Source organism: Nothoprocta perdicaria, unplaced genomic scaffold, assembly GCF_003342845.1.
Source record: "Nothoprocta perdicaria isolate Ctin4 unplaced genomic scaffold, notPer1 scaffold_17, whole genome shotgun sequence".
Classification (NCBI taxonomy): Eukaryota; Metazoa; Chordata; class Aves; order Tinamiformes; family Tinamidae; genus Nothoprocta; species Nothoprocta perdicaria.
Window position 1 is genome coordinate 814064 of NW_020454871.1, and position 72089 is coordinate 886152.

General features: G+C 36.9%; 1 protein-coding gene across 2 annotated transcripts; it reads right to left on the minus strand.

The window, feature by feature from the left end:
* Positions 1-1217: 1217 nt before the first annotated feature.
* On the minus strand, positions 1218-56554 carry CHM (CHM, Rab escort protein 1). Of its 2 annotated transcripts, none has more exons than XM_026035969.1 (15): positions 56506-56554; positions 47078-47144; positions 38958-39030; positions 38240-38361; positions 33556-33907; positions 32496-32612; positions 31823-31943; positions 29004-29229; positions 19240-19317; positions 14877-14981; positions 13905-13968; positions 12312-12408; positions 9606-9704; positions 6790-6956; positions 1218-3197 (listed from the first exon to the last, which is right to left on the minus strand). In XM_026035969.1, exons 1-15 carry the CDS (start codon positions 56552-56554, stop codon positions 2994-2996), a joined length of 1941 nt encoding a protein of 646 aa, XP_025891754.1. In that variant the 3' UTR covers positions 1218-2993. The 2 variants fall into 2 exon arrangements, with proteins under 2 accessions (XP_025891754.1, XP_025891752.1); XM_026035967.1 differs by having other exon boundaries at positions 38240-38364.
* Between the last annotated feature and the right edge of the window lie 15535 nt (positions 56555-72089).

Genomic DNA, 72089 nt, shown 5'->3' on the forward strand with positions numbered 1-72089 from the left:
CTCCACCGCTCACAGTGACACACGCAGCGCCTGACACTGCTTGGACACTTCTGAATCAGCAAGTTTTACAACAGAGTATTATTATTTTTTTTTCCCGGGGTCAATTTTCCCATTGATGCAAGGAGGATTTACACATGCAAGTCCCATTATCATTAACAGGAGTTACCCATATAAATCCCCCTGCTATGATAGGAGAAAAGACCCCATAGTCTGCAGGCATCTCAGTTCTAATGATTACCTGTCAAATGGCCCTCGGCATCATCACCACGAGAAAAAGCAGACGTAGCAGCTTCAGGGCTGAAAATACCTTCCAAAGGAAGGGTAACTAATTGCAGTCATTCAGATAAGGTAATGCAACACCAGAAGAGAAAATGGCATAAAATAGACTGTGAATATTAAGGGTTAATCCAATTAACTACAGTTAAAACGAAAGTACTCATTAAAAAGGAATTCAAACATATCAAAGCACTCCTTAGGAAGAAAAAAAAAGGTGTGAATATTGTATGAACTCCAAGGTGCTTGAAGGATAATACAGCTACTTGTTTAAAAATTCAATTAACCTTATCTTTCTTTAACTTGATTTATTAATAATGCTACAGATAAATTGCCGCTTTTTAAAAAGTCATGTTATCTTTGGAATACATCCTGTGTGACAAGCCTTAAAAATACTTCAAATAAGCCTAACTCTTATTTTGTACRCTTAAATCATTTAATTCAAGAACAAAATGCAGTTCAATGCACGATTTCTATAAAATAAAAAGCCCAACAGTCTGATCTGTTGCGACTGCTAGTGAGCAATTGGGTACTCAAGTATCACAGGAAAAACATTTTAGATTTCCATTCTCCATGTGAACGAGGCATGAAAACAATTTTTAAGCAGCCAACTTAGTGTAAAGCCATAATGAGTAACTTTGAAATTATTCTGTTTTATCTAAAAATCGAACCTGCGAAATTACTAACTTTTTGCCTCACATTCACACAAAGCACTAGGAGCTACCTTGTATGAATTACTGAAATACATAAACAGCCTGGCACGCAAGTAAACTTCAATCTTATTACACAAGTCAATCCTAGGAAGGGAGGCAACAGATAACACMAGGAAAGCTCAGCTAACAAATGATCTGCTTTGCCTGCATAATTGAAAGAAAACACAGAAAGAAACGCACTTTGCAAGCAAACCTTTAATTTTCAAACCATTTTTTTTGTAAACACTGAAGATGAAAAGTTCAACTATGATCCCTGTTGCTGAAAGACAAACATGAACCAGGTCCTCTACTTAGTTCTTTCACAGATTTGTAGATGTTACATACAATTACCATATACTCATGCTTTCCAGTACACATAAAAATTACAGCTAAACAAAGCAGCAGCCCATTTATTACTATATATAAATAACTGCTTAATCACAAGCATCCAAAGATAAAGTTCAACTTGGGAAACATTTCAGCCACGTATTTTTCTGAGGACTTGAATTACATACAGTGATGCCTACCTGCTAAACACACAATGTAAACACAAACATACTGATTTCTGAAATGCAGGCTGGACATTGTGTCATGATGCAAGACAAAAAGCGAAGTTAACGGTGTCAGTTATGCCGTAAAAAAATAAATAACTTGACCTTTATGGCATGAAGCCATTTTAAAGGCAGGCACGTGCACTGGAAAACTGTACAAACACTCAGTTCTATCCCTTTCAGACAGTGCTGAATATTCATTATTTGATGGCCTTTTCATTCACRTATGTTGCTTAAATACTACTCTGGAATTCACTGAAATAGGTAGATACACAGCTGATCTAGGGCATATATGTTTAAAGATAAATCTTACAGTAAAAGCTAAATATTTTTCATTATTGGAATATGCAATTTCAGGCATTGCTCAGAGGAGACCCAAGTCTATCACAGTCATTTACAACAACTTGCTCGTTTTGTAATTCTTCATATAAACTAGGTTTATAAATACTTTAATAAATTTTATTGTATAAATATGCTTTATGATTTACCATTACAAAATGCAAAATTTACAACTATCACACTAATTTTAATCCTATTACCTGGGATCAGTACAAACCTTTGGAGTAATAATCAGCTGAACGACCTCCTTCTTCCTCTCCCCCAGCAATTAATCATCATCTCTATTTCTCAGACACAAAACTTGCAAAAATTAATTACTAGTAGGGGCCCAAATGAATACATGAGGAAAAAAGAAAGAATAAACAGCAGGTATGCTCCACTTATAAACCTTAATTTTGTGGTGAGGACTAACATTAAGTTTAAATAGCGCTGTTTTCCTGACTATGTAAGTCATTAATAAATTAAGTATGATGATGCAATAGTTGGATCTTACTAAGTCACATTTTACATGTAAAATAGTCATGTGAGGAATATCTGTTRGATTCATTGTACTTGCTTCTAAAGYGTAATATCAGGCATTAGTTTCAAAACTGTACAGGGATTTTTTCATGATACAAATCAAACGTGATATCAAGTTTTTTAACTTGAACTGTCCCTGCAGCCTTTACCGTCCATTCCCCAGAATGTGACGCTCTGTGCAGGGCAACTCATGAAGCTCTCATTTAGCTGCTGCATTGGGACAGACCCAAACATGGTTTTGGAAGAACTGGGATAACTTACACTAGAGCACATGCTCACAATTGTGAGTACACTTGTAAAGCAAGTACACATACACTTCCAAACCATAAAACAAACCCAAATTCTTTTGAAAAAAATATTTTACTATTTTCAATAGAAACAATTTTATGAAATTTATCTACTAGCATCCTTGATCTGCTTGATTATGCCTTTATTTAGAATCCAGTGAAACTACCTGAAGAAAGAGTATGTTCAAACTATGAACAATAAGGCTATCACAAATAATACAGCTTTTTTCTCTTTTAAAAAACGTTTTTTTCTCCCTCTCTTTCTCTTACCCTTCCTCTCCTGTTCTTTAGTCTGGGTCAACCTCTTCTTCTACCAAGGAAACTGAGCTACTTCATCCCTCACTTTCTGGCTCACCAGTAGCACCTTCCTCACTGCCTCCTTCCTCAGGTGAAGGTTCAGGTTTCATCTCTGGTGCATTATTTAATCCTGAATCCTCTGATGCAGGCTCCTCTTCATCATACACAGTATCTTCTGGATTTGGTGGTGGTGGGCAGAATTCCTCTGTAGGAAACATTTCCTGGAAAATTGTCTCAGCCTATTCAGGAAAAAAAAAAAACATTTATATATAAACTTTACCTTCAAATGTAATACCTTTGCACTGTTTTATTGATATTTAAGATTAAACTCTGTTCTTTCAAATCAACATTTTAATAGTTTGACAATAGTATTAACATGATATTCATTCCTCACTGTAGTCCTCAGAAAGGCAATCTATTTTTTTAAGTTGCACTACTATGAAAGTCAATATATATTTTTTCAAATGGCCATTCTAAGTTGAAAATGAAGCGGCAATTTTTTGCAAGCTCTTTTAACTAGTTCAAYTACTTAATAGGTTATTTGCACAAGAACACATAGTTTCTATGGCAAACAGAGGCAAAAGTTAAGAGATTCTAGCCCCGCTTTGGGTTTCTACAAAGGCAAAAGCAACTGCCTCTTGATTTTGTCCTTTTAGCAAATCATGCCCTAACGAGGGCCTCTGATGAGAGCTCCCACCTAGGCCAAAATACATTTAATTTGTGTCCACACTATTGCCAGACACTGCACTGAAAGGGGTGGCAGCAGTGTCAGGTAATGACAACTGCAAAGCTTGAGGACGTGATGTGAAATTCCGGACAAGAGGGAATTGTTTTCAGAGTAATACATCATTGAGCAGGTACCCAACAGCTTTCTGMGATGAACTTCACTGCCACCAGCCCTGCATTTGTGTCACCAGCACACAGACGTAGGACTCCATCTTTAACTGCTTAAATGACCCTGTCAAGCTTCAGCTCTACTTTATTTTTCATTCTACTTCCTAAAATTCACTCATTTAAAAAAAACYTAAAATCAGCTGTGCATTAGGATATGCAGAAACAAGTCCAAAATGTTATGTTCTACTTCAAAAGCCTGGTTTTGGAACCATAATMCTGGCAGATAGATTTGGGAAAGGACGTTGTTTATGTGCAAAAATGATGTTTTCTACATAAAGTTAAGCTTCCAATAGTAAGAATGCACTTTTTAGTTAATGTTAATGTCTGCATTTGCCCTTGCAACTCCAAAAATATACATTTAAACAAATATATTTACTAGAGTATTAGTGAAGTACCCTATTTTGCATTAAACAAACGCAGAGCAGACAAACATTTAAAACATTGTTCCGGACAAATGATTCTGCCTCCAATTAGYCAATGAATATCCAGTCCAAAAACGGTCAAGAATTACGAGGCTGAATATGGATAGAATTTCTCAGTATACGATGTAGGACATCCTGACATTGATTATAATTGAACAATTTAATGGTATATAGTGCTTTCAGGTCTACCAATTTTTTAAGTTAACCTTATCCAATTGAAGTCATGCAGAATAACCAATAATAATTTAACAGCTCCTTCACTATAACTCTGATCTTACTGTAAGTAATTAATTTAGTAAATAGTTTCTTCAATATTTTATTTTTAAGGGTACCAGGCATGCAGAATACCTACACAAATATTCCTGTTTAATAACTGTTGAAGTACTCAAATAAAGCTACCATGTCTTCTATAATGTTTTACCCTACCATGAGTATCTTGATGGCACATATAGGAGCTGAATGGGTTTTCACAGTAACTTTGTTTATAGAGAATAYAATCAAACCAACAGTATCACGAGATACAATTCTGTAAAGGTGAAACCTTTACAGATTACAAATATGAGAAGGGACAAATACTGACACAGCATTTTAGTACTTCATTTTGTGCCCTCGAAATTTCAAATATTTCAGGTAACATTCCATATTATTTTAGTGCAAGATAAATCATGTCGTGTTGCATCAGTGGAAAAATGAAGACACTAGGAGCAAGATTTTTACTTGATCCATATCTAGAGGATTTCAGGAAATCGTAACTAGCACTTTGCACTTCATTTAGACTGTCTTCAGGGCAAGTAAATAGAGATGTCAAAAATAAAATCAGTATTATACTAGAAATTTAACACTAAATTGAAGAAGTCACTTGTACATTGAGTTTTAGATGAATAAACATCTGTAAAAAATGTGGTATTGTCACTTCTTGATTATAATGATTGATAATAATTTATCAATATAGTCAGAGATCATGACATACAGAAATTAGCAAAACTAATGGTCATGTATATTTAAATCATGAAAGCATCTCTTAACACAATAAACCACTTGGAGAACAGAGAATAATTGATTCCATTTCTGACATTAGAATAACGCACATTCACTGCAATTCTTAACATGTTCTGATCTGTAGCTCTGCAAGAATCTGGTGTGGAGATGTTGATCTCCTGGCTTGGATGATGAGGGTGCTTTGCAGAGGTGCACGGGGGTGCCTCCCTCCTCCAGTCGTCTGGAAGGACACGCTTTGCACTACAATATTTTTCACCCTAATTAGTATTTGTTTCAAAGTTTAAAACAGATTCAAAAAATGCAACTTTTACTCTTTCTGAAAGCCAGTCTGCCAGGCTCTTGATCCTTTTTTCTGAGATCTGTTCAATTCACATCTACCTCGCTGACAGGTACAGTGTCCAACACAGCTTGGAACCATTACTTGTATTGATAAGAGGAGGGCTGTTAGGTGAAAATAAAGCTGAATGCTAGAAGAGATGGCTGATTATAGGATTAGAAAGAGGATGATTTAAATAAGATATACTATGACTATTTACTGCACAAACTATATTTGATCTCTAAATCTGCTTTTACATGCACTGAAATAGTTATTAATTTGCAGTTTAAATGGTAACAGTTAAAGAAAAAAGAAAAAAATAATAATATTAAAAAATCATCTACAAGTTTAAACTGCTAACCACAGTAATTGTCCAGCATTATTTTTATCTTTATAATCCTTTATCCTCCTGGGAGGGAAGTTATTGCCTTGTAAAGCAAAAGGAAGGATACTATTAGCCCTTAATTATACTGGTCTGACCCTATAGTTCAGGCTGTATCAGCCTTTTCACTTTAAAATCTTATGTTAAGAAGTTTATGATATAGCCATAAAACCCTCTCCACCCCACACCTAGTTATAAGTCAGTGAGCACCTTTTCTGAAGAGTGTAGTTAAAAATAATAATAAAAAAAGCTTTAAAAATTACCAGAGCCAGTGAATCCTATGAAGCAGTAGAAGTGTTGTCACGTGTCAGCTCTAGAAGCACCCGGACACGAGTGCCAGGCACTCATGAGAAGCTCGTGGGAAGCTGTGAATTTCTGTGCACCTACCCTGRCCAACCTGGGCTTCCTCAACATCTCCCTCTGGACAACAGAGCAGAAGGTTCTTTCACCCTCTAGTTTTGCCTAGGAAGGTTTTCACTYTTCACTTCTGATTTCAAAGCACTTGCTGCTGGTTTTAAATGCGCACTGGCAGGTGTTTTCTCCATGCTAATTGTCCTTTTCTAAAGTTTATTCCATTCTCAGTCCCACTGTCATGGGCCTTCCTTGCTATGTAACGATTCTGTACGTCCAGCCACAAAGTAGCAATTAAAAAAAAATTAAATTAAAATTTTAATATTAAGTTAAAATATTACTTTGGAATATTAGAAGTTTGCATAAAACAGGATTATGCAAAGCAAAAGAAAGACTACAATGGACCTCCCTAGGCCTCTGAAATGAAACCTCTACCAGTTAACCAGCAAGCCAGTTAAGCTGCCAACCTGTCTGACGGCGCAGTCGTTTCCTAAGGCAGAGTCAGGTCCCGAGCAGACATACACATTGGAAGGCAACCTGTCGTACGAGCTTCTGTCGATGCCCGAGGAATCTCTCATGTTGAAGTACACAGCCCAGAGCACTCTGGGTTTTTCCACTTCTTCATTTTCAGTCTCTARAAAGGAAAAAAATATTTCCAATAATCCATGTTCATGTATAATAAAAATATAAAGAATTTTGTACATTAAAAGTCAATTTGTTGGCATGAAACTACTGTAATAAGAGAATAAATACGTATTTTCAAAAGGCCTACTATGGTATACTAATAGCACTTTTAATACAATTATTTTTATAAGGTTTCCAGAAAGGAATTTTGTAATTAACCACTTGACAATGTAATGTCTTGTTTGCTTATTACAAATTTTGACTTACTTATTTTGGCCAAAAAAAGTCCTTGAATGCATGCTTCTCTATTTTTTTCCACTTAAAAGGTAGAATTGGTAAATTAATGAAATTATCCATATCAATATATACCTTATCCTTTTTTTTTGAGGGGCTTTCAATCATGTTTGCTTTCCATTGTTTTCCATTCCAACGGCCAGTACGTAAATTCTATTTGTTCTGTACACAAGATGCTAAGAAAGAATCAGTTCCACCACAACAAGCACTAAGAAGCTGGTGTAAACAAAACACACAGTACTCGCTATGTGTAGGAAGTGACCATACACTAAGCCTGCTTCTCCCTCAGCTCTACCTTCTCGGAGTTACTTGGTGCTTTACATGTAATTCCTCTGCACGCAGTCAGGAAAACCCCCGAGAAGATGAAGGTCACATCTGAGTGGTGCAGAACGCACCACAGGAACGCCCCACATTCATCCCGAGCTTAATACATACTATTTGTTTGGCAAACTGCTGTCCCCTTTCTGGTATTTCAGTTTCCCTAAATTAAGTGATGCTTGTAATAGCCCTTGCAAGGTTTACTTCTGTCCAAGGAAGAACCTTCTAGATAACAATGACATTCAGAGTAGTATTTTAAAATACATGAATTAGAGGAAAAAAAAAGATAAATCTACACTACTCTTTCAATATCTTCTTGTAACTGTCAAATACTTTAAAAAAAATAGGTGCTAACCATACTGAACAATTTGAAATATAAATTAAATTCATCGGCCTGTGAAAGCCTGAGCCTTACTACAGGGCAAGATGCTCTTTAATATATTTAAAAGTTCACATTGCTCATAAAAGTTACTTCTCCCTCATTTAGGCAGGAAAATGAATGGAGTCCTCTTCTCCAGGTGACTTTGCCTCTTTGACCTGCCATGGCCCAGTGCTCACTTTATCTGGTGATTCATTTTCAATAACTCCAACAGTATTTGTTCTGACATTTTAATTAAAATACGACCACTACCTCATCCTGATGATAAAAAGGCCTATGTGTCAGTGAAAACTAGCTTTTCAGTGCCTCAGTGCACCTGAGGACCCCTCTGATCACAGAGTTTCTACAGAAGAATTTCAGTCAGGTTCTAAACAATACATCATTTCAAACCTGGATCACTTTAAACATTAAGATTAATGCTACCCTCCCCCCCATGACTAGAAGACACTAAACCACAGGCTAACCTTTTCTTCACCATTTGTACAAACACATAGTAGTATCATCAAAACGTGAGCTATATATTAAATATTAAAAATTGGAAATTTGTCGACTTTAACAAATATTAAAATCAGAAATGACTGCAGGTTTTCAACCTGATGATTTTTTCTTATATTTACAAGTCCTTCTTATGCCTAAGTATTTGTTTTGTATGAGCATTCTATATTCAAAAAGGCTTCATCAGAGTGAGAATGCAGCAACAGCTTCTAGGGTCACATTACCTTACATGGGTTTCTTCTAAAAATATGATTGAATTCAATCCAATTTGATTGAATCAAATTTCAAACATTCCTGTTAAATTAACTGGAATTATCTCAGGGTGAATTTTTTTCTTAATAAAAATTATTTTGTCAATAGTTGCTTTTCCCTCAGACTATGGAATCGTTCATCTTGAGGCCAAATCTCATGAAAGCAGGTGGCAAAGTTTCCTTGAAAATAGGGCCAAAACCTCATTTCTGGAGAAAAGACTGACTAGAAATCTCTCTGCCTTTCCAGAAACACCCTAGCATGCAATTCCTTCACACTTCAAGTTCTTTAAGCAAAATCCACATAACTTCAAGTAAAAATAGTAAACAAAAAAGCATGTGAAGAGAAAGACTAAAAGAATGAGTAAAAGAATCAGAACAGAAAAAGGCAAAAGAAAACTAAGCTTGCAGCCTTGAGCACATTTGGCAGCTGGGGAAAAGCATTTCATGAGCTTTGGGGATTTTAAGATCTGCATACAAGTGACAGACACCACGAAAAACAGGACAGGGCAAGAAGTAACAGGTGCACAGATTTTTGGTTTTACKGCATCTTTCAAAGACACAGGTACCAAGAAGCATATACAGAATCACAGAATCCTTAGGGTTGGAAAGGACCTTTAGAGATCATCTAGTCCAACCCCCCCGCACACCCCCAAGTCCTAGACACTTATTCCCATGGTGCYGGCATGCTGAAGTTAAACCAGAGCTGAAGAAGACCAGGTCATGAAACAGAGAATATTGACACCATCTACGCACTGTCCCCCTCTCAACCCAATTCCTGTGAAACACTGAGCTCTAAATAGCAGCTCACAACCTGTGTTGATTCTGATGACAGATTCATATGTTCAGCAGCAGCTACTTTAGTTAAAAGGCTAAATTATTTTACACAAGATAACCTCTTAATATTTAACTTTTTTATTTTTACCTTCTTCTGATTCAGTGTTTAGACTGAATAACTTCTGCACGACAGGCTCTAAATCTTCTCTAGCAGTTTTACTTGATGGACAGGTTAAATGAACTAAATCTGTTAAAAGTGAACAGAAATTAATTACAATCACCACTACAGAGATATATAAATATCATTTACATTTTTTGAAAGACACAGCAGGTTTTTAGAAATCACTGTTCTTCATATAAAATACTTCCTTTATGCCAGAGAAGTAAGGTTATTAGGAAAATCCTGTGTGTGTGTGCGTGTGTGCACGCGTGCAAGCATATTTAGGTCTTAATATATACATAGCATATATATAGCATATATATATACCCGATTTTAATGCATATGTACATTTTTAGTTATGAAAATTTTCTTGATATCATTACGAGTCTGCACTGACCTCAGRAGCTGCAGGCTGAAGTGCTTTAAAGCAGGTAGTAGCTATTAGCTCGTTTGTGCACTTAACATGTTAAGTGCAACTGCGAAATAATAACTTAATATAAAATTACTTTTAAAAACATGAACCCCTATGCAAGAAGGACAATCATTCTAAGAGAAGCCATTCATTCCTTTTCAGAGAAGTTCTGTGGTCAACACATGAACTGAACAACTATCCTCCATATAAATCGGTAAAAATGGAACTAAAATTTAACATCAGTAGTGCAGACAGAGTATTATTCTCAGAATAGGTGTCTCCAGATGACAGGACCACATTGAAAAAAGCAGCAGCAGAAAATCAGTTGAACATCTCCCACCAAGAACCTTCTTCATCACTGCCTTGGTAGCCGAATAGAGCACTAATGTCCTAAACTCAAAGATATCCTCACTTCATCACCTGGACTCTTTGGTCACRTCTGCACGATGCCCAGTTTAAGCCTGGGTGGACAGGACTAAGCAGGAAGGCATCTTTCTCCACTAAAGAAAGAAGTCTAAGCAACACTTGTACTGGGCTAAAGAAGAAGTAGGAGATGAAATGAATAAATGCAGATTTCAAGTTACAGCTCAAGTGGGTTCATTCATTTACCTTCTCACGGGAAGGAAAAACAGAGTGAAATTAGGTTGCATTGGCTAKTAAGTATGATGTCTGGAAAACTGATTTCAAGTACCTGGTTTTGGGAAGTGCTCTGTACACAGCAGAAACCAAAGACTACAGCARTCTCACACTGAAAAATGATGATGCTGGAAGATTTTGGAAAGTAAGAACAGATTTATGCATCTGGATAACAAATCAACCTTACTGCATGGGCAAACCATTATTAATTACCCCTGTTTTCGTATTTGTGACAAAGTTCACAATTTTTCTCAAATAATACCAGTTTCACATTTAGATTTCTCATTCACACACTTGTTTTCATGGAAATAAAGTGGCAGCATGTTTCCATGGGGAATCTTCTTTAGCAACTTCATTTGTTACATTTTTCAAATAGATAATCATCGGCTATAACTCTATTCTGTCCCGCTGGTCTCTTCAGATAGAAAGGCAGCTACTCTGCTGCATCACCCCATCTGATTTTGCATCTATTCAGATATTTAAAATTCTCATGTTAAAGCTGGTAGTAATGAAAGTCTCCCCGTAACCTTAACTAAATGTTTACTACTTCAAACACTGTCTGCTTTTTCATTWAAAAAAAATCTATAAATCACTAAATTCACATCATTTACTTCCTATAAAATCTTTTTTTATTATCTTTAAGGTTATGGCTATGAGTCACAGTCATCAGTATATATTTTGATTATATTTGATTTACTCAGGTATAACTGCATTAGTTACAGTGGTTGCCAACATTTGTCTTCAAGTAATTCTTCTAGCAGGAAGAGCGATGAGTTTAGTTCATGATTTCATCATTACAGTCTCAATTTTTAGGGCAAGTGAAGGAGTTTGGTTCCACTCAACTGGCAGTACAGATTATCTGCCTGTCATTTATGCAGTGTGATCAAAGAGTAGATGTATTTGTATACTTATCTTAAATAATTGTTTGAAGGAGAAATCAGTCAGGTTAAAACCCACTTACAGATAATGATGTAAAAGTTTAAAAAAAAAAAAAAAAAAAAGGAGAGAGAAGAGACGGAGAGAGAGGGAATTTAACTCTACCTATAAGACAACATAGCAAATTCCCTTCCAAAATTAATGTTGTGTAAGGAAAACAGTAAATAGCATCAAAAAAATAATTTTTCAGCATCACAGAAATACTCACGAAATTAATCATTCATAAAATTGCTGTAACTTGAATGTTTTCTTAGTTTTACTTTCTGCTACACAGATTTTGTGGCAGATTAGAGAAACTAAATCTACCTATTAACAGTATGCTTGTTTTTCCACTTGCAATTATTAAACAAATAAGATTTCTAAATTACTTTTTATTATTTAAAGTAAGCAGGAAGTACAACTTCGAATGACTTGATCGCGTATTTTCACGATTCTTTCACAAGAGAAGACCTGAGCTGAAGCCTAAGTAATAATAAATAAATCGCTTTTATATAAATATATATTTTAAGAAGTGTTAAGTCAGGTAACATCTAATTCTATTATCCCAAAGGAAAGACCAGACAACTGCTACAGARTAAAGACAATGGACTATTGGACCATGATAACTGTGCAACAAAGGAATAACAAAGACAAATTTTGATTTTTTGTTTCAGAGTTGATATAATCAAAGAAAAAATATAGTTAAGAACACAAAAGATGCCTGTACTTACAGGAATCCTTCATGCACGTCATGGTTGAGGAACACAACTCAATGATGCAGACAGCTGGCTGCCCACTATCCATTGGAGGCATTCTCAGAATGGAAACCTAACAAGCAGGAAGAGAAAAKAAAATTCTGAATATCAATCTAACTTAAAAAGCAGTTTAATTTATACTGTATTATCTTGTACTGAAATATTGCAAACTACAACTCTATTAAACAATATTATCAGTTCAAGAATTGGTTTGGTATCGCCTTCAAAAGGTAAAAAATTTAAAACACCACCGGTAAGCATTAGATCCACAGCCACAGAACATCTGGAATAGATAACAGGCTTATGCTGTCCAGGTACATGAACATACACATTGACTTGTGAGGTTACTTAAAAACAATTTTGTTACAAAAAACAAGTTTTTGGATTTCTCCACCATCGCAAAAATAAAAAATCATGTGAATCTCACAAATAATTGTCAAGAATTTCATACTTAGATATGTTTATCACCACAAACGTGTATTTGCTCAGTCTCCAAAGTTCAACTATCCCATAAATATGCATTTACACAAGAGATGAAGAATGCTACAGAGTAGTTATTGTCAACTCAGTGACATACAAACCATGATAGATGCTTCTTTAATGTCAAAACAGAGTAACATGAARGCTAAAACAACCAACAGAATTCTGAGTAGAAATGAAATATAACTATTGGTTAGACCTATTGGTACAATCTTGTTTTCTGGTTCATTGGTAACAGAATCTATAGGATTAATCCTGCAGAGCTGGCAGATCGAAAATTTCTAAATAAGCAAGGCCACCTTTGTTAGGAAGGTTGGCAGCACCCAAATGGCCAGAGAACATCACACTGCAGCCTTCTCAAAATGATGATTCTCAGCTTTTAATCTGATAACTGGTTTTCATCCTAGGTCACAGAGCATTTAGGAACTGCTGTTGGCAAGTGTTTGCCAAATRGTTTTTGAGCTCTGGGTAAGAACATGGTTAGGTGAGACCAGAGGGTGCACTTTCATGTGGGACTGCTGGTAACAAGACATGGGAAGAAGAGACTTCTCTGCCATCTATAGTTTTATTTTGTAGGTCCTAATTTAAAACGTAAGAGCACATGACATGACAAATTGAACAGAAGAAACACTTCTGACACTGATCACAAAACCTAATTTTAAAGGGTACTTAAGACTGCCAAACCAGAAGTATTTAAGGGATCCAAATGCATATGCATTGAATTTTAGGCTATAAATGTGAATCCTAAAATGAACTTTGAACAAAGCTYAGACAACATAACTGATTAACAGTTAACAGCCAGAGTATTAATGGCAGGAAATTTAACAGACAAGTAAAACAGCAGTTTAGCAATTGTGTTAATTAGTATAGTCAACCAACAAACGGGGAAACCTAAGCCATTTAACTAGTAGATAAGGTTTTATAGAGACTAATGAGATAGACAACTGTTGGTASAGCAAGCTGGCCAAAAAGCTGAATTCATGCAGGTACAGAAGTATGAATTAACTCYAGCAATTAACTATTAATACATGCAATTCATAAGAGGTAAGTGATATGAACAGAGGTAAGTGATATAAAACACATATATACCTGCTGCTCTGAATCTGTTTTTAGTATGGACTGATCTGTAATGAGTATTGCTCTGGAGATCTGCCTRCAATTAAATAAAACAATTATGACATTTCACAAAAACAGAAAAAACAGCAATTTGGATTCAGTGTCTTGCCAATACACATCTAAACATAATGTGTCAGTGTAAAATATACAATCTTTATTGCTATGACTATGTACACATGGCATTGAGCATACACTGTAAGTGGGGTCATTTGCCTTTTGCTGTATTAGGCCCATGTCTSGAACATTAATGTAGTATTTTCAAAGACCAGGAAAGATGACCAAAAAAAAGTTGGTGCCATTTTGTAAATCAGCTTGAACATCCTTCTGATTTAGAAGATTGTTTTATTTATTTCATAAAGATTAACAGCAGAAGACTAACATGAGAAGACTCATGTTAGAAGGCTTTTTAACTTCCAAAGAGCACAGGACACTTTGAACTTTGTGAAAACAAACCACAGCAAAGTTCATGAATTAAAGTGTCAAATCCTCTATTTCCTACGATTATTTCTTTGCTGCCTTTGACACTACTCTTCTGTCCTCATCTCATCTGCAACATTTTGAAGATAAGGCAGTATATGCTCAGGCTCTACTGAAATGCTTTAGGCCAGGTGTCAGAAGGAATAGGGGGAAGAGAGAGAGAGCACGTGTGTGAAAAAGCAGTGACTGTTAATACACTTCTAAATCTGAACAATTCAAAGAGAAAGCAGTGCAACAGGCATCTCCATGTCCCAAGGACATTCCAGCATATATGAAATCCCCGATGTCGGGTATTCTCATGAGGAAAWGGGGAATATAACTTAAATATAGAGACACACGCAGCATGTTCTCAAGTATATACAAGAAATTTTATGCATAGAACTAAGTTGGTTGCACTAAAGATATAGCAGAAGGAAATAATCTTTACACTGTAGTATTTTAAGACATGTTTATTATGTTATTACCTACCTGTAACACACATTTTTACATGTGCTCTCTGAAAGGAAACTATCTTCCACAACAAAATACTTGGCACTTATTCTTTGTCCAAAATGATCTAGGACAGCTTTGCATCTGTTGAAAAATACTCAAAGTAAGAAAAAAGGAAATCATCCATAAAAATATTCATAATTTCATTAAGTTTTTGAAATTAAATGACAGAGAAAAACATTTAAATCTGTCACATAAGTCGCTATAAATATTTAACATGCAAGTCSCAAAATACTTGAAAGAAAAGAAAATAAGAGAAAAGAGGTGAAACTAATTTGAACTGTATGAAAAACATCTGGTATAAATGAAACAAAAGTTGCACATAGGTATTAAAAAAACCTGTACTGCCAAGTCTCATATGTTTGCTATTTAAAAATTCCTATAGTTTCAGAGGCGACCTATTTAACTATTATAAACTTAGCTTTTACTGTTGTAAGTGCAAACAAGTAAGTAGATTACAATTTATTTACCACTTGTCTRTATCTTCAGAATCTTTAGGACTTAATATTGAGCTGTAAAAGATATCTTTAGGCTTTCTATAATATCAGAACATTTATTGTAAAAATAAATTACAGCAGGAAAACTAAAGCAGATCAGCTTTGCCTTTCACCTGATGTATATTTCAATTGCTTTAATAAACAAGATTCAAAATCGTAAATCCTCTCTCCCACTTTTGAGGATGCCCAACATGGAGATTCCTTACAGATTTAAACATATTTTTAAACTTCACCACAGATTTAAACATATTTTTATATTTTACCACAGCATCACATTATTCTTCTACAGTTAACAGCTGACAGGCAAATTACGCCTCAAAAATATATATTTCTGTAACTTCAGGTTATTCATCAGCATCCACGAACAGAGTAGTGAAACAGAGAGGATTCAAATCAGAACTAAACAAACACAACCAATTGCCACTTGCTATTGTGGGTTTAGAAGATCTCCTTTCAGTGTGATGTGAGAATTGAAAAAGGGCTAGATGTAAGGCCTGTATTTTGCACTTAAGCAGCTTTAGCTTGTTATAATACTAACTACTCTTAGTGTTTTCCCAGCCATGTGTATTCTCTGTACCAGTAGACTGGAAGTCCAGAGGCCCCGCAAGGCAACAGGAAGGCCTAGCGGTCGCGCTGGTTTAACCGCGCGCGGAGCCCCGGGCACAGCCGTGGAGCAGCCTTCTCTTCAGCACGTGCTTCACCTGCTACTTCCAGAAGTTTTGCTTTCTTACCGCTAGCCTAACTGATGGTACTCACAAGCACTCATTTAAATCCTGCAAATAAACAAGGAAGTCAAGCTGGTTCCGTTCATATTTAATTATAACCTTTTTATTGTTTATGAAACAGGTTCCCCTGTTGTCCCCCCCGCTGTCATTCGGTGCGGGGGAAAGGTTCATTAAATGTCATGTTGCATCACTTACAGATAGCAAAAAGCAACTGCACATTCTTATTTTCCTGCTAAGTGCTGTTTGCTCTCCTCTGCTCAAGAATACCTAGCAGCTTAGATGTTTGCTAAAATTATAGGCAAAAAAAAAAGAGATTGTGTGTTCAATACCAGTCTCCACTTCATAGGATGATGCTGTGAAAATTTCTTTCAAGAACTGCTTCCAAATACAGAAAACACTTATGCACTGACATTATCAGGTCTCTGTCATCTGATATGTGTTGGGACAATGAATCATACAGAACCCTCCATTGACCTTCTTTCAATGTGTCTAGATAAAAGGATGAAAATTAGAATCCATCTCCTTGCAGTGCCACGAGTTATAAATGTACTTTATAGGGCTCATTATCCAAACTAATGGACTAAGGGCGACATCCTTGAAATGGACTTACCAGCACTGACAAAGCCAGTATGCAATATTTCAAGAAAGATATGTAAATTACTGTGTGTTTGCTATATCTTTTTATTACAGATATATAAAATTTCCATTTATCACATCTTTTCCATTTTTGAGGCAGAATTATGTGATTGGAAACATATTTAAACTGCATTCAACATAAAACGCCCACCAGTCTTTTCAGTGCAATCCGTGTAAATTAAAATACCTTAGATTCATTAGATAAGACAAAACAAAATAATCATGAAGACGTTAAATTTGGTTTTTTTCTCAAGCAAAGCAACATGATTTATTATTTTTTTCTAACTGGGTATCAGAGTTCGATCAGCAGTGCGGAATGTTTGGACAGACCTAATCTGATGTTGTCAGGAAAAAAAATTGGATTACTAAAAACCTTAAAAGAAGTTATGTTTAAAAATTCCCATGCTTTCATACCACCTACCCCCAAATGCATATACTATAAAAGGACTACAGTAACATAATAAAAACAACTGTATATTTGGGACAAATTCTACTGCTCTTTCCTTTTTCAATTTCTGCTGTTCTGAGATTGAAACGTTTGTAATCAACAACGTAAGCTGTCCCTGCAACTACAGGTGGTCTGTGACAGAGACATGGATTTGTCTATTATCCATTACTATTAATGGACTGTTGACTCTAACGCTGGGTAACTCATAAATATCCTCATTAACGATTTGATAGCTGATCTTTAGCAGGCTAAAGAGCAAAGCTCAGAGTCAAGAGGAAATTAGAACTAGCATGAGGAGGGGGGAACGCACAGGAAGTAAAAGAGGTAACAAAAAAAAAAAGGAAGGGAAAGAAACTAGTGTTGATCTTAACAACAAACGGTGGCTTGCCAGGTTGCACTGTAGTGAAGGACTTTCAGGAAGAAGTAAAAAGGTGTATTATGTTCCAGTGAGAGGAAAYGGGCAGAAAACAAAGATAAAATACTAGGTAAGGAATACGCTGCTCGCTCCATGTTTGTGCCCTGCACTGCAGTGTCGCAGCAAGGTAAACGGGTCACAGCACGGGGCAGGTGACCGGACAGGGGAACCCGCATGGCTTGTGCGGCCTCTCATTCAGCAACAGGTACTGGCGTTGCTGGAAAAAACAATGCTTTCTGGAATAAAAAGATTCTGGTAAACACGTTTATGGTTTTGAGTGAAAAGAGCACCAGGGAGCCATTAAATCAGCCTAGCAGGTTAAACAGAGTCTTGAAATCTGCTGGGGTCTCTGACAAACTTRTTACACAGAAAGGAGAAAAAAAGATGACTTCTAGCATCCTGCAAAGGGGCAAAATTAACCAAAAATAAGGGGAACCAGCATCACTGATCAGCAAGAACTCCACAGAGCAATGTTTGGGAGTTGACTCAAACTGCAACTCAGTTTTCTCCCTCTGAAATAACCAGTAATTATTCAAACAACACTGGAAAACAAGGTTCCCTAGTATGAGTTCAAACTTTATTATTAATAATACAGTTTATGAAAGAGACATAGTTTTATCTGCATAGGAACATGCACTTGGGAACACATAAGATGAAATATTAYCACCCTTGCATCTCAAGGGCTAAAACTGAGCTATGAACTTTAAAACTTCAAACCACTAATGGAAAAATAAACTGTTTTTTAGAGAATTAAGAAAAACGGATGCTACTTGACTGTGTCATGACAAATTTGGCTCTAAATACCATGCTAAAAGCATCAATTGTGGAGTGCAGCTGGAAAGTCTTCTAGTAAAACATTATCCTAAAGCCTTATTACATATTCCATAGCTTAATTTTCAAAATTTTCAACATACTATTTTGAAGTTTTCAATCACAAAAACTAAGCTGCAAAGCCTCTAAGAGGAGCAGAAAGCGTTATCACAGCTATTAGACTAATAACTGTTAGAAACCATGCAACAGAAACACGATGATCTTCAGAGGTGTGAAAAACGCCAGTATGGGCAAAACTTTGCGTTGAGTTTCTTAGCTCAAATTTAAACCTGCCTATAGGCCTCATATTGTTGTAGAATTTATCCTACGATAAGAGGGCAGCATAGTTTATGACAACAATCTACCCAAAAACTCATTAAAGTCTTTTCTCTTGGAGTGACATGCATTATCAGCAAAGATTAATCTGATGAGTCTTTAGGTGAGCTCCATTTTTAAAAATGCAATAACAGAGGGCTTTGTTGTCAGCTGATGAAAATCAATTAGAGTAGGTAAGGCCACAAGGAAAACTAACATCACTCATCACCAGCCCCCCGGCAGCTGAAATGATTTGTCTTCCAAGCTTCGGTGATCAGGAGCTGTAGTAATATCACAGGGAAATTAATTTAGTTTCTATATTCTAGACCCACTTTCCTTGTTCTGGAGGACCTAAACACAAATTACTTTTAATCAAGGTTGATGTGTTATTAATACCAAGGAGGATCTTTGAAAAATCATTTTTTTTAAATTGACTTAATGCATTTTTCATCTGTATTTTGTAATATAGGCAGAAGGTTACTTATATTTCCCTTACCGTCCAGATTCTTTGTCCACTACAAGGCACTGCACAGAATGGCGAAGACAGTAGATACCCCCAAACACAGCACACATCCTGGAACATATTAGAAAAATAAAAGTTACTCTTGCCATAACTGGCTGTAAGCAATCTGAGTATTGGCAATAAGCACGGCAAAGTACTCTACACCTTGTATATTTTTAATAACGTCTTCATCTCTGCAACAGACAATCAAAATAAACCACGCCAAAAGAGTTCTGTAAAGGATCTTTTGTTAATATTTTTTTATTAGCATTTATCATAGTCCCCTAAATAGCTGGGCACTCATTTCTCTGAGATGTCAGAGACTCCCAAGTCATTCAGTCCTGAAGTGCATTAATTTACTCACAGAAGGCTCACAGAGCATCTGCCAACCAAATRACATTTTACATATGGCAGAATAAGGATTAAAACAAAACACACACACATGAAATTCCTAATACATAATCTCCAAATTTCTTTCTTTACCATTATATCGCACAGTAATTTTGCTGGCCATAAGCAGCTTAAACTTTGGGAGCACTGGCTCCAGGGCCCTATTAAACGCAGGCTTTTTGTGATCCTAAAGGTGACTTCTGCCCAGTACGAACACCTCCATGTTCCGCTTATGATCGGACACTACTGCTCAAGATTATGTGTTCTGTCATAATGATAAGAAATCTCCTAAATAGAAGAGTGAAACAGATTCTCAGGTCAACTGCCTAAAAACTACATAACTTTATGCTATTCAATATTAAATTCTCCTCTCACACACAAATCCTAAAATGTAAGACAGGTGAAGAAAATTAAAGTGTCCAAAAGTTAGGCAAATATCACAACTCCTCTGCTTTTAAACTACAGGGAGACTCAAAGCAACTAAATTATGACATTTAAATATGAGGAAGCACATATTTTTACATATGTTTTTACACCAGCTTTTACAAATACTTTCAATAAAAGATGCTGCAATGTCTTTTTAGCAAGAAGTTCTGTAACAATCTGGTTACAATCCCCTCCTTTCTCTTYGATGCAGTGCAGTAGATAAGGTCGGGAATCACAGTGCCATCGCAGGGGTCAACACATGAAGCTCGGTGCTGGACAGCCAGTGGAGCAGATCCATAGGAAGAGAGCATTTTGTGAACACAAGGTTCCCAGGGATGGCTTGGTGCATGGGGCATCACCTCCCATGCCTCCTGCCTAATAACATGGGGCTCCTGCTCMCAGACATGGACTCACCTGCTGTTTCACTGGTGACTTCTTACAACTGTTCAAAAAACTTACCAGAAAAACCCCTGAAATTTTCCACTCTATTACACTCTAGTACAGTGTACAGGGTTTTGAATGACAAAGTTTCAAAAAGGACTTACAGCCCTACTGAAGTTTTCATCATTGTGAAAGATTTTTGTTGTCACGGCAAGCCACATGACTTTGATAACACCTCACATGACTAGCCCCAAATCTTTAATTTTCTATCATCTGAGAAAATGCACTCACCTTAGAGTGATCATATAACACCCTGCACATTAAGATTTGCCCAGTTCCTTACAATACCATTTCAGGGTTGGACCATTTTGAGTGATCAGACTTGGGAATCTCTAATTTTTCTTAAGACTCTCCAGTGGTTCATTCAGATCAATTAGCTATCACTCACCTATTCCTGTGCATTTGGAGAGGTAGGAAAAGAACAAATAAATTGTGTATTTGTACAAACTGCCTATCTTTAGCCTGAGAGAGAACTGTTCCAGAAACAACTGTCAAATGCTACTCTGATATCTGATGCTTCTTCCTTTGCCCTATGTATTAACTATGAATTATGCCACCTCTGCTCTTTTTTTGTGATCCTTACTATTCAAAAGTATTGTCCAAAATTTACGGGCAGTATTTCAGGCTTTCCGTGCAATATTTGATGATGATTCTGAGATATCATCTCAGACCATCTGAAAGACTGGCTGTGTACATTGGCTGTGTACACAGGGTGAGTGTCCTGCACTACCAACAGGACAAATGAACTGAAGAACATTCACATTCACATCTTCTTCACTCTCTACATCTTGTATGAAYGTATCAGGCAATAATTTCACATTTACAGCCTTCAGAGATGATGAAAAAAACCCTTTAATTCTGCAAACTTATAATTCCTATAATGGATTCTGTATTGGAATTCAAAAATTGAGTTCAAAGACACTAACACTGCAGCACCCTTTAGAGCTTGTGAATGATGAGGCAAGTAGCTAAGTGTGCTACCAGGTGACATCTCACCTCTGCACCAGACTGTAGCCATCTAAGGACAGATCAACAGCATCACTTACTGGGCAAAGGAGGAGATCCAGTCCCCATAAACATCGGCTTCTACCCATGCAAAACTAAGGAGAAGATACACCATGTTGCATCCCACCTTTGGCAGGTCAGAGGTTGGCTGCASAACACGATCCGAAAGTTAAATATCCACCCAGGAATACTCTACAGCCTTTCAACTTACCATCTGTAATGCTSCAATTGGTGGCTTCTAACCTAATAAATCACGTGTTAAGATCTGGCAGACCAACTCCAGTTACATATCTCATGTTACTGAGCATAAAAAATTAGGACTATTAACCTAACGATAAGCAAGATTCTTTTGTTAAAAAATGTATAAATTATATGTTTCCTTTAACTTCAACCACATTCAAGGGATTTTTGATAAATGCACTTTATTTATCCAGCGTGCTTTGAAAGAACTTTGCTGCTTGGCTGCGCAAAAATGTGAATGACTAATTTTCAAGAGTGGTCTGCTACCCAGCGGAGGGAGGCATGACCTGTTTTCATATTAGGCCAGCAAAAACCTTTTCTTTCTAAATGAAAATARAAAGGAATTTTGATTGCATTATGTTAAACAATTACAAAGAGCTGAAACACCTATTAAAACAGCCTAGCATGAAAAAGACTTCATTTAGAAGAACTTGCCAAAATTATTTAAATACAGAAATTGAAATTTTAAACTAAATAGCATCCCAATAATTTATGGTAAATTAAAATCATTGTGCTAACATTAGCTCCATACAATAGCTTATTCAAGAAGATTTGACTGTCCTGGAAGTACAAGGGAACTCTTTGATACTATTAACCCTAAATGACAGACGTTTAAACTGATATTACTCTAATTAACTGGCTTCTGCCTTCACCAATAATTCAGCTTTTGTTGAAAGATAGCAACAACACTGTACTCAGCTTCAACTTCACCCTGCCGACATCAAATCATATTACAGCTAAATTAACAGTTGTGAAAATTTTTGGCCTGGTAGCCCTCCATCATACACAGCCTTTAAATGCCATTTCAGTTCCTATCAAGGCAGGAATCAGCAGTTGTAATTTTTAATACAGCTGCGAAACAATAGGACATATTAAGAGCTGGATTTTTGACAGCAGATTCATGATGATTTATGAGTTTGTATATAATTTGATTATTCTATTAATTTCACTGATTACTGTTTCAGCTAATACAGTGAAGGTCACTTACAAAATAAATCTTCATTACATTTCACAGAAAGTAACTGCCTCCAACTAGTTGTTTTCTTTAATTAAACACTAATGTAACAAGAGAGAAAATAGGCTTCAGGGTTGCTGCATCTGTTCCTACAAGAGGAGTTTACTGCTTTGATGTAAAGCTCTCTGATATTAATTGAACAAAAATAGAATGTCTCTCCGTCTGACATCTTGATTTTCAACACAGAGATACCATAAACACTCACAGCTTACAGACTACACTTAGCTCATTCTGAAACTACACAAAAGGACTGGAAAATCATATCACAAAGCATAGTTTTCCACTAGAAAAAGTAGCTTTTATTTCTGAGATTGATTTTTTTCCCCTAAAATGCACAATGATTAAAGAAAGTGAATAATCTCTTCCCTAATTGTATAGTCATGTATAGCAAAAAGTACTTTCTTCCTCAAGGACAAACATTGTGTGAATGGCAAGGGAAGCTCTGCAGAAAGATCAAAGGAAAAGATGCCAAGGGCCTGAATTAGTGAACTGCCCTCTCCAAATTTCTTTTTGCACACAGAGCAAGCCTGTCCTGGTTCTTATGGTGCACGCTTTGCCTCCTCRAAGGCTCCAAAACCATGGTTCCTGCAGTACAGCATGTTCTAAAATCATCAAAAAGTAGAATACGGACAAATCACAACTCGAATGGCTACGGTCCAGTAAAGAGCTAACGAGTCTTCCGAACACAGATCCTCCCATATCCAAGCCTCCTGTTAGCACGTGCACTGACCAACTGGGCGAGGGTGAGAAAGGGCAGCCAGCACTGACGGAATACGGCTCCCTAAGGATAACAYCCACAGCCATCCAGGACTGCCCTGGCAATTCGGGAATTATTGGGAGGGATAATACATGACAATAAAGGCTGAGGCAATCTAAACAAGAATGACTCAAGTATTTTGATTTCTTTCTAGCTACTGCATTCATTTTTTTCCTGTAAAATCTTCAAAAAGGTCCTGAAAAATTCTCTAATCAGCCAAATTATTAACCCAATTAGCAAAATAACTGTTTAAAAGCCACCAGGAATTTCCTGTGCAGTTATCACCTGGAAGTCACTCAACTTCCAAAGCGCATTACACTGTAACCACAGTCTCATACCCAAACCAAGCTGACTTGCTTCCCTGCACACTGGCACCAGGGAATCTATAAAATCCACTTTTATGCTCTCTGCCCTCAGTTAAGCTATAAAAACTCAGGTTATCTTAACTTTTGATAAAATTCATGGACTACTTTAGTAATCAAACAATATTTTGGAAGTCTTTCTCAGTCCTATATTTGAATAAAAATAGGCAYTGCTAAACTACATTTGCATTTACATCTCAATTTGCGTCAATAAAAATGCACGCAGTTATCACAGATCTTACAATAATACTATAACAAATACATATTTCTGGCTCCTTATTTTTAACATAAGAGCCAGAATCTGCACGTCACCACACAGGCAAAGTAATGTCATATCCAAACTCGTTCAAMAAGACTGTTAAAAACCAATACCAAATAACAAACTATTCACTTAATCTTAATTATTGAAGAGAATAATTATGAAAATATGATCTCCATATCAGCATTTATATTCTACACATTTCTGTGTTTCAGACATTTTGGCAAAATGAAGCAAGACTGATTTGAGAGTAGGATAATGCAGCTAATTGCAGGGCTTTTACTTTTAAGATATAATATTACATTGTATACACCATGGAATACCTTCCAATCCCTGACAATACCAAGAACTTCTTAACTGATTTTTTTTTCCCCTGCCTGTTAGTGTTCTGGAACCTATAGACTTTGACATCATTCTTGAGAGGAATTGAGAGGTGAGTTTCATATGGTACGTCTTGGTTAAAGGCCTTCAYGAGGTATAAGCATCAGGAACACRCTATATTTCCAGACAGTGGAATAAGGGCTTCAAAACACCCCTCACTTGTAAATATGTTTTAAAACAAAAAAMCAAACATCTTTTCCTGAGGAGAACGATACAACCTAAAACAGGAAGATGCTTCTCGAGAGTTGCATACATGTAGAACGTATTTCACCACAAAGGTTATTTCCAAATTAAAAGTCTTTTCCTGTCAAATCCTGAGAATAATGTGGGCAAGGACACAAAGCATTCCATAGCTTTATTAACGACAATGCTCACTGATCTGTGAATAACCCGAAAAAAAATGAAGATTATTGAGTTACTTTACCAATCTATCCATCCATCACTCGGGAACAGGTCTCAGAATGATGGATTATCTCACTTCCCTGATGTTTATCCCAAGAAAGAGTTTCTCCGTAGGGGAAAAAAACAAACAACTGATCCTGCAAACCACCATGCTAACAACACTTGCCGCTCTGCATTCATCTGSCAGCAAACTATGAGATATAGATCGAGTTTGTCTGTAAAAACTTCAGCTAGGTCAAAAGTTCTATTATTTGATTAAATTCCAGTTTAAAAAAAGGTAAGAGTAGTACGACAACTACTCTTTCTACTCAGCATTTTATAAAAGACTTGGTAACACTGACAAGCTATACTGTCAGCAATTTTAAAATATGTTTTCATGTCCACAGAAACAAAATTTTAAACAATATGATCTATATAAATATACAAATGGTGCACCTTGAAATTTAGGACAACTTTTATTTCAGATAGAATTCTGATTCTTCCACATTTTAATAAAACTACAAACCTCCYAAAACTTAAAACTAGCTGCTGACATATCCGAGGGCCACAAGCAATTTACAGCATTACCTGAATTTTCCACTAATACATTAGACCTTATAACTGACATGCAGAAAAGTTGTGCATATTGCTTCCACATCAGTCATACAATCTACCAAGGACCTGGATTCTTAATCTTCTTGGAAATACAGGGATGGAAAGGGATGATTCTTCTTAATCAGAACATCTCTACAAACAAAACTATACTGTCACTGCCACAAGTAATTTCAGTTAGAATCTGCAACAAATAGGTATGTGGCCCATGAACATAAAATGTTCCAAGCCTACTTGCAGGACACAGCAAATGTCAGTCATGAAGTGGCTGAACCTGGAGAATCTCTAATCCCTGTGGTGAAGCAGCAGAAGACACTCCTCTACATCAGCACCAGCTACCTCAGCCAGCTCTTGGACGACTTCTAACAAGAAGATAAACAGAAGAGTAGACGTGGCACCCTGCAGAACCCTTGTGAGAGGGCAGAAAACAAAAACACAGTCTGCAGACTACAAAACAGTCTCTAACTCCCTCTAAAACTTYAACTTCATATTCATAAAATAGTTCTTCCAAACACACCAAAAAAACATTAAAAAAATCTTTTTCTGAAAAAAAAGGAGAGAGAAGAGATATAAGCTACATAAGTTTGTTTAGAGTGTATGAAAAGCTGTAGGAAAAAATACCTTATTAGACTCATTTTATTTATCTTAAATGACATTGTAATATATATAAATGAGCTAATAATCAACTATTTGATGAAGATCTATTTTAGATTTTCATGTAAAACTTCCAATTACAAAGAAAAGAGAGAAAGTTGACAGCTTTTTTTTTTTCTCCTAACACCAGGAAAATCAAAGAWACACTGCATTTTACTCTAATAAAGATTAAGCTGCAATTTCTCTTTAGTGACATTTCTTCAAGAAATTGTAAGCTCCACTTCTGGCTTGCAAAAAGGATGTTGGCTGCAAACTGCAAAAYGGGGTTGACTTCCCTTGCCTCCTTGCCCATATTTCAGGCAATTTTTGGTATTTGCATTTACTATACCAATGCAAAGCCTTGACGGGATTTCTCTTAGGCATGAGATATATTTGTTTACTTAGTAATAAGAATAATACTATTACTTCATTAGGAGAAAAAATAAGTTTCATGTGGACAAGTTTGAAACAAAAGACAGGTCAGTAGAAGTTTTGCTGCTTGTCAGCTTGGAAGAGCATGAGGTTTCCAGTGACCTTCGTTGTATCACGAATTCGATTTATGGGGATGGAAATCTCACATCTGCACCTCGACATATTGGGAGGTACATTACAGTGATATAAAAGTTTAATTTTCTCTCCTAAACTATACCTGTTTAAACCAATAAAGAAGTTACACCGCTTTTACTCACTCAAGTGTCTTCAGCAGTTATAAAATGTTGTACTGTTTATGCAGAATTCATTTAGAATGCAAGGATGTGACTTACAAATGTCTTTGAATCATTCACATAAATATGCATGCACACCATTTATAACAGTAGCCTTGATGAGAACACACAGTGTAACTGGCTGCAAGAAACGCTTAAGAGGTTTACATTAAAACAGAATATAGAAGGGTGGTTAGAAATCACCGAACAGGTGACACCTTGCTCTGATAACCTGGTGATAAAAACTGTAGGGTATGATGTATAGGTTGTGGCATCCCCACTTTACCACACAGGCTGAGCTCTGTTCTTAGGACACCACTCAATTTTAGTGAGACCCAAAGCAGATCTTTTATCACAATTGTAATTAATCATTAAAAAAAAAAAAAAAAAAGGCATTGCATACTAAATGGTTCACCTGAAAACAAAGACATTCAGATTTTGTTTTCATTATAATGCTTTGTAATACAAACCTTTTAAAAGCATAATTACTACTTGGTTTGACAGAATGATTTGCTTCAATTATTAAAATACTCTCCTTATTTAACAACAACAAAACCCCTTAAATGCTGCAGTCAACAGGCACAATCAGAAACTTTAGAGAACCTGAAGAGTTCTCGTCATCACAGAGAGCTTTTCTGACAGGAATGATTAGGTGACTTCTAGACACTGTTCTTGCTAACTCTTTATATACAGTGCTTTAACAGATCAGGAAATTGCCTGTGCTGGCTATTAAACAAAACAAAGCAAAAATACTTTCAACAACACGAGAGAAATCTAAATTAAGAAGAATCTACACCAGAGAAAATATAATTAATATTCTATTTTTAATCACTAAGGTAAAATATTCATATATTTGAAACTCAAGAAAGTCAGATGAGAAATATCACAAAACTGATACTTCTACAATGGTTTAGATCAATTTATGATTTATTAATCTATTGGTCATGTGCAGACCTAGTCCCACATGCAACCCTATTAAAAGGGAAAGACCTCCATTAAATCCATAAGCATAAATCATGTTGCACAGTTGTGTCTAGAGAATTTACCTAAAAAACAATTCTTCTTCACAAACTGGCTAGTCAGAGCACAACACACAATCCCACATTTTTTWAAAAAATCATCATATAAATATAATTTAAGATACAGACAAAAGCCTATTGTCAATCAAGTTACCAAATCAAGTTACTAAATAACATTCCTATTCAGTATAATACTAAATAATGCCTAGTTGTCTAATGAAATAAGGTAAGCATTAGGTAGACCATGTATACGAACAGTGAAATATTACCTAGGACAATTCCATGTATTTTTATTAAATGCTAAGGCCAAATCAAGCCTTTCTGGAGACCAGCCACCAGTGCCAACCAGCTGCTTTTCAGGCATCCTCCATGAACTATGATGATTATTCCAGAATGGTTCTATCAACATGTATTTGCATCCACCCTAACTACTGCCAAACAAKCCCAAGCTGCTAAGGCCATTTTTCTGGCAATAGGCTAAGCGTCGTTATAGAGTGGAAATACAGAACCATTATACAGACAGGCCAAGAAGAGAATATCCAACTGCACACTACAAACCAGAATGTCACAACTGCAGCACACATGTTTAAAGAAAAAAATCCACCAAAAAAAGAACATAGCCCTGATGCTTACAGGAACTGTATTCGATATATTGTTTAGACACAACAAAATCGCCCTACAGTCATCCTTGTTGACAGGTATCGCTCCTCATTAATCAATCTTAAGAAAGGACACCTATTTRTGAGTTAAATCATCTCTCACCTCTTCCTAATAATTAAGATAGGCAGCCATCAGAACGGCCAGCCACTACAAGTTTTATTTATAACACAGTGAACTTCGCTTTCAAGCATTAAACTAGCAAAATGTTTAGKGGAAAAATATTTCCACTGCTCTGAATGAAATACTATTCAAAACTCTTCAAACCAGTTTCCTGGTCTCAGCAGCTGAATTCACCATAGCTAAAATGTTTCTTTCTGTCCTAGAAAAATGCAAAATTGGGAAAGGGACTCATTCATAGGCAATGAAAATAGAAAGAAAACCTATCAGGCCACTGCCAGCAGGAACTGCTCTATAGCAGTTAAGAATTAAGAACTTCCTTTTTTGAAGATCCCAGTGAGAGAAGTCGAGCTTACCTGCAGAAACACTGTGGAATCTCCCCTTGGCCATACAAAGGGAACAGGAATGGCGTATTGCCGTAGCGGCCAAGGCACTGAAGAAATTTTTTGGTGGCCTGGATCCCATCCAGGGTGCTGCAATCAGCCTCCGACACCATAGCGATGGAGTGAAGAATGAAGTGCTGCAAGCTGGGTGTTAACTTCCGTGTTCCTAAGAACTCAGCAAAGGTCCTATTCTCATAATCTGAAAAGAGAGAAATGCAGGGAAATGATATAGCCTGACGCTTCTACTTTCTCTGGTGGTTCAATTTGAAGGAATACTTTTGTATTTCAAAAAGATCAAAAATGATCATAAAAGAAAACACGCAGATCTTTAACATCAGTATGATTGAAAATAGGTAGTTCTATTTTGTGAAGGCTAAAACATTTACTCTCAAAGTGCTTTTTCTTAGAAGACAGAAATAGCATCACATTATATCACCACCAAAATACTTTGAAATCACACAAATCTGCTATATATGAACTCCATATGAGACTGGAGTAGGATTATCTAGTTTTACAGATTATCTGAGCACCATCTAACTACGGCTTCTTCAATTAAGCTACATTCGACCTATACATACTTGTCATTCATATAACAATTTTTGCTTTAGATTTAACGTCCTAGGAAAGTGTGCGGAGTATTAGCCACATGGTAGAGAAAAATCCACAGGTTTTACCACAAGTRGGGTGGTACAGCTGATTCTTGCAAATTACATAAATATTTACCCATTTAACATAACATCTGGGCAAAAACTGTACTGTTGAATCCATATCTATGTGGTTAGAACATAGAGTGATGTGTGGATGAGCCATTCATACAGGGTTTGAATCCAAAGATGAGATAGGAAATATATATTCCAAGTATATCAGACTGATGACTTCCCAGCAAACAAGTATAGATGAGACAAAACATGACAAGGATGAAGCAGCCTATGTCCGCTTTAAATTAATACTACTACTCATGCACTTGGACATCTACAGAAAAACAGAAGGCTTTTAGCCAACACTGAAGGCAAACATTGCCTCTAATGTTACTGATATATCTCTAAAACACTATAATAAGTTGAATTATCTCAATAAACCTTGAATTTTCTTTTCTAGGAAAACTTTTTTTTTAAGGAATAATATATTTCATACCACTTAGAAATCCATTCTTAAGCTTATTTCAGCCACATGAAGACTCAAGAGGAATTTGGGAGTMCAATGCTGCGACCAGCATTATCAGGCCATATACTCTGTCTGAGATTCAACCACTGTTTTATTACAAATGTACTTCACTACCTTTATACAGCCATGCAGAAAGTAATAAAATGTATTACATTTTCTTTTATTTTATTGTCTTTCTGTAAAAGTCTTAAGTTTTTCTAATTCTAGCCTTCTTATGTAACTGAAATTTTTATAGAAAAAGCTTTAAAGAAAATTCTTCACTGTCATTAATTCTCAATGTTAAAAGCCTGTCTTCCCTAATGAATGCAATGATTTCACCAGGCACAATTCTAAAGTTCTGAAGTCTTTAAATTAGMCTAACCTGACTCAAAATATTCCCAATGACTTCCCTGAATACTTTAAAATGCAGGAACAAAATCTGTTTAACTACCACTGGACATAATAAATCTAATGTCATCCAGGTAGATGAGCCAATGAATTCACTTAAAATTGATGTGGTGTCTCCTTTTTCACTTAATAAATTTTCTAAATACCACCTATATTTTTAATCTGGATCCCGCAAATTCTTCCCTCAGCAGTAAACCTCAAATTGCCTATAATCCATAAACCAGTTTAKTTCAATGCGTTTTTCCCCTTCAAGATTTCCTAGAGTTCATCACAGCCTCTTTGCTTCCTAATCACATCAGATCGCTCTCTGTATTGACCAATTCTACCTTGCATATGTTTGAAATCATTTTCTCTGCCACTTGTACATAAYCTAAGATCATATAATACCACGGCAGCTCTAAACTCAAGTGACCAGGCCAGCATTAATAACTAACAATTACTTCTTCTGAAACCATTGCCTATCAAAAGCACTGAAATGCTTCCCTCTTAAAACCTAGAGTAATGGTTTAAATATTCCTTTTTTTCATTACTTCCTTTTGATAGATATTACATTTTTTGGCCTTAGTTTACTGTCAGACTGAAAGCACTTAGAACATCACTCTATTCTTTGTAGCCTTTGTTCACAAAACCAAACAGCCTTTCCTTTCCACTAGCCAATTTCCCTATTTTTTTTGTATAACATGGCTATTTTTTTGTATATTTTTATTTTTTGTATAACATGGCTCTAATCAACTCACATTTTCACTCCTCTAGGTAGCTCCATAATTGATAAGGATATTTGGCACTTACCATCTTCAATGAAATTGCATTTCATTGCAATGAAAGTCACAATAAAAGTACATTTACTTTCAAAGTTAAAAATTCCATGTTCAGCATTTCTAATTTTGTGGCAAGATACTCTCACAGGATTTACATATTATCTCCAAAAAGATAATCAGGTGCATCACACCATATTACAAAATCCTTGAAGGAAAATAAATACTTAAAAACTTGGCTACTCTGCTATATGAATTTTTGCTGCTAAAGAAGAAAGAAAATAATTAATGATATTATGGGAACTGAAAGTGTAAGAGATTAACTAAAAATTCATAGTGATGTGAAAGGCCAGGAAAAGGTCAAAGCATCCCTTGAAATTTAATATTATAAAAACTGAAAGAGTGAAAACACGAGAGCTATCAAAATTGTGCTTAAAGGAATAAACTCAAAATGAGAATGTTATGTAATATTCCAAGAAATACTACCTTGGTATTCATCAGGGTGTTGCTCATACTCCAAACAAAACGTCAAAAATTTCATTAGCAATCTCTTTTCCACCATAGTGAGCTGCTTGCTGTTGAAGACATCTGCTCTAGAGCAAGGTACCTAGAAAACATTTTTTTTTTTTTTTTTTATCATTTTTGGTGTTTTATATAACTCATGTGGGAAAGGCATGAAATAAGACTATAGTTGATAACCTAACAAACATTTAAAGTTCCCTTTTTCATTAGAATTGTTTCTATTCTCTTACAGATTTATACTATTTTCTAATATAGCTAAAATAATATTTTAGGATGTTTTTATTATGAAAAAATATTTTCCCCCTTTCCTTATTTTGACTATTTCTCTTGAGTTTCAATTGTATCTCTCATATCTCCTATTACTATTATCAGACTAGTAACTTCTCTCTTACGCAGACAAAAAGACAGATCATGTCTACCCAAGGAATTTTAAAACCTAAAACCTGTGCATCTTTAAGATACAACAGCTGAGTCTCATACTAAACGTGAAACTGAAATAAAAATTTATGAAATTAAAACAAAAATTTCAATTCAATATACTAGCTTACTGTTACAAAACCCTCCTGAATAAAACAATTTCAAAAATTGACTGCGAAAAGTTTAGGTTAAACACACATAATACATTCTTCTACGATACCTGTTCCACTTTTCCTTCTCGAAAGGCAAGAATTCGTGTGGCATTTTTAAACTCTGCGTATCTGCTAACATTTGACTTAATGAGAAGGTCAATTAACAGACCTCGGGAATAGAGCAGCTGCACAATAAACAAAAATAACATAGTGAGTAAAGAAAAAGAAGCATTAAAAGCTTTACTAAACTTTACTAAAAATAGTAATTTCAAGAGTAAACATTTGTAAGATATTTTCTATACTATTTAGTCACAAGCAATGAATTAAAATCACAGCAAAATAACATCAACATAGAGCACATTCAAAACAAAATTAACTGAAGAAACCACAGAGACAGACGACCACAGGAGAGAAGGTCTCAGCCCGTTGTTGATCTTATTTTATTAGTTTGGGAGTCATTCTACTACTTCTATTAAAGTAATCGAGGTTCTCAAAGATAGGAGAGAACAATGGGATGAAGTTCTAGTAGGTTTTTCCTTTCTACTCCCTTCAATGTCTATCACTGGACAGTGTTATCCATATTTAAAGATTGTGCATAGTAATCTACATGGATATATTTAACAGTCTCCTCAAAATATTTTGCAAAAGAAAAATAAGAAGATTAAGCACTGTATTTTGAGAAAATAAGTATATACTGTGAAGCATAGAAATTAAAAAAAATGTATGGTAAATACATCTATATTCTATTATCTTCTAACTAAAGGCACACAAGAATAGCAATTGAACAACATCATAAAAATAGGTCGCTACACAACTTTTATGTTATGGACTAGCTGCAGTTTTTTTTTTTTAAATACAATTTATTGCAAATCAGTTTTTCATTCAACTGAGAGCTAAAAGTGGTACATTTTATTTTAATAGACTGTCAGGGAGAATAACACAGGAAAAAGTATCTATCAAGGTGAACATGACTAAAAGAAAAATTACTTTTCATCTTGACAATATCAAATGCCTACATGTAAAGTAGTTATAGGTAGCATTTCAGCCCTATAAACACCAAGATTTTAAAACGTCTCATCATTTAAAACAAAGTAAATGTACTTGTATGAAAAATCATTAAGTTCCTACCTTRGAAACTAAATCAATATTAAACCTTCTGCCTTCTCTAACAATTTGTGCATAGGTGATTTTCTTTGGTTCCTGGGCAGCATTTTCTGTGGGTGCCTCTGTTTCACCCACATCCGAAGCGGGCTCACCCGAAGCTGGATCGGGAGAACCCTCCCTCTCGGGGGTGACTTCTGTTTCATTCCCTCCGGTCGCACTTGCTGGGTCACTGCTTGCAGCCGGTTCTGGCAAGGTGTTCTCCACAGGAGCACTCTCCTTCTCCGGGTCCTGAGCAGCCCCCTGGGCCCCAGAACTTCCAAAGAGAGGCAGCTTGGACAAAGCGCCGGCTTCTTCAACATCTTCTGCTGAATCCTGACTGATTCAGAACACGTGGGGAAGAAGAAGGGTGGGGAGGAAAGAGAAAGGAAGGACTTTAAAGTTGTCTTAAAAACTCGTTTAAACTTCTGAGTTATTTTCTGTGAAAATACTTAAAATGTCCTTTTCCTGGTCAACTGGGGTGTCACCAACTAAAGAGCTCTGGATTTCTGACTGTAAAACTAGCACACAAGACAAGCACTGGTGGGAGGGTGTGGGGAGGAATGAAAACACTTGCCCTTTTTACATAGAATCAATAAATTCAGCTTAACATGAAGAAAACAAAGTTCCACACATTATACAGCTATATAAACAAAGAAATCTAGTATTTTTTTAAATGCACAATTTGATTGCCTTTTTCTTACAGATAAAAATCTTTAAGATTAAACTACAAAAAGACATTCAAGTTAAAAGCCAAACCTAGTTCACTGAAGGAAACAGAATTACCAGGTATGACTAAGACTACTTTGCATCTAATAGAGCAAGTCTTCCCGAGAAGCATGGAATTTCGAACTGAAGCATAAGTTCATATTAAGTTTAAACAAAAAAGTTTATTTTTCAAACTCTGGTCTTACATTCTGAGTAGCAGTTCAAGTAATAGCTGTAAAGAACAGTGTACTTGCATAACTTTTTTTTTTGTAATAAGGTATTAGAGTTCATAAGTTTAACCATGCACCAAACAATTATCAACAGAATTCAGGTATTACGTTACATTATTTTCACCTTTACTAACTTTTCACAATCTTAGATTTATTGTGCATGTGGTAAATCTAGTTCTSATTAATTCCTAACGTGCTTAGGACGAAGGCAAGCAGGCCAAGGGAGGGACATTATCACCCATCAGTATTCTATACAGTCCATTTCCTTGTCATAATGACACTTTTCTTTAATATTCCTCTTAAAAAGCAGACCTCCACTTTTAATCTCATCTACTCTTTTTATCTTGAACTTCAATGACACCTACCTTAGAAACTAGTACTTTTGAACTTTGAATTTTGGTTTATACTACCAGCTGAGATGAATCAAATCAGTGTCATTATAAGTGAAAGCAGTTCAGCAATAATTTCACACTATCTTTTTATCTTCATACCACAAGCCATTAATGCACTGAATCAACAATTTAATCTCAGCAGAAAACTAATGAACTATGATTTTTAAGGTGACCTGCAAACTACAGTATTGAATTTCAGTAACTACCAAGATGGTTAAAATTCACTGAGCAGCAAGGAATTCTTTGGCACCCTTCTAAAAACGTTCCTTCGCTCATCGGCAGCCGTAKAGATGGAAGCGGGAGGAGAAATTCCTGTTCAAGTCATTAAAGAAAAGAAATTCTGCCTCCTTTCAAGGGCTTATCTCCTTATGATCTCAGGGGCTAATGAAAGCAAGAGTTTAGTGTAAGCCTGGCGCACAGTCCCCAGCAAGCATGGGGATAAATCGGATAAAATACTGCCCCGGGAAGTACAAGAACTGCTGGAAGGAAACAGTCATGAATGCAGTCAAGTTCTTTACAGTAATTTTTTAGGTCTCTTTATACTGTGTACATTAAATACATGTAGAATATCAAAGAAAAAAGTAAATACTGTGTCAAATGTTTCCAAAAACAAAACAAAACAAAAAAAGAATACAACTGACCACTCCATTTCAGGGGCAAGGTGGAGTCAGTTTGGTTTAGGAATTCARAACGCTGTGTCAACAGACCAAAAAGCCCTATTGTCACCAATGTAATCACTAAAGCTAAGCTTTTATTTTAGCCTCTCTGAAGCTTTATAAGACACAATGCAAATTCAGGACAAGTTTTTCCTCCTACCTTTAAACTGCACAGATCAAGCTCATTTTAAACTTACATATATATTTTTATTTTTTAATCATCAAAGTAAAACTTGGCTTTGCAATGCATTTTTGTCTTTTTTTTTTCCTGTATCAACTTGAAACACAACATAATAGAAGTGTTATATTTACAGATTTTTAAATTAATCTTACATATTTTTAAACTAAATTCAATTCCTGCTAACTGAATAGGTAAATCCGTATGATTTGCAGTTCTATACACTTTATAATGGACGCCTAAGAAACATACATAATCTAAATTCACGGCATCTTTCCTATAGGAACAAATATCCCTGAATAATGTATATAAACTGTATATAAAAATCACTTAAATTGAACTTTTGTGCAGACAATATTTCTCCTAACTCAGAAAAAAAAATACATCTGCAGACAAATTGTTGTGTAAATTTAGAATATTATCTTCTRCCATTCATCAATTAATGGTACTAACAAAGGAATATCTTAAAATGAATGTGTCTTATTAATGCCTTGTAACAGCAACCCCTTCAGATAGGTCAAATGAAAAATTGCCAACCAGCTGGTTAATTTATTCAGCACAGGTGTTCACTATTTATTTTTCAGCCATTTGCCTTTTTTCAATACAGCTTGTTGTAGACACAGTATTCTTTTCCTTTGATGGATGCACTTTGTTCTAAGGCCATTCATTTCAGATTTGCGCCGTGTATATTATACTGCTACCCAGCTGTTTATTCTTTCAAAATAAATGTTTAATGGTTACTTCATAGGAGTTATAAAAGTTAAGCAAAAACAACAGAATCTAGCCAGAATGTGTAAATTGTCAGAAACACAATAATTGACTCTCTCAAAAAGTTTTAAGTTAATTTGGCAAACTTTTTCTTTGATAGTTTTATTAGTCTTAGAGGTCTTTGTTGTATTTTTTTTCCTCCCCTGATAAATGGAAGACAGCATTATACTGCCAGATTAAATTAAAAATAGTATTAAAACATGGAGATCCAACTAGACTGCTCACTTGCAGCAACCTGCAACTCCTTCCTGCTGGGGGACTCTCCTTGGAGCCAGCCATGAGTCAGTTATCACCTCTCCAGTAAGGGCCTCCCTAGGGATGCAAAGCTAACAGACTATGAATCTTTTAGTCTAATTTAATGTTCATTCTGAACAATATTCATTAATGCAATAATATTAAAATGTTATATATATTGACATTGCTTTAAATCCAACATGTTTTACATGCAGTAAATGTTGGTCAAGCTGCCATTACTATGCAGCACAGCTGTATTCTGKAACCTTCAAACTGTGTTCCTCTAATTCTTATATTATACTTTTTTTTTTCTAACTCTGAAAGAAACAAATGTTTCTATACGAATATTGCCAATGTTGCATTCAGCTACCTATGGTATTATCTAAGAAACTCAAGGTTAAACTTTAAACTACTATTCCAATAAACCTTTCAGGAAGTCATAATAGTTCAATGATTCAATTCAATGCAAAACCTGTAAGATATAAAAATAAACAGAGAGAAACAGTTTTCAACTGAGGCCCACACAATTTCCATTCATTATTATTATGCTTAAGTACTATTTGAGACCACTGCTTAACAAGGATACTTTTAGATATTGCTCGATGTATTTTGGATAATACAACACCATGAAAAGCTTATTTCTTGTACAGCTATACATAAGAAAGTATCCTATATACACCTAACAACTGAARTCAAAAATGAGATTTCTGTTCCTAACTCCTGCTAATGCAAACAATTATGAATACCTAACGGGAATATACTTAGTCACATAATTCTAAGAGAGCATATTACTCTTGACCCACTTTGCAACAATTCTCCCCAGAAGTAGAGGTGTGTATATCAAACCAAGTGTGTATCTTTTGCATTTTGTAAGCAGAGAAAGAGCTGTTACTTCAAATGCAAAAAGGTGACAGCCCAAGGTGAACTGTTATCAGGAACGTTCGAGCATGGCAGTTCATTCTCAAACCCCACTGGCAAGCACTGTTTAATGAGGAAGCTGAAGGCACTGAATACAGAACTAACAGAGGGGAAGTATTGTGTTGTTATTGCAGCATAGCTAAGTATTTCATAATTACAGTACTGCTAACCATTCATGCTCRTATTCTTTTGTTCATCTTTCACTTTAAATGCACAAAAAGGGAAGGTCTACTTATGAGAATGGGAATATTCAAAGTACTGTAATATGTAACGAATCCAAACCACCAAATAGGAGAGCTCTGCTTTTGCCTGCCAGCTAACAAGGCTGCAGGATGAATATTCAAACACTGCAACCTGATAAAGCAGTGTACGAAGAATCTTCCTATGGAATTACCTTTGATGGAGTATGGATAATTTCAACACAAGAACAAGGACTCCTACTGAAATTTTGCAATTCTTAGTTCTTTTTCAAAGGAAGCATGTCGGGTTGCTGGTGATGAAAAACTTAAAGCCAAGAGCACAATGTAATTCTTTGTGACATATAAAATTATTTGTAAATTATTTGTATATTTCCATATTTATACTTACTTGCCAAAACAGAAGTCTTCTACATGTTCAATAGTTTTATCTGAGTTGTCTAGAGAAATAACTTCTTCATTCTCAAGGATCAGTTTTCTCCAGTCTTCACATTCATCACTGACTTCAGTTTTCTGCTTAAAAGAACAACTATGAAATTGCAAATTTGTACTGCACTAACTATTCTTAGACTACAAATGTCTAATGATTTGTCTTTTAACACTTCTACAGTTTTACTTTAAAAACTATAATAAAAATAATTAGGGCTGGTCACTTCACTGCAATATGTCAACATTTGCACTACATTATTAGCTCAATTAATTTGAAAATACAGCATAAAATGAAATTCAAGTTTTAGTAGAAATTAAAATATAGCATATTTTATAACACAGAATTTAGGTTTATCACAGCCAGACTAGTCAAAGTGTTTTTGAGTCAAAGTTCTTTGAATAGCATAAAATGCAATGATCTGAGTATTATACAAGTCTCAAATACAGGGATATTTCATGTCATTTAGTCGTCAGATATTAGTTTTCAGTAATGTAGCAGACATACAGCAGTTCCATTCTAGTGTCAATATTTCCCCAATTGAGAACACTAAGCATATATCTGACATATATCCATAATACACAATATACAGGGACATTAAGCAGTCTGTCTTTCATTTTTCTATCTAGCTTTTCATGTTAAAGAATGTTAATAGCAGTAATTTGGATTTTTTTTTTTTTACCTGTTTTTCTTTAATCCAGGACAATAATCCTGAAAAGCTAAAGCTGGCCCAATTTCCACCATAGTAATTTTTCCTGCAAAGAAAAAAGCAACAATGAAATATAACAGACCGAATCGAAACTTTTTCCAATTGTTTTTCAGAAKTTTTTTTTAGTTGCATTCAAACATTTTTGCTGACAAGTTTTACGTGCACAGAACACACAAACTGGAATAATGTTTTTCAAAAAAATTTAATTAGATGGAAAATTTCCATTTTCATTCAGAGTATGTGATGAGATTTGGCCSCCTTCTGACAGAACAGACTCCAGCCTGTTCATTATATCTGTAGACTCGTTATCCAGGAAAATGAATAATGGTGAGAGGAAGCGCCCTGGCTTCGGTGAGGAGCAGAAGAACATGCAACCACGTGCACACGTGGTACTCCTCGAGCCAGACTGCCTCTGTGCCTCCAAGCCCTGCACATCTGTATTTCCTGTAGGTATCACACTGGCAGTGTCCCAGGGCCTATCGTGACCTACCAGCTTCGTCACACTGTCACACGAACGGGGCCGTACTGCTTCTGACTGATGCTGGTACAAAACCTGGAATAATTACATCATATGGCACTTCCTCTGTAAAGTGGACAGGGTTAGGGAATCCCATAATCATTCCCATGCTTAGGCAAACTGAGCTGGGATCCAAGCAGTAGAATTCTCACTTCTCTTTTCCATTCTGTCAAAAATAAATGAACTTTTGCTTAGCAATTCCTGACAGAATAATTACCATACTTATTAAGAACTGTTTACATTTCCTGCCAAAAGCACCTCTAAACCACATATACTGTAGGTGGAGCCAAAGGAGCTGATTTGTACAAAACGATCGTATCTTCAGGAGTACTTTTCAGGGTATATTTAATACCTGCTGCCTTGGAAATTACTTGTTTAAAATTACAGAAAATTAACAATCATATTGTTCATCAATAAATGGTCTCTGCTCTTCTTTTTTTCTATCACTAATCTCCTAGCCATACAATGAATGAATTATAGCATGTTATCATGAATATCAGATCTTAAGTATTCAGTAACCATGAAAAAAGACTAATTACATTTTTTAGAAAATGCTAGTGCTTGGGGGAAAAAAAAAAGGCTACTTGTATGTATATTTAACCTTACACACTAAAAAAAATGTTRAGGAAGCAAGGTGAGATTTGTGTTTTATAGAATAGTGTACACTGATAAATTCAATAAACCTGAAATCTCACCATAACACACTCCATTTCTGAATTGTGGGGATAAGTRTGATCACAAATGAATTAAATTCAGGTTAGATTCCCCAGTTTAGGCTAGGCTGTTTTTGACAAGGGTTATATGTGCTGACAAAGGCTTCATTAAGAGTGTCAGTCCCTTCACGGTACCAGGGCGTGATGCTGTGGCCCATGTTGCTTACTTAGCATATGAAAGACAGATGTCTGCTAAACAATCCCTAATTGTTCCTGACTAGAAACTGACCTGAAAAAGTCTTTCAGCTACTGCAAGGCAACAGTGAGGAACATAAATAGGACATCTTTTGCAAAGAGGACAAAATCCGGCTTTCACTGAATAAAGGTGGCTTCAAGAACACCATATAGTGCTTAAGGCCATGATCTGGGAGGACTGGACCTATACTATAAAAATTAAAAAAATAAACGCATGGGTCTTCCATGCAATTTAGTCTATGCAGCACTTTATTCATTCTGAGCAGAAGAGATCCATCTGTAGATGTGTTACCAACCAGCAGCTCAGATCTTCTATGAAAAAGAGTTAATATTTATCTCATTATGGGAGTGATAAAAACGTGTGTACTTGGTTTCACATGAAATATCATGAGGTAAGAATTAACTGAATTACTGAACTCTTCATTCTTCCAGATTTCAGTCTGTAAAACAGCACCTACAAAGATCTTAAGGTCTATTTAATTATAAATAAATTATGAACTTATAAATAAAGCTTTGCTTTAACATTCAAAGGTACACATTAGTCACTTGCTCCTTCCTGAGATTCCACTGAAAAGACCAACATCCATAAATGATCTGCCACTCCTGGGAATTCAGARAAAAGATAGCCATGAAGATTTGCTTTCAGAGAATCTGCAGCTTTAGCTGCAGGTTTCCGTGGCTATGGAATACAATGTGCCTGCCAGAGCGAGCAAAGCCACTGATCACACAAACTGAAGAAAACACCTGCATCAAACAGGGGTGCTTGAACCTGTACTAATATACATTTATGCATGTTTGGAATATTTCAATTTAATAAACTTTCAGTAAGAGAAATTACTATACTAACACACAAGTAAAATTATGTAACTTTCTGTGAAAATGTCAGACATCCATAAGGCAAACGCCCTGTTCAGGTGGATTTTTCTCTGAAGCTGCTTTTGCTCTTCACCACCACTGAAGTGAACCAGTCTCTGCAACCCAGCCCTCTGCTAGCCCCTCCTTTGGTCAGCTATGATTTGTAATTAGTTATTTGCGCTGTGTTCCATGGTGTTTTTTTTAAGAGTTAAAATTCAATTATGCCCTAGAAAGAATGAAGTTTCAAAAGATGCTGTTATTTCAGCATCCATTTTGAAGTTGGTACAACACAGTTAAAAAAGTCACTTTTCTATGAGGTTATATTGAACACTGCATTTCTTCTTTTTCCAAAATTATATAGTTACCTGGATGCTATTCACTCTAAATTTCTCTTGTATCACTTGGATTTTCATATGAATTTCAGTCATACTGGTTTTAGTTCAGAGTTTTTGTATTCTGGATTTGTAGTTCAGAACAGACAGGAAAATTACTTAAGAAAATTTTGTAAATTTTTGGAAATACAGCCCAAGTAGAGTTTTATCTGGGGAAGAAATTTAAATTTCTCTTCTCCTACATGATTTTAAGTACTTTTTCTCAGCTGCTAACACYGTCTTCTTCCACAAATACTTCAAAAAAAAATTAGCAAATCCCATTCCAGAACATTCTGAAATTGCAAACTCATTCCGGAGTCCAAGCCAGGAGGACCAGGTGAATACTTAGTATTTCCTTTTGAAGACAGTGAGTTGAGAAATTGTGCACTTAAAGCATGAGACACACAAATAAGGCAGAACCAAGAGCAGAAAGAGCCTTTCACGCACCATGTCTCCAGTCTGCCCTTCTAAGAACAGCCATGGTAGAAGAGCCAAACGTGGCCACGTCTGAGGAGAAGCTGCTGATGCTTCATGACTGCTCCCGAGAGCTGCCTGAATGTGTCTGTCCTGCATTTGATCTTACAGAAAGAAGTCTCCTACCATCACAGGATCTGTCTTTTGCAAAGGGAATTACTGCCACATTGATTTTAAGGAGCTGAACACAAAATGCCTTTTGTTTCAAACCCATAAAATTTCATGTACTATTAAGTACACTCGCACTTTTATTCRAAATTCCTTTTTCTTCTTTGTAACCATGTGTTAGAGAATAAGAAGCAGGCTAAGGGTTTCCTTGGTTTCCGAAAGAGACAGTTTAATGCAGGGTTCAGCTCTTGAGATCCTTCAGTTCAACCAAAGGGGCAGCAGTGGCAGTCACTTACATTACAAGACATTATGTCCTGGGACATGAACACGATGAAGGGCAATTACCACAGTCAGCTGAGACTGAGGTTTGCCTCTGCAACAGCTGGGATATGAGTTCATTTCTGAAAACAACATTAAAAAGGCTTTTTCAAACAAGGTCAAAAGATGCTCAAACTAGAACTTGTTGCCCGAGTTCCCTTTTGAAAGCTGAACAATTTCTCTAGTTTTCACAGAAGGATCAAACTTGCCTAATGAGCACCTCATTCCTTCTCTGGCCACTCTCCTTACACAGTAATCTCACCTTGGGGAATTGTAAAACAAAAAAAGGAGGCCACGCAAGCCTATATCGTATTTTACAAGCTATATTTTATTTTACAAGTTCTGAAGAGAGATGCACATAGCAAGACTAGGGATGCACTAACCAAAATGACTGTTAAGTGTATGTGGGTGCCCAGGAAGCTTTTGGATGCTCAGATAAAACATAAATAGAGTCCTGGACATGAGCGCACTGACCACTCACCATGTCACACAGGGTCAAAAAGCAAGACAGATTASAGGTGACAAGAAGCAAAGGGACGTGAGGAATAAGCAAAGCAAATTTGGCACAAAAGAGCAGTTGAAAACATCCTCATCTTGGATTTAAACTTTACATGAACAAAGAAAGAAGTCAGCGAGGAAAGGTGTATGCAATAGAGCTATACAAAAGCTATACTCTGGATTTGGAGAATCAAAATTCAAAATGTAGCTAAGTGCAGCTCCCTCTAATCCTCTGTATACTCATTTGTCAAACTCAAATATACCTAATTACAAGAAAATACTAAGCAGAAAACTGTAAATAGGGAACATAAGAAACCAGCAGGGGAAAGTGCCATGCCTATGAACCATTACCATGGGAGGCGCATTCACTTACAGTAATCAACTTCTAGTCTTGATCTACCCTCCTTTAGCAACTTCCACTTTAAACTAAGTGCTGATCTCCACATTTTAAATTGCAAATTACTTTTCTAAATCACTTAACATCTATCCTTGAAATTTCACATGTCAACAGCTCATTAATATCTACAGTAAATGTAGCTCTCTGAAAAGAACCCCAGATTTTACATTTATTGAGACAGATCGCTGGCCCAGAGAAATGGAGCTCCCTCAATTACTCTTTGGCAGCAGCTAACTTCAGTTCAAAATCCGTCGAAAGGAATTTATGGCAACACTGCAGTGAAGTGACTATTTTGAATAAGATAAGCTACTGTTGATGCTGATGCTTGGACAGTGTTTATAAATCAAACTGAGAATGCTGTATTTATAATAGGCCACTTCAAAACTATCTGCCATTATCACCTATGCAGTGATTACATATCACTAGGTAATTATCTGCCATAATCACCTATATATTATGATGAATGCAAACCTGGTTAGGGATTAAAATACAATGATCTAGACGTGATCATGAGTGCAAGAAGACCACTCGCAAATTCTTTATCTATATACATTTTCCACAGCTTGTATCTAAATTAACACAGATACTTGTAAAGAACGATAGAAATTCATCAAAATAGCACAGCAAACAAAGAAGTATTTCAATAACGTCAAATGTGTCTTTTGCAACTTAAGTCATGTCCCTTCAGAAAGGGAACACAAGTAGGTTAAAAAATATTAATCTGAATAGCAGCAGGGATTTCTTTTGTAATCAATTTTCAATTATTCTATAAGTTTGATAAAATTAAAATTGAAAATTCAATTAAAAATTAATATTTGATGATAAATAAAACTAAAATATTTAAATTCAGTCTGTTAGGAGGCTTGCCAGAGATCCAATTTTTCATCTAAAATTCAAATGACATCAATGGTGTCAAATTTCCCCCATTTTGCTTTTTAAAAAAATTTTTTTTTTGCAAGGGTACTAACTAACTTTAAAAAAAAAAAAAAAAAAAAGCAGATGGCAACTGAAATGTTTGTCTATTTATGGAAGGTTTTGTACAGCATAAACATTTTCATTTTTTGCCAAGATCTGCCTTGTAGACTGTGAATCAGTGAGCACACACACCAATTAAAACAGCACCCATTAACATAAATGAACAGAATCTCTATCGAGAACACCTTTCCACGACCTAATAAGCTTACTGCCTTCACAGGAGGTGGAAAACAACTCCACGGGAGAAAGGAAGCAAATGTGGAAACTTTCATTTCCATCACAGAAATAAACCATGTGTGAATGTAAATGAGCATATTTAAGTGAAAACAGTAATAAACAAAATCTGTATGCCACAGTTTTAATTGCCTCTTTATCTGAAGAGCACTTCATCATAGCTAAAACAAGGCATGGATAGAACAAATCCAAGTGCCACTGGCTAACTGTTGCTACAGATTTTGGTAGACAATGGATATGGAAAAATGAAGTAACAGAATAAGAGGTTCATTTAGTAAAAGCAAAGTAGCTTATTAATAATATATGTACTTTGGTTAAAAATCTAAACTTCATATTTTATTAATTCTAGATCTACTCAGTCTAAAACAAAGTTTTTGGTATTTTGGAGAGTGATTTAAGAGCTAATTCAACAATTACTGTTCCAAAGTGTTCTTGAAATTAATGTAGCTTTACASCTTTGCATGAAGGTCTTACAACAACTTCAGTAAGATCTGCTGGACTTGGTCATGCAAGCATTTGTGTTACTGTGGCAGAGTATCTATTAAATTTTCTAAAATTCCACAACTGTGGAAACAAGATCTTGAAAGCAGTCTTGGTTTCAACTGAATCACTGCTTATTCTGAATACAGAGCACTAGGTAATGTCTTGKTTTGTGCTATCTCCTTGCGATGTGAAATACTAGCATTAGTCCATCTAAGGACTTTTTTCCCTGCAGCTTTAAGAGTTTAGTCTAACAGAGACTGAAGACTTACTAAGATAAATTCTTAATCCTAGCTTCTTCTTGACAAAAAAACTACTTGTTCTGGAGTGCCCCACCTGTCCTCACTTTAATCCAGGACAGCCAGAGGTTTACAGGGAAAGTCAAGAGCCAACTGAGCAACTGCAAACYGTATTTTATGCAAACTAATGAGGTAGTCTTGCAAGCTTTGAACTTGTGAGGTACTTCAATTCAGAAACACACATATTTTAAAATGATGGGACCTTTTAAGGGCAATGCACCAAACCGACTGCAGAAATTTAATCTTGAATTAGTGCAGTTCAGAGAAATTGAGCACATTCCAGCATAAAACACTGGCAAAACTGAAAACATGTAAACTGGTTACAGCAAAAGTCTCTCAACCCCGGTGCTGTATACACATGTGCATGTCATGAGAACATGCACAGAAAGGCAAGAACTCAAAAATAAAATTTAAAAATAAAACAAGCTAAACGTGTAATTTTTGGCAGTCCAACTAACAAGCAGCGCATCTGCGTTCACAACATTCTTGTTACTACCACTCAAACCACACATTTTTCACTGTTTACCTAAAATCTGCAAGTATAAGCTAGATGGGAACAAGCAGGCTGCCTGAAACCACCACCCACACGGACTGTTACTGGTTATTAACACAGTTATGATTTCACAGTTAAATATTCATCAATTTATCAATAGTCAATATTATCAATATTAGTCAATATACTTCAAATAAAATACCTTCTATGCAAATACAGAGTATAAAATAAAATCTGCTTAGTAGTGATCAAGATTGTCTCAAAGAGGTTTCCTCTCATCTGTCTCTGTGGCAGATGGGAATCTTAACAATTTACTTTGGTCAGCTGATGCTCCAGAACTGGATCTCAAGAATACCTCAAAAGCCAAATTTCTAACCACAGTCGTGCGTATGTGTACAGTACTGAGCAGGTGTACAAATAAGCTGAGATTCAACCACCAAATACCCTTTTTTTTTTTTCCTCTCTAAACAACAGTATGCATCATGGTGTACTGTTACAAAGTTTATGTATAAAAACTGTTCTAATAGCGTTGGTAGGTTGCTGAAGAAAAGAAGCCAAGTGAGATACTAGACTCTTAAAAAGGTGTCATGAATCAGCTCATTTCAGGGGGATTCTGCAGTACTGTTCTTTCAGTACTTTCAGTTCTGCAGAATGATTTTGCATGGGAGAGGCAGAATAACACGTCCTGTTCATGTCCTGATTAATCAGACAAACATTTAATGATAATCCACTTAAATAAAAAATAGAAAATAAAAAATAAAAAAACACTTTTATTAATCTGTCTCTTGAGAACTGATAAAAACAGGATGCTAGAGAAACATTTTACCATTAGAAGATCAGATCTCAGTTAAAAATTCTCACACCAACAGAATGGGATAATTACAAGGGGAACCAGCAATCATTTGTATTAACGAAAGAGCAATCAACATGATCCTTGAGCACAATTACRTCCCAAAGTAGTAGCTGATATTCGAAAACTGACTTCCTTACAGAGGGGACAACCTAAAAATAAACATAATTTTTAGGGGAACCCTAAAGCTTAAGCGTGCTTAATGCCACATGAATGCAGAACACAAACGTTCAGAAACAAAAGGTTACAGTGATGTATGCAAACACACTGCTAATCGTTTCAACTGTTATGAAGGAATATTATTGGAATAGCTTACGAATCAACATGAAGAACTCTCTGGCCACTTCTGGAACATGCAGCTGCAATGATAGACTCAGGCAAACCTGAAAGGACACATGTCAAGTTTTAAAATTTAGTACACTAAGATATATTAACAAATGAAACAAAATCAGTGCTGAGTCAGTAACAAGCAACAAAACAAAAAGAATACATAATGCAATATGTTAAAGCTTACTGGACTAATAAAGAACAGAAGCTCTTACGTTGTACTTAATATTCCATTAAAATTTAAGACTCTTACTGACACAGAGGGGAAAAAAAAAAAAAAAGTTTAGCTAGCTTTATTGCTCCTGGAACCTGAAAAGCAGTCTGGAAAGCATTCAGCAAGGCTTAAATACACGCAACCATAGCATCATGATCTCTTTAAGCCTGAAGCGACAATGTTACCATCAGCATAAAATGGTTAACACCTCTGACTTTGGCCATTCCCACCCTTCCTTCCACAGGAAGTCAAAGGTTGGTTTGCAGTTGGTCCATGATGTCAATTGCATTTCTCAGAGTTACTATTTCGATGGATTATCACAAAAAAAAAAAAAAAAAAAAAAAAAAAAAAAGCTTTCTTAACTGGCAAAACAGAAGATATTGCAATAGTCCATACTGTTTCTACATGGGTATCTGTAGCACAGAAGGAACATCAGAAGCGAAAGGGACGAACAGTTTTATCAGTTCAAAGGACACTCATTCCATAATCCAGACAGGTCTATAGGTAGCAGTCACTTCAAAATCAGAAGACATCAGAAGTTTTCTACTCTTTAAGATACCACAAAGTGCTCTGTCCACCCTGTTTCACAGGCAGCACTTGTGGTGTATGCTAAATGGTTACTTAGAGCAATGAGGGAGGCCAGAGGTTCTAACACAATGGCAGGATTTCAAAATCAGGACAATTAATTCAGTAGCTGGCAGATGCCTATGTTTTATATGTTGATATGTAATTTTTGACAGGCAGAATAGTGACATGTTAAGTACAACTCAGATGAACAGCTCAAATAACTTCAGGATGAAAAGCATCTAAACAAATATACTGCGAGTGGTAAAGGTCTGTGCCTTATATTTGAAATGTCTCTGATAAAATCTTACTTAAAGTTCTTTAAAGTAAGAACACAAAAGATAAGTTATTAAGAACAAAGAAACAATCATACTTCTGACAAAGAAGATACCCAGTGGTACSACACGCTTAGGACTGTCACAAGATGCTGGATGCAAAGTCTTCTTCATGTGAAAGCCAGTCAAGCCTCAGCTGGCCTCCCRAGCGTCTGCATGGATGTTTCATTTCTCTGCATCGATCAACTATTCGGTTTAACTGAATCTATGATTAACATTTGCAGCTCCCAAAAGAGAAAAATATTTTCTTTTCCTTATTTTGACGCAGAGATTATTATTCTAGAAATGAAATCGAGAAGCTTGTTTCTCCTTCCAGATTGATAAAAGCAACTGAGAACACGTAAAACATCCCCAGTGCTGCCTGGCTGAGCGGGCCTGGAGTTATAGCTACCAGGGCATAACAGATTGCTCTAAACTCGATCCAATTGATACTATGGTGGAGGTCTGTTCTTCTATTAACCTTGGATGAAATTGTTCCCTAAATTAGCTTCCTCACTCTTGAAAGCTGGCATCAATTTTCTTCTGCAGCCCTTTGCTTCTAAGGTACTGTGGCCCCTGCAGTACCCACAGGCAGCAGAATGAGAATGTGTAAGAGAGGCGACGGCCACGATCTGAGCTGCTGGAGAGGCTCTTAGAACCACTTGATGGAGCAAGGAGTCACTTATTGCTATGTGACACAGTTTGGGGAAACTAAAGAAATAAGACTGTGCTGTGGCCACCTGTTTCGGAATCCTGTTCTCCATCTGAAATAAAACCACAGAGGAAAAAAGGCAGCTTCACCAAATGCAAATTACTCCAAAATGTGATCCGTGATTGCATGAACTTAGGCATTTCACTGACACTGATCTGAAAACTTTAAACTGAAATGCTTCTGAAGGTCCAAAAAGAGGGCTGAGAAGATTCCAAAATTTCTTGTCCACAGTTTGGTTTGAAGATAATGACTTATGACTGCTTTCATCCAACCGCAGGATAAAGGTTATGTCCATAAAACTGATTCTGAAGTTACATTGACGTCTAACGAGCAAGTAGGCCTGGACGTCTCCCTCTCATGAAGGATTACTCTAAATCTCTAGCCATTCATCCCTCTTTGGGGTCAGGTTTTGTTAGCCTAAGGAATGAAGRACTTGCTCAGTGTTGTAATGTATGCCACTCATGATGCTTAATCCTTTTGAACAGATCATTGAATATCCCTCCAACAACCCAGAACAAAGATCAGCAAGGCCTAAACTACACATAGATAAATACAAATGTATTTCCTTCTATCTGTATGAAGCACTAAAATTTGCTGCACAAGACTCCAGGGCYACACCAAGAGCAGCTGCTGCACCAGAAGAAAGTGATCTAGCAAACCCAGTATAAACACTAGGTTCATCACAAGCTTTGATGAGGAGCAGAGTTCACTTCTGACAGCTTTAGCGTTTGCTACCACTTCTTTAAGTACAATCTTCTTATACTCTGTAAGAGGCAGATTGATCTCAACAGCTACTGCACATGCAGCCACTACAAASTGACCTTGCAGATCTCTGTCTGGTTGTTACTAATCAAAATTCTGATCAAACTTCTTGAACTCAGATCAGGGTAACCTCTATTTACACGCATTTTTCGTTCTTCTTTGAGAAGCAAAATGTAATTTCAAATTCATCAATGATAACAATTTTTTGCAAATAATACAAGAAATACAAGTATTAGCTATGCCTTATATAGTTATCAAAATGTTTGTTGAAATTTTAGTTTTAGTTYCCCAAAATGAAAGTTGAATATAAGTGCTAAATCAGAAAGCTCTTTTCTTGAGCTTTACAAAGCTTTGAAAAAGGTGGCATCTTAAACAGAATAGTTATAACTCACTTCTGTGAAATCTAAAATTAATTTTCAAACTTACATATTGTRTCTCTTACAGTCAGCAGCCATCTGTAACACTATAATAATGCACTGCCTCTTGGAGTGACCTCAAATGGATTCATTAAATGTCCCTAACAGTTTATACACTGAAAAGCTGCATATGCACAGAAGCATCTCAGTTCCTCATTTCTCCTTGAAAACTATTTTCTAGTCATCCAGCTGATACGCTTTTACTGAACTACATGAGCTTCTTGTTGAAAAAGGTTTAAATGTTTAATTTGCTTTGCTGTATCTAATAAATAAATCACATTCCATAATACAAAATGTTGAAGGGAAATATATTCAGACTGTAGGATAGAGACAATTTCAAAACAGCAATCTTGTTGAGTCAGACCAACTGTAATAAATTTTGTTTGTATCTGAACTTCTAAGAAGAGAACAGCAGCTGGTTCTGAGGAAGCTTCCTAGATATTGCACGATATCTGTATACAACGAAAAACACGGAACCTCGAAGCTGGTGCAAATACTTAGAAAAGAGACCAGGTAGACTCTTCTTGTCCAAATAAAAATGCCAGTACCTAATTCATTATTAAAATCACGCTCAAACAAAAATGTTCTCTGAGGGGCATGGAGAGGAAAAAAAAATTATTAATCAATAGCAGAATATGTATTCTGAATTAGACTACAAAAATACAGAAGATTAACAATTATGAGCTGCATGAGTCTTAAGTGTATTACCTAAAGATTTTGCTTGAATCAAGGTAACATGCAAACTATAACCCTGTTTTTGGTAGGCCACATTTGAACTACAGGTAAAAGCAGATTTCTTCAGGGTAAGAAATTCTTTTTACTTGAAAGGCACAGCAGGTTTATTTTCTCAACCAGAGGACTACTCTTCAGTATAAAAGATAATTTTCAAACAAATAATTTCAAACTTATCTATTAAAGTCAACAATAAGTAAAATCCAGAAGACTTCATAGTGTCTTCAAAAAAAAAGAAGTAATTGTATTAAATAATGAGTGTTTGGAAGCAGGTTTCTCTAGCACGTGCCAATCTATGAGAATCTGTTTTTTGCTTTACATGACAATTCATTACTAAGGTTTATTCTGACCCAATCTTGTAGTATCTTTTTCTTTCTTTTCTGCCCCCTTACACAAAGGGAGTCCTCTCCTTTCCTACAGATCTTTCAAGTGTTTCATAGAAGGGGTTTTAAAGAGTTGGTGCTGYCCATTTTATTAGAGTGCTTTGACTGTCTCTAGAGCAAACCCAGGGCACCAGCGACTTAAGCAGAGACAAGTCCTTGTAGCAGGACAGAATTAACACTCACCTACCACTGCAATGATGTTTTCTGCTGCAAACAGACAAATACCTATTTTAGAAATTCCAGTCTGAATCCATGTCAGGAGAAATACTCTGAGATTTTTATAAAGTAGTTTTTGAGGCTCGACATGCAGATAACATACCGTACACTTTTAATAGCAATATCACAGGATTCCAGGAAGAAAAAAAAAGAAAAAAATGGTGGACTGAGGAGAGCAATAAAAGGTTACTGTACAGTGAATCTTCCTACCAGGAGAGCAAGGGACATTTCACAATATTTGACAGAATCCCATTCGAGATACCAGTGAGAGTCCAAGTCTCCGAGGTTGTCACAGCAACTCTGCTATACCAGCAAGCTCAGAACAGGCAGGCTCCCAAAACAAGCACGCTATTTGAGTCATGTTAAGAAAATCTGGTGAGAAGGTAAAGGTACATTTACCCTTGCAGGATATTTAAAAAAAAAAAAAAAAAAAAGAGAGAGAGAGGAGGTGGAACGGAAAAATAAAAGCTGTGTGTCTGATGCTTCCGTAGACAGGTAAATTATTTGTAAATAGCAATAATAACGTGGGACTCCTTCCTACTTATTAACATTACTATTCAATACTGCCCTATTTGTTGGCAATGACTACTGAGATTGAGGAGGGAAAAAAAAGAAATCAAAAAACAGAGATTTATATAAAGTAGTGTAACCAAAATTTCAACACAGAAGATGCATTAGAAAATATTTCAGGCAGATCCTTAAAATATCTTGCAGTCATAAAAACATTAGGAGTTATCCATTTTTCAAAATTATGTTTTTAATCASAATCTCCAATTTTGCGCAGCATAATTCATATCTATAATATTTAGRTTAGCTTCTCCTGATTATATTTTTAAAATTTTATTAGTATTTAGAAATGAATTTTCCTACCACTATGCTTATATAAGATAAACATAAAGTACTTACACCACTCCCGGCATATAGAACAATAAATAATAGATTCCCCTGACAGGACTTTGATGACCTAGCAAAGCCCGAGTGCTTTCAGCCAAAATCATATGAAACCATAAATCACTCTATTTTATGGAATATTTCAAAATGGATTCCTGCTTTCTACCTTGAAAGTCATTTCATGTGTTATTTATAACCAGTGAAGACCAGAATGGAAGGAAAATTGCATAGAACTAGAAAATTTACTGTGACTGCTTTTATAAAGARTAACTCCTTTTAGAAAAAAAATAGAGTTACTGGCAGACAAACTTGTGAATACAGCCACCTTTTAAAGAGTAACACCCTTTATTTTACAGCTTCACCATAAGSTAATACAGGCTTCCTGTAATATCAGAGATAGGTTGGAAACTGAATTAAAACGGAATATAATCCAAGCAACTGCAGAAACACAAAGCTAAGGGTAATCCTGCATGCTTATCCACACCACTAAAATAAATACATACAGCCACATGATAAATATTTGTACTTAGTGATTTCTGCCATAACTTGAGCATTGATGAATGTTTTGCCTTTGAATTTTCCTGCATGATAATTGTCTAAAGATAAAACATACCTTTACTTTTTAAAAGTTTAGACCTAAGTACCATTCTCCCCTCAAAATAGATGTTTTTTTTCTTGAGACAGTTACCAAAGAACTCAAAATATTCTCTTCCTAAATAGGTACTAGCATTTCAATACCTACACCTACTGCAAAAACCGACCTCATAAAAGCTTATCAATAACAAACTCACTTCAATGAGCACGACTATTGCCCACTTGAACAAGCATTTGGGACATCAGCCTTCCCAAATTAGGTACTGCTCACTGTTAGATAAATAGACTTCGTTGAATATTGCTTTCCAAAGACTAGACTTTCTGAAACACCAAAACTACTTCGTAGATTAAGGATATTTGTGAACAAGCTACTTTGTGAGAGAAATATCCAATGAAGTCATTTATGTCTGGTTAGAGTAACTTGACCATAGCACTATATTAAAAAGCAGGGATATGACAGTCTTCAGGAGGGAGGACTGGGAGGAGAAAGACAGAGAGACGAAAAAGATGACTTAAATGACATAAAAGAATAGAATTAAAAACAATGCTGAAATAGGGTTTTTAATTCTCACATGTTATTTTCATTAGAAATTTAAGATACGAGAGGTTTTATATCATATGGTTGTCCAGTTTTCTTTCAAGTCTTGGATGTAGCTTCCACAATTTTAATGAAAACCTTGCAACTGGATCATAAAGCCATCAAACAAAGGACTAGTATTTTTGTGTAATACACAATACACAAAAATACTTTCGCAATATCTTGCTACAAAAGTGTTTTCATAAGACAATGTTTACCTAGGAGAAGAAAAAATTACTTTCTTCTGTAAGTGAATTTACTTTTACCAGGGAGATATCAAAGTACTAACTCAACATAAGCATTAGGTTAAGTGGAGCACTGATGACTAAAATTTCACATGAGGTTTCATTTTCATTAAGCTCACTATGAGAAGGGAAACTGTTTCACTAGGGGAAACAGTTAAAYGACCCTGAATTTGGGGGGGGGAATCAAATATAATCTTACCATTCAATCTAATCACTAAAATTAATCAATGCACAAATTATAAAACCAGAAAAAGGCCACACATGAAGAAAAGAACGTCATTATTACTAAACATTTATAAAGATCATTAGCACAGTAACAATCCAGTTATTCCAAAATCTGTGTTGATTACAATCAAATATCCAAATGTACCATGACTATAACATCTGAAAACAGATACTTAAAGACATGGCTAAAATATTTACTCAAAGTCACTTGTAAAAAGAGGCRATGAATAAAAGCTGTATTTCATGGCAACATTATATCCTGGATAATTTTATATAGAAAAGAAATATTCAATCAACTGTATCAGTCACCCTTTACATATGTGCTGGGCAAAAAGTAGATGCACAGGAACGAGAGAATTTTTATATTTTAGTAATCAATTTGAAAAACCTTCAAATTCATTCTAAGAAGACCCTACAGTAAACCAACAGCTCTAAAATACAGTGTTAAATACAACTCCACATCAAGCAGCCATGTTTCCGAGAGAGAATTTAGCTCAAGGAAATTCTCCCTCCCTGGCACATATCAAACCTCCAGTATGGGAGGCTCACTCCCAGTCAGGGAAGGTCACATTCSATGGCTGGCACAGACCATCCCAAGGACAGCAGAGCCTGAAGTGCCTCTGATGTTGAGCCTATGGCGTCAAGTGAATAYTGTTAAGAGAGTGGCCAAGAGTGCACAAACTGTTACGATGGGGACATCCTTCCACCAGCCCTTTTTCTCAGGGAGCAGCCAGGCACTTAGCACAGGGGTCACCCCRGACAGGCGCTGCACGAGAGGGGAAATGAAAGACAGCAGGAGGCAGCAGGCTGCCACCCCCGGCATCCATCAGCTGCCCTGCGTGTGACACTGTGACGTCCCGGGGCAGAGCAGGCTCCACCGCATCCTGCCTTCCACAGGAACTGCAGAACCTCWGCAAGAAAGTTCTGGCGGGACAGAAGGGTTCAACTCCTGCACAAGCACCACGAAAACAAAAGCTATGTGTCAGTTAGATGATAACAGTCAGCTCTATTAAAGATATACCACCTTCACTAGCTTCCTTAGCAGCTAGAATAGCTCCAACCACTACTAGCTACTGTTTTCACCTTTTGGCCGCCTTAGTATGTAAAAGAGCTAAATAGATTGACATTGATATCAAAAGCTTCATGACATCACTATCATTTTGTACGCCACTATCTATGTAAATATGATTCTTTTCCTGGCAGTAAAGACTGAATTACTCTCATGAATCACAAAAAGATGCATAAACACTTTAACATTCTGCTCTGTTGGTTTGGTATTTCAGCCTTTCATTGTCTCCCATTCTTCTCATGAACCCAAAATTCACAGATCTGAACTCATATGAAAGCAACAGGTTTACTACAGGGCTTTTATAGGGTACAACAGGACTAAGAATCTCTTAACTGGCTCAAAAACTTTAATTTTTCATTTTTGATTATATTTTAAGTCAACAATGAGAAAACTRTATTTTTTTCATTTCTTACAAATCCCAGAACTAAATCAGAAGCTCTTTGAGGCTTCTATACCAACTACACCAACACTGAAGGTAACTGTTTTTAACTGGCACACACTCAACATAGCAAGAAACTCACTCCATTCCAAATGGCTTAAAAATGGCTTAAAAAAGGCTCAAATCTGAAAGGCAGACCTTAATTTGACAAAGTAATGAATTCAACAAATGGAGTTCCTGACTTCACATGAAAAGCAGAAACATTTAGAAGTGTCTTTCTTGCTCTTGTGCTCAGAACACCACCCCGAGCAGACCTGGGGAGATCTCCATAGAGGCCTGCAAGATATCCTTGTAAATTTGGGACTACTGACACTAATGTTTTGATCACATTATAGACTAGAGCTCAGGGCCAAATTCAAGGTTTTTGGGAGGGAGGGAAGGGATTATGGCTCATCAAGAGCCATTTGGACTAGGCCACTAYGATCCCAGCTCTGTATAACAGGGATATATTTCAATATACATCCAGATGTTTCAATATATTTCATAAATACGATACACAAGCAGAAAACATCTTACTTCTGAAGGAATACTTAGACAGTGTCATGGTGTCTGTTGCAGTGAGAGGTTTCAGACCCCATCAGCACTTGTGGAACAGGAAACAGGGTATCCAACATCTTTCAATCATGTTTTCGCAAACACTCAGTAAAATATACTTTAAGCAGAGACCTCAAAGATGCAATCACGGAGTTAGGGGGAAAAAAAAGAAAAAAGAAACCAACCTTGATAGCTTCATTCTCATATCAAGAGCAAAAACACTCGCACATTTCATGCATACATTGAAGTCACACTGACTTTAATTCTCCAGAGCAGAAAAGCGACCTGGTAGCTCGGCCATCCCGGGGGCGCTGCAGACGAGAGCCCCGCGGGCTCGGGCCCGGGCTCGAGCCAGTACCGGGCGCGCCGGAGCCGCGCAGGCGGGTGTGGGTGCCGGCCCCAGGCCCGCTGATCCCGACACGGCGCGCCCGCCGCCCCCGCGGGGCTGCCCCTCCGTGGCGGGGCTGCCCCCCCACCGCGGCACCCCGGTCCCCCCGGCCCGGCCCGGCCCGGCTCCCCCCGCCGCGTACCGGTCCCTACGACCACCACGTCAAACTCCGTGGGCAGGTTGTCCGCCATCTTGGGAGGGGCGCCGCGCCGCGGCTCCCGCCGGCGGAAGCGGGGCGCGCCACGGGTGGGACTTCCGGCGTCGACGCGCGGGGCCTGCTGGGAGTTGTAGTCGGTACCACAGCCAGCTGCACAGTGATGCTTTGTAATTTAACGGATATTTTCAGTTTTTAATTTAATCCTCGGCGGGCTCAGGGAGCTCTTGACATCGGACGCAAACGTCACCCTGTACTGATGGCTCAGAAACCTGATAAAAAAACACCTGTGCTCTCTTGGCCTGTTGGGCCAACTGCTCATCCCCTAGTTCCTACCAGGGACTTTTAATCTCTAGCACCGATCTTATCCTGATCTCTCAGTTTACATCCCTTTGCATGTTTAGACCTCTTTAGCCAATCCTATCTTAAGTAGAAATGCTCACAGCAAAAATGACTTTACTCAATGGCGAAAGTAAGATTTTGTGGATTTCTTCCTTAAATGGGATCTGATTCCTTAGGAAGTTGTATTCTCTACATTTTTTTCTGCCTACTGACTGACACACTGTTAAATTTAAAGTTGAGTCATGACAGCTGTCATGTTCAGCACAACTTAAACTTGGCAGTATTACAGGATCACAGAAGGGTTGAGGTTGGAAGGGACCTCTAGAGATCACCCAGTCCAACCCCCTGCTCCAGCAGGGACACCCAGAGCTCGGGGCACCCGGTCACATCCAGGCGGGTTTGGRAGATCTCCAGAGCAGGAGCCTCCACAGCCTCYCTGGGCAGCCTGTGCCAGGGCTCTGGCACCCTCACAGSAARGAAGTTSTTYCTCACATKCAGATRGAGCTGCCTGGGTTTCAACTTGCACCCATTGCCCCTTGTCCTGTCACTGGCCACCACCAAGAAGAGATTGGCCCCTTCCTCCCTACATTCTCCCCTCAGGTACTTATACTTATTAATCAGATCACCTCTCAGCCTTCTCCACAGRAAACAGGCCCGAGTCACTCAGTCTTTSCTTATACAAGTGATGCTCCAGCCCCTTAATCACCTTYKTCGCTYTCCGCTGGACCCTCTCCAGAAGCTCCAMATCCCTCTTGTCCTGGGGATCCCAGAGCTGTCCCCAGTGCTCCAGGTTTGRCCTYCCCAGAGCTGAGCAGAGGGGYAGGATCCCCTCCCTGCCCTGCTGACAATATCCTCCTGTTGCAGCCAGGAGCCCATTGGCCTCYTTGGCCACGAGGGCCCTGCTGCCTCATGGTTAACTTGGTGTCACCCAGGACTCCCAGGTCCCTCTCTGGGGAGCTGCTCTCCAGCWGGGCAACCCCTAATGTGTCCTAGTGCCTGGGGTTATTCCTGCCCAGGTGCAGGACCCTGCACTTGTCCTTGTTGAACCTCATGAGGTTCCTCTCTGCCCAACTCACCAGCCTGTCCAGGTCCCTCCCCACAAGCCCAGCCCTCCGGAGTGTCGGCCACTCCACCCAACTCGATATCATCCACAAACTTGCTCAGGGTCCCCTCTGTGCSCTCGTCCAGGTTGAAAAGCACCGGGCCCAGTACTGACCCGTGGGGGACACCACTGGCCACAGGCCTCCAACTGGACTCGGCCCCATTTATCACCACCCTCTGAGCTCTGCCATCCAGCTGGTTCTCAATCCACCTCATGGTGCACTCATCCAGACCACTCTCCTGRAGCTTTCCTATGAGAATATTATAGGAGACACTGTTGAAAGCCTTGCTGAAGTCAAGGTAGACACGGCTCTCCCCTCGTCCGGCCGGCCAGTCATCCATCATAGAAGGCTATAAGGTTCATCAGACATGACTTCCCCTTGGTGAATCCATGCTGACTGCTCCTCAACACCTTCTTCTCCTTCATATGCCTGGAGATTCTCTCTAGGATGAGCYGCTCCATCACCTTTCCAGGGACRGAGGTGAGGCTGACCGGCCTGTAATTGCCCAGCTCCTCCCTCTTGCCGTTTTTGAAGACTGAGAGAGAGGCTGAGCAATAACCTCCACCAGTTCCCTCAGCACTCTTAGGTGCATCCCATCGAGGCTCACAGAMACGTGGGTGGCCAGTTTGCCTAAGCGATCCCTAAMCCAATCCTTCTCGACCAGCAGAGGGTCTTCCTCTCGCCTGTTTCTCTCTCTTTAACCTGAGTTCTACAGTTCATGGAGAGTGGCCTTAGCAGTAAAGACAGAGGCAAAGAAGGCATTTAGTAACTCTGCCTTCTCGRCATCCTCCGTCACCAAGGCCCCCTCCCCATTCAGCAGTGCACTAACATTTTCCCTAGTCTTCCTCTTGCTGCTGACATATTTATAGAAGCCCTTCCTGTTGTCCCTGACATCCCTYGCCAACCCTAATTCCAGACGGGCCTTGGCCTTCCTCGTTGCGCATCTGCATTCTCTGGTGATGTGCCTATACTCTTCCCATGTGGCCTGGCCCTTCTTCCACATGCTGTATGCTCTTTTTTTTCTCATTCACTTTGCCCAGCAGCTCCTTGCCCATCCATACAGGTCTCCTGGCCGCTTACTTGACTTCTTTCTTGTGGKAATGCACCGATCCTGAGCTTGGAGGAAGTGGTGCTTGAATATCAGCCAGCTCACCTGGACCCCCTTTCCTTCTAGGACCCTGACCCAGGGGACTACTCCAAGGAGCTCCCTGAAGAGGTCAAAGTTGGCTCTCTTGCAGTCCAGGGCTGCAATCCTGCTTCTTGCCCAGCTTCCTCCACRCAGGATTGGGAATTCCAGTATCTTGTGGTCACTACAGCCCAGACTACCCCTAACCCTCAGACTTCCCATTAGAGCATCTCTGTTTGTCTCATCAACCACCTGCACCAAGAAGTTATCTGCAATGTTCTGCAGGAACCTTCTGGACTGTTTGTTGCTGGCTGTGTGATAACTCCAGCAGACAGCATTATATTAGTGTATTAGTTCATTGATTTTAGTCATTAATTTCATGTCCTTCATTTTTTATTGCCATATGAATTAGATGCTGGACTGAACTTTGTCCTGGTCTGCATTTAAAACCCTTCTATTTTCCTGAACACTGTAATTAACATTAACTCTTCATTTACAAACTCCTTGCTTGCACTCCAGCCCTGTTTCACCCCGGCTYCAGGGTACGGAGCAGTGAAGAGGGGATCAGGGTGAAACCACACGCTGAAAATCGCCCAGGCTGAGCAGAGAACGGCAGGACACGAAGAGCCACGGTTAGACCCAGCACTGCAGGAAAAACAACCAGCACAGAGAGCCGCGGCGGCATCAAGGACATAATGGAAATGTTGCTTTTTATATTGCATTTAATGACTTGAAAGAGTTTAAACTAATCTCTTACTATTATTCATTGTGTATGATTCTATTAAAGTCTTAAGACCTTAAATCAACAATAACAGTAAACCAGCCAGCAGCCTGTTAACACCTTGTTAAAAGCTCCCTGCTCACATGGTGAAAGAAGGGTGAAAACAGTATAAATCAAGTAATGGAAACCAGAGACCACCTTACCCCTGGTGCTGCCAGGCTTGCCAGAAGAGCACAGAAAACAAATCTCTCGCAGGAAGCACCACGCAGGGTAAGACTACAAACTCTGTGTCTGTAGGCATCAGTCTCTGGTTAACAGGCTAAAAAACACATAGCGGAAAATCAGTAGTCACAGATTTAGATATAAAAGTAGTGAGATGTGCTTGGCTGGTCCTTTCACACTTCCAGCTGTCCCCCAGGAATTTTAAAGCCACTTCCATTTGGTTCCTAAGTCCTGCTCCCCAGGCTGAAGTTTCCATGTCTTTAACCCCCAACAACAGCTATGCAGCTCCTGGCCTACGTGCGCTGGGGAACAAAGTGCCCTCTATTGCTTGGGTCTTTTTGTCTCAGAAAAGACAAATTCTCCTCTCCCAACCTCCTCTTGCTGAGAGAGGCAATCCTCATGAAAATATAATTCATTGTGAAAACCTTCTTTATTGTTTAGCATAATTCTAGGGCACTAGAATAAAGCTATTTCACTGTCAATGTCTTACTGTTTCTCAAGTGCTTAAGTATTTATCTCACCACAAACTGCTGTTGTTTGGTTCTGTGAGTTCCTGTTAGCTTCATTCATAAGATGCAATCAGTGCAGTCCTATTTCATGATGACAGTCATTATCCACTGGACCAGAAATTCTTCTTAGCACTATTTATTTGAGAAAAAAATGATTATTCAGGATCTTTAACTGCTAGGTCTGTCAGCCCCATCCAATGCAAAAATGTTTCCCTCCGCTTTGCAGTTTTAATATCAGCAAATGCTGAAGTAAAATATTCAAATATGAATTATTTTTATGAGGATTTCATGGGCCCTGAGAAAACGTCTTACCATGTTTGTCTCTTTAGCTATTTAATTGCAATGTCATAGTAACAGAAAGCAGCATACCCAATTCTGCATGGATGAATAAGCACATTCAATAAAGAAGATTTAACAGAGTAAATCAAACACTGGATTAAACATTTTCTGCATAACAGACCACAAAATGGGCATTCATTTTACCAATAGATCCTCTACATTAGAAACAAATAGAAATGCACACCAACATAATTAAACTGCATATTCTGTGGCCTGATTGCAGTATTTCCCTGTATTTTATTAAACTAGGTCTCATCAATTAGAATTACCAAAAAGCATTGAAGAATGCACTCCGACAAGACTAAATGTACTTTTTTACCATTTATATTAAATAATTTGCTTTTCTTTGTTTAATTAAATAATTCATCAACTTCATTCATATTCCTTTGCATTTCAGCAAAGGTTTCATACACTACTTATTCGTAATAGTTCAGAAAGACACATGAAAATATCAGTTTAGGATTCCATATTAGTATTCTTCAAAGCAGTCTTCTTTCTGTAAGCAACTTTTCCTGCCTTTATTTCAAGCAAAACATATATCTTACAAAAAGCTGATTTCTTTGCTTCATAGCTTTTACTGTGATTTTCACTTATTCACAGAATTAACTTTTTTTTTCTTTAAAATCTGTATAGTTAATATCCAACTTTATCAGGATACTTGCAGAAATCTCAGCAAAACTCAAAGAAGTATTTTTWTTTTTAATTTTTTAAAAATTATTTCCACAGGTGGAAACACTGAAGCTCAAGGCCATAGAGAAAGTCAGGAAGAATCAGCATTGTAATTATGGAGTTCCTAATTATCTCACAGATCTAATCTGTGATGATTCCATCAAGTATTTATTCATCAAAATCAAAAAGCAGTATTTTCTTTATACTCAGTTTGGCCCTTTTTGGAATGATGACGAATAATACTTTTTTTTTAATTTAAGTTATACGGTATCTTTATCCTGCAGAGCCTCCACATGTGAAATCTCATTGTTATTGTTTATTTTCTTCACTCAGTGGATACACAATTTAACTCTGCTTGTGCACCAGTTGGAATCAGGTTCAGCAGCAGAATCTGGCCTATTAGCTGCTTGAAACATCTACTGAATAACCTGATTTATCCCAACTAAATGGCTCATTAGTTCGGGCAGTAGGAAAATGTTTGTGTGTTGCTGAAGTTATGCATGGTTGTCATATAGAGTTTGCTGTTATGCAACTGCCAGTCACTCAAGCATGCACAAACTAGATTGTTCATTAACTACAGGAACAGCCACTCTACGTTCAAGCACGTTGGGGACAAAATATTTCCGTCGAAATTTCTTTTAAACCCTGTTACACGTTTATTCTATTTTCTTTCTTTTTTTTTTTTTTTTTTTTACTGCTGTTTGAAATTTTCTTTTTCCTTGTCTCTGTTTGCAGTAATTACTCTCCATTCCCAACACACCCAATACTTTTACTTGGGCTTTATTCCCTAAAATCCACAGTGAGGCATTCAGTTCTGCATTGGTCTTTCACGTTATGGATTTCGGATTTTGCACATTCTTTAAATGAACATTTGACTACCAAATCCATGGAAGGGCAGATCACTTRCCCTTGAAGTGGAGACCTACTGAACAACTAGATTCAGAAAAAAAAATCTTTATTTGGATTGCCATAAAACTATGATATTTTTCATTACATGCAATAGATGGTGTTTTGAAATTGGCTCGATTCCTTCTTTTGTGCTCTGTAACACTGGCTAAAATCACTSCTATAATATGTACATTCTCACGGCTATATGCAGGACAATTTTTCAACCACTTAAGTGTGTTTTTTGAAAAGATTCTCCCACCTTCCTGATTTTCATTCTGCCTTTTTTTTTTTTTTCTTGAAAAAAGTATCTTTTTAGTAGTGCTGCTAGATACAGAGATAGAACTGTGTAAAACATTCTGGAAGTTGAAATGTCAATGCCTTGCAGAAGGAAAAAAGAAAACAAACAAACAAAAAACCAGACTGCTTGGTTCAAGTTCAGCACAAACTCCTCAGGAACTTCTGACAATGCTTTGGGTTGTACACTGTAATTTTTTAAAGCAAGGTTGTCCTCTTCAGTAGCTTCCCTTGYTTCTCACATGTACTGCAATATGTTCTCTACTATATTTAAATACCATACTTAGATATTCTTAGACACACTCCTGTAGATATACTTAGTCTCTACTATATCTAAGAGGACATATCTGAGAAGACATAGTATTTCTGGCAGAAGTTTGTGCATCACTTTTTAACTCTTTCATTTCAGGTTCTTGTTCAAAGGAGTAAAAGAAGATGCAACGTACCACCACTGTGTTATCATTCCGTAAATGAAATTTAAACGGCGCTTAAAAGAATTAGAACTCCCCAAACCAAGACTAGTTAATGAGAGGTCAAAATCAGCTCTCTGAGCAAACATTTTCTTTGATGGATATCAAGGTTATCCTGCTCTGCATTAACCAAAAGCCTGGTGCCAATGCTCTGGAATCTGATCTGGAAATATGGCAGATTTTTAAATTARTATTAGGCATTATGCCAGTTAAACCACAGAAAATATAAGGTAATTGTCTGACCACAGCACATGAAATAGGTTGATTTACTCAGACATGAGATAGAATTCTGCTTTCCACATTTAAAGATTTCTCACTTGCTAAATGTGAAATAACTAAAACCTATCATACTCTTCATCAAATGGGTTGGTTTTAAGATAGAGAAATAGATAACCCCAAAATGACCACAGGAGAACCAGTAAAAAAAATGGTATACTCATAGGAACAATTTTCCAATAAGCTCAGAATCTCAGATTTGCTGGCAAAGTATTTTGCTTTGCACAAATAAAGCAGATTTTATAACATGTATATGCCTGAAATGGTAGTAGTAGACAAAGCAGTACTGAAATTAGAGCTATTAGACTTTTCTTCCTCCACCAATTGCATGATGATTTTTATGCCTGGCAAACACACCAGCTCCTGCCCAAAGTGAGTTGAGTCATAAGGATGGATTCTGACCCCTGACCAAATCTTGGAAAAAAATAGTGGTCATCTTGAGGAAGAAATGCAGGGAAAAAGTAGGAAGATACAGGGAGAAAAGCTAGAAAAGGTCTGTAGCAAAGATYTATGAAGCAAAGAAGCTTGTGATGAGCTTGCTGAAGAGGATAAGACTAACAAGGGCCGCCCGCCGCTGGGGAAACTTGGGAAGGACCGTGGCAGGAGGATAAGCCTTCCTTCTGCGGGGATAATTTGAAGCACTAGTTTTGACTAATGCAAGATAATTTATAAGAGAAATCAGACAACAGAACTTAAATATATTTGGACATTCACAGTTGAACCTTATCTATGCTAGCAAGGGATTTCAGACATACCCTTGAATGATAAACTCTGGTAGAATATATGCACTCTGTGTATGTAACAAAGTATTTGGGCTGYATAGCTTAATTACATGTTCTAAGAGATAACTTGACATTTTTAAAATGTTCTTTTAATAACCAATGTCTTCTGTTTCTTCTCGTCTTCTCAAAATGACATTGTCAGAACAAATTTGATCTCAATAGCAGCAGCATAAATTGGGAAGAATAACTGAAATTATGCCCTTATAAAAGAGGATGTTGAAGAGCAGAGTTTGATCCCTTGAGTGCTACCAATTCCATTACTTATATATTCCAGTATCTAGAAGTTTAGGTCAGTTGTTTTATTTCAGAAATTGCCAGTAAACAGTTAAAAACAAATTTCTTTAGGACATTCATGTAGGACATGCTCCTACTTCATTACAGTCAATATAATTTTTGCCATGAAAAGCCCAGCCTCTTAGAWCATCATCTCTTCTAATCGATTAATACAAAATAATTTCAGTTAATGTTGAAACATTGATTGCTTTAAACATAAGGCAGGAATAGTTATCTCATCTTACATGCTTCAACTTTAACTGTACCCATGGAAAAAATGAAAAAGAAACAGCAATTGGTGTAGGAGATGGATAACATGGCATAGCAAGCAAACTGCATTAGAAGGCTGTGATTTCTTACTTGAGGAGAATGAATATGTAAAAGATTCTTAAGTATTTTATTTGAAATAGCAGTCTTCTCCATTTTGAAAATCATAAATGACACATGGCTGAAAAGAGAGGATAAAAGGAGAATTTAAGTTCTGAAACTGATAAGGCTCCCTTAGGAAACTCACCATAAATATTATCATATAATTAGAAGGCTTTAAGGTAGTCTATAAAGCTAAGTGAATTGATGTGTCTCATATGCAGTATTTTTACCTGGACTTCATGAGAGAAACCGTAAACAAAAGACTATAAAGGCCGCAGATGAAATGAGTTCTTGCAAGCTTAGATTCTTGCAAAGATGCTCTGATGAGTAAGGACTCAAACACGAAACTGTACGTAAGAGACACCTGCGAGTTAGGAGTGAAGAGCAGTGAGTAATTCGCAGGGTAAGCAAGCTGTCAGCTGTACGAGTAAGGGAAAAAGGGAAAAGTCTAACATCTGCATTGGGAGTAACAGAGGTAGACGAAGAAAAATGATGAAACAAAAATAATTCTCACTTTGTTGCCTTTCAGAAATTCTGAAATTTCTGGAATTAGGAAATTATGTTGAATCTGCCTTAGTTCAAATGTGATGGCTCTGTCAGTGCTCTGGTTAGATCTCTGCAGTGAGGGCAAAGATTATACTCACGCTTTACAGATGCTCTCTTGAACATGCATTAAATTATCTGAGGGTATGTACGGCTAATGAAGGAGCTGCCAGAGCCTCTTCCTATATTTGCCTCTGAAAGGACATACGTTAAAAATGTGTTGTTTGTAGGAAGGGTATTTGGGCAGGATTTTTTAAGTATTAAAAAGGCTATGACTGAAAAAAAAACTATCAGCTTCTGCAGCCTTCTTTATAAGAAATAAGAATATATGTAGCCTGCTTTTCCTTTTAGTAAGCTCTTATGCTGAAACCACTTAAAGGAACTGTGCCTTTAATAAGCATTTCCCTTGCAACACTACAGTTAAATTGGGCTTTGTATCCAAAACCCTGTCTAGGATTTTAGACAGTAGCAAAAGTGATCCACTGAAATTTTTAATAAATTTGAAATCAGCTTCACCCATGAAAATGAGAACAGGTCTTGCTTTTCTTTCAAAAACTGAACTAATGTCAGACTCTATGTAGCAACGCTTCTAAGCGACGCTTCTAAGAATTCAGAAAAGACACAAAACACACCTATTTTTCATTATTCCAAACAGAAGTATACTGCACCTGTAAGAGYAGCTTTTTCTCATGAGAGATCCAGACTGTGCTTATTGAACTTGAACTGTACATGTCTACCAAAAGAATGTCCATACTGTACCCATTATATAGCTCAGCTGCACGCAGGGATCAAACACATGCTCATATATGAATTCCTTCTCAGAGAGAGATGCAACTGAGCTTTCTAGCATATTTCAAACCTGAATATAAGGAATATTGCTTAATAACAGGGTGTTCTCTAGTTTTAGCATTCATAAGCAGAAACAACAAAAGGTCAAATCTGGTCTGAGCTTCAATTTGAGTTAGAATTTGGGGTTTGTAATAAACCATAATATGTAGGACACATCAGTTTTTTTTTAATTAGGTCTTAAAATCATATTAGAGTAAAATCTCCAGTTTGGGGGTTGTCTATTTCCAGCAGACATTTCCATCATAAATCCATTCAATATAGCAACAGTTCCATGGAAAGATAATTTCTGCTCTGGCAGGACTGTTAATTGTTCCCCAGCATCCAAGCATCCCTAGAACTAGAACCTCCTCTCCCAAAGCAGTTTCGGGGAGGGGAGGGAGATATTGGGCTGTTACACTTCAGTTTGTGCAGCTAAAATGGCTCAGAAGCTCAAAAGCAGAGAAGGACCTGATGAGAGCACGRTGAGACCCACTCTATGGTTTTGCATCCGCTTGGCAGCTTTTGAGTGGCACAGCATCCTCTGCTTGCTTAAGAAAATAAAGCAACAGCCTTTACCTCTTCAAATATCGAGGGCATTATATGAATATTAATTCTCTATAGCTTAKGTATTGACCCTTCCGTTTAAGCCAGAAGAGTGAGAAATTTTTCCCYTCTACAGAGGAATGCTCTGCAGTTGTAAATGTTGAGGCAGATTATTAGGAGAATTTGCAAGAATAACTACTTAAAATGGTCACATTCATTTTAAAGAAAAGAAATATAATTGGTATTTGCATAGAAGAAAATGGATGAATTTAAATTTTAGTTGATTATAATTATTGTCATCATAATCATCATCATTATCTTTCTATGTCTAAATGACTGATTCAAAGAAGAATTTTAACACATTTCACATGTCAGTGCAATTCTTTTCTGTTTTGTGCTCTAGTGCTTGGGTTTTTTCATTTGCTTTCTTCAGTCTCTGAACTTTTCATGGAAGCTATTGTAATCATTTTAAAAGGTGGAAAAAGGTTTCAAAAGAAGTCAAATCTGCCAGTATTGCATATGTACATTTTATTTTTTTCAATAAAATATAATAAAATTTTACAGGAAAAAACAGTATTGTGTGATGGCATTGATGGATGTTCTTAGGAACGAGATTCTGAGTATTAAGGTTCTGTATGAGCCCAGATTATTTGAACAATTTTGTCAGTCTCCCATTAAATAACGTGTTGTATGACCATCAGGACTAGTTATTTGAGTGTTAAAATCTGTTTTATGACCTGGGTTATTGTGACTCACGACTGCAAATGCTCCCTGTGGTCCTCCAGTTTTCAGACAGGCCATTTTCAGCTGGCTCCCTGGATGACAAGTGCTCTAAACAGGGAAAGGAAACATAAGCTGTAGCTGAAGCTTCATTTCTCTGTTTTTGCAAAATTAAATTATGATGTCTTCTTTCCTGTTTCTTGGTATGAAGAGAAGTTTGGTCACGGCATTACACAGAAATGCACCGACAAGAGCTGAAAAGCATCTTGATCTGTAAAAAATCACAGAGTAGCTACCACTCTCCAAGGTATGGACGGAACAAGAGACAACCTATTGTAAAAGATGAGGAATTTTCCTAAAATTGGCTGTTAATACAGAGACTCGCTCACTGCTAAGTTGCAGCAGATTCTTTTTTGCTCATCTGGGTAAGAAATTAGAAAAAAATAAATAAAGGAGAGAGACAGGAGGAAGGCAGAGGGTGAGGCACAACTGTCACTTGGAATGGAACAGACCTGGAATCCCCTTGGCCAAAGGGATGGCAGTTGCCTATGAATTTGAATTTTGAACATTTATGCTATACATAAAAAGCATTGCACCTAGAACATAGGGATTCAAGTAAGTTTCTCTTAACGGAAATCTTCTAGCAAACCCAGAATTCTTGGCTAATGGACTGAAGTGAAAACAGCATGTTCAGGCAATGTTAATTATTAAAATAGAAAAGAATATTGAAGCTCATGCTTGTTACATTCCTTCTAAGCAAAAAAACGTTTTTTTGATTCTCAAATGTTCTTTCATTCTTTTGCTTAGAAGATTAAATAATATCTAGTGCAATATCTAGTCTGTGAGAAGTCTCTTTTAGGAATATTTTGTATTTAAAACTGTACTTTTACATTTTATGAAAAGCCCCAGAGTCTATATTAAACTATGCTTTATGCTATATTCATAGATTTTTGAAAAAATATTCTGGAACATCTTSGCAGAGTATTTTTCAGACCATGGTAGATATAATTAAATCAAATGGAAGCATCTTTCTCTAAAAAAAAAAAAAAGTTTCTTTTTTACAGTCTGCCTCAGTGCCAAATATCCTAAAATTCGTGACATCGTAACCCTAATGAAAGGTATCAGCAGTGGTACAGAAACGTTTCAGTGCTATAGAGATAGGTAAGAACSATTTTTAAGAACTTCAAATATAGAAATTTACATACTTTAAATAATAGTGGTCAAAACTGTTCAATCTGCATTTTTAACTGACCACTCTTAGGTCTCTGAAGATGAGGGTAGTTTGTGTTACATGTCAATTTTATATAAGATCACATATTTCTATGCATTTAAGAGTATATGTCACATCAACCTTGATGTGGAAGTAAGGAAGAACAAAACAGTAGAGAATGACTCTMAACGAAGAGGAATGAAAGATGATGTTCTTTTTCATGCATCTCTTTCTCACTTTATTCAAAAACCCTAAAAAATATTGAGAATAACTTTTACATATGAAATATTCAGGTTCAGGTTAATAACAAAATGCACTCTTAAATACTTGATTTTGATCCCACTGTGTATTCCCTCATCTTTATTTGCTACAGGGGATTCAGTGTCTCTGGGTTTCACTTCTGTAACAGTGTTGAAATATGAGAATGAGCCCCCAAGGAGGCCTTTACTTCTGCTTCCTGCTAAAAACTAAAGCATAGGTTGTAGCTAATTCCATGAAATAGTTAATTTTATTAAAAAAAAAAAAAAAAGTATTCGGTTGACTCTCTTTTCTTTCAGCCTCCTTCAGGGTTGTCCAAAAGGAAGACCAAGAGTGGCCAGACAAGGGCACGAAAGGTCCTGGACCAACCTCACTCCTCTGGGAGTTTGAACAACAAACTGGGAACAACAAACTGAACAACAAGATGGGAATTCAGAGGGAGAGGCCTCTGCAGAGTCTCTGTGGAATCAGGGGTTGGTAACGCTACAGATCACCRGCCTTAATTTCACCATTTGCTGTGCACATAGTCCACATTGGCTRGACCGTTTTCCAAAGGGGCCTTTGAATTTCTTTGTTCTTCTAGAGGAATGGGAGGTAGAAAATTCTGGAGTTTATCARCTACAAATGGTGCTCCACCTGAAAGCATTTCCAAGTTCATTGACGTGCATTCTGAATTAAACGCCTCTAACCTCCAGCTTGTGCTTTAGAAATCAAAGGATCAAAATGGCACGTACAACCCCAACCACTTTGGACCAGTTCCATTGATTTTTATTCAAAGCTGCATATTGATTGTGGTAAGAAATGGCAGCCCAGATTTATGCGACTGTAGAGCTTTCAGAAGAAATGCAGTATATTTTAAAAGATGATATCCTAAAATCGATCTACAATACAGAATATCCATTGATGCCAATTTCCATCAATAAGATTTCTATAACTGAAGGATAACAATATTTTGAAATGTYTAGTATCATCTGTGACAAAAATACCATTAACTCCCCCGGAACCAGAAGTAAGCTCAAATTTTGGATACTAAAATATTACCTTYTGAAAGTATTTAAATGTTTATTATTTCATTACCATTCTAGACATGAAAATACTGAAATATCTATAGGATTTTAAAGTGGTATTTTCTTCAGAGTTGTGCTTGTAGAAGACTATGTTCTCTTAAATGATGTAAATCAATTATCCCTGTATGTGTGAACTGCTGTAACGAGATCAATGAAACCTGAACACAAGGAGGCATCTTAGGATAACAGCTGCAGATGCCCGTGTTCCTGAGAAAAAATAACAAACACACGAATACCCACTGCTCACCCTTACGTATCTCCCTCCCTCACCATAAAACCCTGCTCTTGTCCTTTCCAATTGTTAAGTGCGTCAAAAGTAAAATAAATAAGCACAAAGAGCAGCCTAAACACCAGCACAGGAAAATACAATTCAGGGTATCCTTCAGAGCCAAGATGAAATGAATKCTTTGCTCCCGTTTTGAAATGTGTTCTGATGGAGCTTAATGGTCAGAGTATACCTAAAACCAAACACTGTATATTTAATGACTGTATGAAAAAACAGAACTGCCTGTCCTTTACCATCTGAAGGTGGATATGGGTTTTAAAGATGAACTGAAGATAATTACCCTCACCGTATTAATAATTCTGCCAATTGGATTTCCAGAAAGTAGATTCAATAAAATACTAAAAATATTTTTTCAATAAATCAGTTACACTTCTGACTGAGTCTGCATAGCTATAAATTATCTTCTCATTGATAAGATTCTATTTATGAAAGCCTATTTTCATGGAAATGGCCTTTAGATTTTTATTGGAAAATACTTTCCAGTTAAGCAGAAGATATGAGAAATAATGAAAGGTCCATGAGAACCTATATGTTTAAATAAACAGAAAGATTACCTTTTTCACTGCTGCTTGAAGTAGAATTTAACGTCCGTGTTTCAAAAAGCCAAAAAAATCTAAGGAAAAGTTAAATACCTTCTTATCCCACTAGATGGTGGTGCCTTCAGATTAGGGCTGGGATGCTCTAACAGACACTKCAGGAAAACTTGAGCTTTCTTTAGCTGACCTGCAAATAAAGAGAGTGAGAGTTGAGGTTAATCCCATTCCTCTGGGAATATAACAAGYATTCCTGTATAATAACTGAGTGAATGTAACAGAGTACATATTATTGTGCTCATAGTGCTGTTATAAAGTGTGTTTTAACTTCAGTATACGTCTAGTAGCCTCGATTCCTCTCCTTCAAGAAGCCAAGGTGCAGACAATTCAACTTTAATGAGGATTATAGGTTTACTGATGACTACGTTAAGATCCTCACTTTGCAATTTCACTAAATAAGTTAGTATTTTCCTTTCCTTCTATGGTACTTTTTTTCAACTCCCACATTTGCAGCTTCTCCACAATCTCCTATTTCCTATTGGGAGTAARGTAGGTCAGTGGGAATGTTACTGAAGTGCTGGAAGGCACCTATTTAACATGTCCTTAATAACCCAACCACTTCCATGCAACAACCGACAGAAAAGGCTTAATCCATGATTCTTTAATGAGCACCTTAAGTAGGAGAATTTCTTTGTATATAAACAGAACCGAGACTGAGAAATGGATATAGAAACAGACATAAATGTCCAGCTCTTCTACAAGAGAGAAAAGGCTGGTTCTTAATAAAGAGGTGGGTACAATTTTCTGAAGACCTGAAGAAGCAAAATCCAATCCAGTCACTGGCAGGGGCTCAAATGCAGCCTTGGCCAAGGGTGCAAGTTCCTTTATTTGCTCTCCTTTGACTGTACCAGCAAACTGTCAATCACTGAAAATACCTTTAATAATTCTTCCTTTTACTTAATAACGAATAGCACATCTTTAAAACATTAGAAACAGATGTCACTGCATTACTTCACTACTGATGTATGTAATAGAAATGACACACTAATTAATTTAATGCAGTATAAATGTACTGATTATTTATCATGGCTGACAATAAAATTATGAAAACATTCAATTACAATCAGTGGTAATTCATTATTTATTGATTCTACATTATGCACACATTAATACAATACATTTAATTACATAAGAGAAGTGA